Genomic DNA, 72,089 nt, shown 5'->3' with positions numbered 1-72,089 from the left:
CTATGTGAAACGCCCAAGAATTTCCCTACGAAGATTAGAAGGGAAGCAACTATATGTTAAGTTTTCAAGTCTGAATTTTGGCTGAGATTAACAAACGATTCTGATTATTCCATTAACGACCATTTAAGCAAAGCCAGTATAGTAACATATGCCCTATGCAAAAGGAAAGGATTGAATGTGATTAAAATCGATGAGGAGTTAATAAAAGAATTGGAAAAAGTGGAATGTGAAGTTCAAATATCTGAAGGTGGGAAGAAATGAAGATATGAGATTACTTTCCAACCTGAATTGATGGAAATGAGTGAGAAGTGTTTGAATATTTGGAAATTAAGTTGAAAGTGAGTACCATCTATCATCTTTAGACAAAGGGTCAAACTGAGAGAATGATTCAGAAGATATGTAGAGAGTATATAATTTGAATCTAAAAGGAAACTGAGGTAATCACCTACCATTAATTGAGTTTTTCCATGTTAATAGTTATTATGCCAGCAGGGGAATGCTACCTTGCGAAGCCCTGTGTGGACACAAGTGTGGGTTCCCTTCTATTAAGAGAAAGTGGGAGTAGAAATGTTATTAGATCCTGAGTTAATTTAGCGCACCAAAGACGTAGTGGTGTTAATTTGGAAAAGAATTGGAACAACTCAGGATAGACAAAGAAAGAAGACAAATTTGCAACGAAAGAGTATGGATATAGAAATAGGATCATTGGTATTGATAAAAGTTTCACCTTGGAAGAGATTGATTAGGTTTGATTAGAAGAGACAAGTAGAGTCCTAATTATATTGAACTGTTCGAGGTATTAAGAAGTATATGTAAAATTGCCTATGAGTTAATGTTACCGTTGCAGTTGCAATGTATATATATGTGTTCCGCATGTCAATATTAAAACAATATGTTCCTGATTCGAACTAAATCATTGATTAGGAGCCCATGGGCTCTCATCCAAATTCTAGATCGTTGAGAGCGAGTCCTTATGAATGAGTTTATGTCTATAGTGAGTATGCTTTGAATAAATCCTCGAGTAGAAGAGTCTACTCGGGAGTTAGAGTCAGATATGCTTGATAATTATCCTCACTTATTTAGTTAGATCAGATTCTGAGGACAGAATCTTTTTAAGGGGGAAAGATATAACGACTCACGTATTTTCGTATGATTTAAAAGTGTAATTATGGAATTATTAAATCAATAAAATATGTGTATAGCTTTTGTCAGCCATGTGTTGTTTTATTATTATCTGTGTGTGATGTATGGTGTACAGGGTTGTTCGCGTAATTAATTAGTGAGTAGTACTAAATTATTTTTACTTTTTAAAGTGGATTTAATATAAATTTATTTGCATAAATACTTGGATGTCTCTAAATTTTTTTATGGTTTTATAATTACAATAATTATTTTTGGGATTTTATAAAATTTAGAAATCAATATTTCATCAATTATTTATTCCGGTATGATTTTCTGATTGCATTTATTCGTAAAATCCGTATTTAATTCTAGAATTCTTCAAAAAAAATGAAACTCATATTTATTTAAATTTGGAATATTCGGAGAATTTTAAAATTATTTTGAGAATTTTTGGGGTTAATTTCACCCGCGCGTTGATTCGTTTAATTGATAAAAGCGGGTATAAATTACGTTCAGAAATTATTTTAAAATTACGAAATTTATGTTTTTATAAATATCGGGATATTTGTAATATTTTAAGACTATTTTCGTGATTTTCTGAATTTGTTTTAAGTGCAGCTCGGTTCGTTAATTGTCAAATGCGGGTACGAGTTGCGTTTCAAAAATACTTTAAAAATTATGAAAAAATTATTTATAATAACTTTGGATTATTTGTGATGTTTTAAAAACTATTTTAATAGTTCTCGGATTAATTTTATCTGTAAATTAGCTCATTAAATTGCAAGCTTTGTGTTGATGCGGGATTTTATAGAATAATTAAAAATAAGAAATTGGAAACAGATAATCACAATTGATCACATCTGTTCCCTTCCACTCTCTCATCAGTCTCTCTCCTCCTATCCTATCTCTCTTTTTCGATCTTTCAATATCTCTCTTTCTGTCTCCCTGTTCGTCGAATTACATCCAGTTCTTCTCCTTTCTTTTCCTTCCAATATGTTCTCTGTGCTTCCTCCCCGATAAGCTTGTTGCCATTTTTTCCCCCTATTTTTCGGCGACTTTCGCCGCCGCCCTGTCGCCGTCGTTTCAGTTTTACGGTAGGTGACTGTGTTGCGAATTTAAGTATGTGTTGTGTGTGTGTAAGCGTGTGTGAGTGTGTGTGTGTGTGTAAGCGTGTGTGAGTGTGTTGTATGTGTGGGTGTGGTTCAGTTCTGCGTATGGTGGTATTTGGCCATGTTCTTGCTCCGGCTGTTGGATTTCCGGTTTCAGGCCATTCACGCGCGTGATCGTGTGGAGGTGGTTCGGGTTTCTGATTTTTTTTGCTTCGTTTATGCAGTAATTCGAACAATTCGAATTATTGTGTAATTTGTGGAAAAATTTTGAATGAAATATTCTTGATTTCTGAAATTAAATTTCTGATTATTCCGAAATAATTTAATTGGTGGGATTCGTGTCGGAAACCCGAATTAATCGGGAACCCGCGAATTCTGCCGCCGTCGGCGAGCCGACGGTGGACTATGATGATACGATCTGAGTCCTACGAGTTAAAATTAAAAGTATATATATATTACGAATAATAATAATAATTAATTGGTTTGAATCGGTGGTTGGGATTTATGAAATTGGATGGCGATTGTTGTTGTAATTGTGGTTGTAATTGAATAAATTTGACGTCGAAATGTTCGATGGGATAGTCTGATAAATAAAGGAAGTGCTGCCCGATTTCCGGAAAAATCAAATTACAGAAATACGGGAGCGTATCTGGTAATTATCGGGACGTCGAGCGAATATATATAAATATATGTACATAAGTTTTATACGAAAGCTGATTGTATGTTGTGATGAAATGTTTTGCAAAAACCAATAACCCTAATTTCGTACAAGGACGAGTATACATATTTTCTGAAAACGAACATCTAACCGACTTTCGAGAACGTGAACCCTATATGATACGTGTATTACAATAATGCGTATATTACGAGTCAGGTTTTGTTAACGTACGGGTAGATTGTTAGCGACGATATGTCAAGCATAATCGAATGTCTAAATTATGGTATTTCGACTCTGTAGGTTCTAGTCGGAAGGCCCAAGAGTTGGCGTTGGTCTAAAGATACCCTAATGGACAGTCGACGAGCTCAGTAAGGTTCCAATCGAAGGACCTGAGTGTTGAAGTTGAATCCAGGGTGATCTAGTAGTTAGACGATAAAGCCTGAGCGTCTAAGTCGGCTCAAGGTCAATCGATAATATTTGTAAAGCTCTGCAAGGCAAGTACATATGACCATATCTTTATGATTCAGTAATATATGAATATTTGTTATTTAAATTTATGTACTGGAACTGAACGGTTTAAGTTACGTATCCCATGTGTTCAATTTGTTTTGTTAACTTGTGTTTTGGGGGAAAAGTAACTTCTGAAAGTACCTATCTCTAAGTTTTGAATAAAATGAAAATGTTTTGAAAAGTGTGTTGTGATAAATTTGTTTTGAAAAGAGATAGGTAAGTGGTTTGGAAAACTGGATAAAATTGATTTGAAAAATTGGATGAGCGTGCGCAAGGGCCCGTAACGGCCAGGAAGATAGCGTAAGAGGCGAAGTGGTTGGGCATCCTATTATAACCACCAGCCCAGCGTGACAGGGACCTAGCTAGTCTCTTAGTTCCGGAACAAGTTTCATAGGATGGCCAAGATAGAGTTGTCCTATGGAGATAGCCTGATCAGCTGTCTCACCAGGGATCATCCAATGCTTTTATATCTGAGTAAGATTTTGTGGTTCCCGTAACGGAACTGATGGTTTTGGGTTCCCGTAACGGGACAAATGGTTTTATGGTTCCTGTAATGGAACGGAAGACTTGAAAATGAAAGTAGCATGCTAAAATTGAACTCTGGTATTTACACAACACAATTAATGAGATGTTTTATAGAGCATGCTAGCTATTGATATCCATTTTTCATCGGTTTCCCACAGTTTATACATATTTTACTTATTTTCTATAAACGAGTTATGATTTCTGTTCCTATAAATGTTTTTCATAAACTGTTTTGATTATTATTCATATAGGGGTACTACTGAGCAATTGATTGCTCACCCTTGTAAAAATGTTTTATATATGTATTGCAGATACCTAGGAGATTCTTCCGTGGTAGTCAGGGCAGAGTTCCAGTTCCTTCCGTGTCAGGCTCCTCTGAGTTAGTTGTGTCAGACCAAAAATGGTATGTTGAGTTGCTGTATTAAGATAATATTGTCAAGGTGGTTGTAATGAGTTAATTTTGTAAGTAATTATAACATAAATCATACTTAAACCTGGAAAAAATCTTGGTAAGAGGGGTCGTGATTATGTTTTATCATTAAAATGGGTTTTGTTATGTTGATTGTTGTGTTGTGGATGACGTCAACTCCTGACCCCGGGGTTGAGGCCGTCACACATATTATATAATATTTATATAATTTGTTCAGTGTTATTTCGTTTCCACTTTTCATTTTGCTTTGTTCAGTGTTATTTCGTTTCCACTTTTCATTTTGCTTTGCAAATAATTGGTAGTATTCTTAAAAATTCCAGAAATTATGTTTATTTCATTACTTACATTTAATGCGATTTTATAACCGATTGTATTTGATCAAATAATTTTATAAACGAAATGGAACCGACAGTTGCAGTTTCAGTTTTCAATTTTAAAAACCGAGGGTACACAGATTCGGTTTTAAAATAAAACTGATCCGCCCCGTGCTCTCCTATAAAATTAGAATTATAAAACAGTCGAACTAATAATTAAACTCGACTCGAATATATTAAATATATTAGAAGTCGAGTTCGAATTAAACTTATCGAGTCGATTCAAGTTTATTTTAGTGTTTGATTTGAACTTGACTCGAGGTTGTCTTGATTCGACTTCTTAAATTTAATTTTAAACTCAATTTGAAGAGTCATATACGTAAAATAAATATTTTATTTAGATTATGTTAGTTAGCATATCCGAATAAGGCTGTAATGTGGTTTGAACGAGCCGAGTTTTGAACCGGGTGTAATTCGAGCCGAGTTCAATTGAGTCTACCCGAGCCAACTCGTTTAACTAATCGAGGCTAAATCTCTTCGTGAACCCAATTTGTTTATTTTCAGGAGCCGAATCGAGCCGGCTCGTTTAGCTAAATGGGCTGATTTTAATGAGTCAGACAAGCCGATTCGTTTAATTCTACACTAAATCGAGTCTAAAACGATACCCGAACTCGACTCGTTTAATTTTACGAATAGAGTCGAAATAGCTCGTTCAATTAAGCGAGTCGAAACATCTACCCGAACTCGAGATCATTTGACTAAACAAGTCGAGTCGAACTCAATAAAATGAGTTGGAGCTCGCGAGCCGCCGAGATCAAATTACAAACTTTTTTCTAAATATATCTTATAACAAATATATTTCTAAGTAATATTTTGTATTATTTACTATTTGTTTTTAAATACCATTAATCTATATATTTAATAAAATAACTTGATTTTATAATTTCAGGCTGAAATTATGTCAATGTAATATTGCATAGAAAAAATCCCCAAAATAATGAAGTTACGTTTTTTCTTCGAAGTTTAAGCTAAGTGAAGGGTATCTTCGATACGCAAAAATCTTAACCAAAAATGTGTTTAACACGTTTGAAATAAAAATTATAGCGATTACGTTAATGTTTTTTACTATAACTATGCACTCTAGCCAAAATATTTGTCACTTTTTTTGTATTTATCGAACATAGGGAGAACTAGTGAAATTATACGTCATCTACTATCATATAAAAATAATTTTATATTTAAAAACTTAAAATAATAATATAATAAGGTCTTTTTGAAAAATATCCAAGTCTAAAAATATTTTTGCAAAAATTCTGTCATTTTTTAAAAAATTTTGCAAAAATACTTTTTATTTACAAAAATACTATTTTTCATTTTTTTTTTGCAAAAATACGGTTTTTGGCAACCAGAATCAATTGAATGCAAACTTTGACGAGTTTCTGCAACTACATGTAACCTCAAATGCAACAAAAAAAACTCCATTCAACTAGCTGCATAAGTGTTTGATTTTGGTTGATTTCCTATTTTTGCAAAAAATTCAGAATATAGTAAAATCGCAAATTTTTTTTAGAAAAAATAGTATTTTTGATAATTTTCCTATAATATACCAAAACTATTACAAAACTTTATAAACAAATTTATCGAAATACATATTATTATTTTATATTAATCTAAGTAACCATTTCTGGAGATGCTCTAAATTTATTTATTTTGTTAAAAAATGGTTTTAAATGAAATGACATTTTTATTAGATTTTAAAAAAATCGAAGTATTGGAAAAGAATAGGAATTTATGATTTATGCATGATTTTTTGTTAGTCTAAAAATTGGGAGAAAAAGAGAAGCAGGGAGACAAACCCGGAACATCGTCAACCCGAGTACCGAGTTGAGTCGGAGCGGCGAACGTAAAGAAAGGCACATTTCTTGTGTTAAGAGCAACAAAGCTTAATCAAGCAGCAATTGCATACAAATAAATTGTATGTATAGGCATGTACAGAGCAACAAAAGCCATGATATCCAGCATTCATGCCCCCCACTTTGACCTAAAATCTGCTGCCCTCTTTCACTCTACTCCTGTTCTCCTACGCAAAAGACGTTCTAGCCCCTGGGATACTGTTCGTCATCTCTCTCTCTCTCTCTCTCTAATCTCTCTCGCGCTATCTCTCTCTCCTCTCTCTCTCTCCCAAATCTCTCTCGCTATCTCATCTCTCTCTCTCTCTCTCTCTCGCTCTCCCTCTCTCCCTCCCCCTCTCTCTCCGTGTTACATTTCTTTTACTAATTTCTATATTGATAGTAAGGCTATTTAGGATTAAGGGTTTTATTATATTTTGTGATATTATAGTTTTGTAAATTTTTTGTATTTAGCAGTTTGAGTTATAAAGTTTAAGTCTTTGCATTTCTTGGTTCATGACTGATAAGGTTTTGTGTTTTTTGTTTGACCCTTTTGTTTTCTATTTGATTATGTTTCATTTCTATTCTTATTACTCAAGATTGTGTCTTTCGAGAGAAATGATTGGGTGTGAGGATAATGATATGGAACATTTCTTGTTTACACTATATTTCCATGAATTTGTAATATGTTTTATGTTTTGAATGCAGAGGGGCAGTGCTTCTAGGGGTTCTTCAAAGGTGAGACTCTTTGCTATATGTCTTTAATTATCTTCATTTTATGTTACTGGCGTGGTAGTGTGCGTGCTGATACCTATATTAGTACTTCAGTTGTGATAAAATCATAGACCTGGTAGTTTGGCAACTGCATTTTATTATTATGGGCTTTTGGGGAGGAACTAATGTCAACATTGTTTTTATAAAATATTGTCTTTGATGACCTGTCGTATGTTAATATGTTGTATGCCAATATACGGCAGCCCAGCCGGAGTCAATTGGTTTTCCATGGCTATACTGCTTAAAATTTGCATTTTTATAACTTTGTTGCACTACGATATAATATGGCCGAAAGGTCCAGACTACCACTTCCTCAGCCCATCCCTGAACTAACACTTATAGGACTCACTTCATGCACAGGTACCTATAAAATAATTTGTGCTATTATGCATTTTATGTTAGCTATGCATCGGATGAATTCTAATGTGAATCTAATTTTATATCCTAGCTAAAACACTAACTATTTCTATGCATTGGACTTGCTTCTAATGATCTTGACATGCTATCTTTTTGGTGATATGTTATTTATTGGTTTCTCATCTCAGGGAAAGATAATATGAATGATGGATATGTAGAAGTGAACAGACTAGTCACTAGCAATATCAAATATTGCCGCGCCATTATTGCAAAAATTGCTAGGCATAATTGAGCTATATATCTGGATTCATAGATGCTACTTTCTGAAGAATTTAGGACAGTGACATATGCTGTTTGTTGGTAATTCAGTAGCCTCTGTATTCCTATGTCCTTTCGGTTCCACAACCTCACGCCACAATTTATTCTTTTTGAATTACAAACGATGCTAGTTCCGTTCTGTCAATCATATTCTTCAAAAATCTTCTCGTTTGAATCTTATACACTCTCATATTAATTACCTTGAACCTTTTTTTTGCCTTTATCATTCCCCTTTACCTCTGATTTCATCACATCTTAAATTTTCTTCCCAAATCCATTCTAGCTGCACCTATTTTTCCGTATCTTTGATCATTTCATTTTTACCTCTAATGTCATCACATCTTGTATATTCTTCTCAGATCCATTCTATTCTCACTTCCGTTAGATTTTGTGCATTAATATATACTTGTGTGCTTATTTGTGTTCGTCTTTGTATATCTATAACAAAAAATCATATTTGCCAAATTAATATCGTCCATTAAAATGATTGGTAATGTGTTTAAAAATATTATTTATGTAAGATTACTGCCAAACTTAAGTCAACAAAAAGTGGCTGTTACAAGAATTCTCACCGTCATGCTTAGTAAAAGAGGAGAAGAAATAAAATTATTGTACTGACAGACTGTTAGTTTTTAATTGGTTCAGCTGGACATATTTATGTGTTTCTACTGTGCATCTGTTTGTTTGGTGGATTTCCAACAATAAATGATATTGAGTGGCAAGTAGTTATGTACTTGTTGGGGTTCACTTTCACTTGTTGAATCCCAGACTTTGTTTTGGTTCCTATGTACTGTGAGAGTGTTGCATTGTTCTATTTCCACACTAATTAAATAACAGTACCAACCGTCTTAGTTATTTGAAACATTCCACACTCAAATTTGAACAAATACCTATTCATAGTTAGGTTTTATTTACCTCTCTTGGTTAAGGTATGCACCTTTGCTTAATTTATTTCTGTTCATGTAGGCCAAAATATGCTTGCTATATTTGCATGCCAAATATGACTAAGTTTCTCATCTAGCTTATCATACTTTCAGTCCCTCAAAATTATTGCAAGTTTTGAACATTCTTTTTAATTCATTTTGCAGCGAGCTAATTACTACAGGTATTCAAGAAAACAGAACCGTAAACAAGATGTGCTGCGTAATGTCAGTGCTTTTGCAGAAACTCTTTTTCAGGTAAATTGTGACAAATGTTTGTATACTTATCTCCTATATGTTAACTAAGATGACTTTCTAAATGATTGTTGTTGTGGTGTGTTTTTCTATATTTTGATTTTTGAGATGCATCAAACGAATTTTATGATTTTTGGAAATTGTGTAAAAGTTGTTGATTCATAATATCTGGCAGAAGAGTTTATAATCTGGAATTGCTGTTAGTCATGAGCCATATAGCCGGTGGCGGTTCCAGGCCTGAAGGCCAATGGGGGATCCAAAAGCTTATAACCAAAACTACTAGATTGAACAACAAAGTTTAGTTTCAGAGTAATGTTCCTATTCTTCATGTCCTCAAATTTATGCCCAATTGCTTCATTGCAATGTTGCACGGATCGCGGTTCAATTGAAAACGTGGTACAAGTATGGGTACATGGGATGTTATTTTGAGTGAATCGGATAGAATGAGTCATGAATCGGGTTTGCGGGTCGATATGAGGATCCCTTTTATCAAAAATTAAATATTTTAAGAAAGAGAAGGAAAATCATGTTACTAATTTTACCAACAAAAAGCAAACTAAAATATTTTCTCTCTGTAAATAATAGTAATAAAGAAGAAAATATTTTTTTTGAATTAATGATTTGTTATTGTTATTTATATATTTTAATTTAAAACATTGACTAAACTCGCGATAGGAATAAAATTATTAGAAAGAAAAGAATATCTGGAGATAGGATGAGGATGATAAGTTACGATGATAAGTCTCTCATTTTGTGCTTGGCGGAATTCTTACTACGATGATAAGTCTCTCATTTTGTGCTTGGCGGAATTCTTACCGGTAGTAATTATAACGATTCATTGAACTTACTGCTGTATTGGGTAACATATATGAATGATGTATGTAGATAAGCTGAAGATGAGAAAAGAATATCTGGAGATAGGATGAGGAGATAAGTTACGATGATAAGTCTCTCATTTTGTGCTTGGCAGAATTCTTACCGGTAGTAATTATAACGATTCATTGAACTTACTGCTGTATTGGGTAACATATATGAATGATGTATGTAGATAAGCTGAAGATGAGTGAAGAGTAAAGTGGGTAGCGCAATCATTTCTTTCTATATGTGATGCTGGTCGCGATAGGAATAAAATTATTAGAAAGAAAAGAATATCTGGAGATAGGATGAGGAGATAAGTTACGATGATAAGTCTCTCATTTTGTGCTTGGCGGAATTCTTACCGGTAGTAATTATAACGATTCATTGAACTTACTGCTGTATTGGGTAACATATATGAATGATGTATGTAGATAAGCTGAAGATGAGTGAAGAGTAAAGTGGGTAGCGCGTGAGAAGTAAAAAAAACTAAATAGACGTATCATCTGGATTAGTTTCTGGTTTTTATTTTAAAATTGCTTTCTATTTGATCAATTGCCTATGTATATGTGTGTGTGTGTGTACATATATATCCTTGATATGATATATTATTAAAATATATATAATTAATAAAAAAACAGAATTACCACTAGGATCCAGTTTCCCCATGAGACACTTTTTAATTTGACCGCTGCATATGACTTTCATCACAATTTTTTTCATCACAATTTTTTTTAATTAGAGAATAATAGTATTCTTGATGTATGTTGGTTTAAATTCATTGTATCATTTGAAACAAGTGGTGTTGAAATTATACTTAGTTGCTTTCTATATATGAAGTTCTGTTGATCTATCTGTTATTTTTTGAAGATTGCTTCTAACCACTTGTTGCATTTCTATTTTTCTATCCTCATACACATTCTAGATTTGTTAAATGCTTTCATCTTCTTTTGTTAAGACGAGTTTTTACTTTTTGTCATATGTTTATTGTTGTGACTAAATATTTTGTAATTAACTTTAATAATTTTTTAAACTAGATAGTGATTTTCTGTGTTTCAGGGCTTGAACTATGATTCCGAAGAATGTGAACTTGAATCCTCTTCCAGTCGAGGCAGGACATGGTTTAGGCCAGATTACAGGGATAGGAGATTCAAAGCTGGTGAGACTAATTATAAGGGACCCCGATCAGGCAGTAGAAGTAAGTGCACATTGTCATTTGCAGATTTATTTGATTGAGAACTTAGAAGTTGTTAATTATGCAGCATTGAACTATCTGTTTACAGTCCTCGCACCTTGGAACTGATAAGCCTACATATATTCAAATTTAGCAGATGACTCCTTATTTTGATACCGTGTGGTTGTGGGCCTTGTGGCTTTGGGAATATTTTTTATATAGCAATCTGTAAATAGTGATTATTTTTCATAAATCTGGCAAGTTCTTACAAAGCATGTAAAAACTTATAGGAAGCTTTTGGAAACTATCAGGCATATTGTTTGTACTTGATAAAAATCAATGATTACATGATCTGTTCTCAGATTCTTCTAGTTATCTATGCAAACATTTTAAATTGCAATTGAAGTTCATATACAATAAGCAAAATAATAACAATATTCATTTACATACCTATCCAAAAAAATGCACACACACGCAAGTTGGTAGATCTACTTCAACATTTTAGTTATTTTGTACTTTTCCACTCTTTTTAGGGGGTTTTCAGTTCTGTGAAGATGATGACGATGTCGAAAACCTTTTCCGGTCTGCATTTGGTGGAAATAAACATTTCTTTTGGTCTTTCATGAGTGATGAACCACCTAGGACCTCATCAGGATACAATTATAACAGTAGGTACTCTTCGAAATGGAAGTGGACACATGAAGAAGAATATGATATTGATCCTGACATGTCAGAGTCAGATTCAACTTCAGAGAGGAAGACGCTTGGGTTGAGTGCAACTGGTCCTTTAGACGCGGATGATGTTAAAATTGCGTAAGTTGTTGTTAGCTTTTATTTTGCATAGTGATTGTATTACACATATTTTATCCAAACTTATATATATTTTTCTGTATTCTGACACGGAGAGCTTAATGTCTCATATTCAGATATCGAAAATGTGCAATGAAATGGCATCCTGATCGTCACCAGGGCTCATCAAAAGTAAGCTATCATTCTCGTACCTGCACGTATAAAAGTTTTTAAATCTCCTTTTCTTTTTGTTCTAAATTTTCCTTGCCCCCACTTCAGGGAATGGTAGGCAATCTCTTCTTCGATCTCATTTATGAACCCCCCCCCCCCTGTAGGCTTCTTTATAGTTTCATAACTACTGTTGAAATGTATTGCAAATGGCATGATGGCCGCACATAAAATCAACTGTACGAATGATATAAGCATCCCCCCTTTCCCTAGGGTTTATTGCAATACATGCAAAAGCCAATGAACTATTCCCACTGTGACAACTAGCTCTTGAAAGTTGAAACCTAAATTCTTTGCTATTTGTGGTTTGTAAATTGTCCTATTCTTGATCCCAATTTCTAATTCGAACATGATTGAATTTTGAATAAACTCCTTCCCTTGCTGGTAGATCTCCCCATAAATGCACACGTGGTCTAGCATAAAAATATGAGTGTTTATTCAATTGTTTAATCTGACACGTGCTTGCATACCAATTATGTGTGCAGGCTGTAGCGGAGGAGAAGTTTAAGGTCTGCAGTGCTGCTTATCAATCATTATGCGACAAATTGGCCATAAATTGATGATTTAGATAGGCAATCTCCTTACTAAAGCAGACTGATCTAATCTCATAAATAGGCTTAATCTCCCTAGGTATGTGATCGGCCCAATTTTTTTGCTCAATGATCTTCAGACCTCATCGAAGTTGCAAAAGTTTAGCATAATGGCTGGAGATATGCTGGAAGGTACACTTAGCATTCTTATTGTAACTTGGAATTTTTTTTTAATTATTAATTAAATTATTGCAAACCCCCACCCCCAAAACCGGGGTTTATTTCCAATTATCTATGTAATTATTTAAATTTGAATTTGAGATGGGAGGCAATTACCTGGTTTAGTCATTTGATGTTGTACTCGGGGGGTTTTGATGGTAGAAACTGTCTGATTAGTGATTATATATGTTATTCCATTGCGCACTTCTTTGGGGAAAGTTATTCTCACAAAAAATTTCTCTTGTAATCTTTTGTTGTAAAAGATTATGGCGGCTTGTTTATATGTATCAAAGATCAAGCACATCTTAATTTTATATGTTTTTATTATATAGGTTTACGGGTAAACAATTTCAATATACGACGTTAAAACATACAACTTGCATGCAGTTTGATGACCACATAGTTTGAATCTGTTGATCAATGTGTTTTGTCCTGAACTAAAATCCTAGATACAAGTTACTATTATAAAGGGAAAATTGAAAGGCACTTCAAACTCGTTCTATTTTTTAAACCATCTCAGTTAAAATTTTAAATTGATACTATTTGGGAAAATGATGGAGAAAACTTTGAAACATGTATCGTTAGAGATTCTTGTTCTTAAACTCGGGAGTGAGAGTGAAAATAGTTATATTACTCGTGTTTTCCTTCCTTTATAAAACTCGATACTCGGGAGTAAGGGTTACTCTTACTCTTGGCCAGAAGGATTTATGCAAAACAAGATATTTGGATTTTTCTTAATTAAATTTCAAGAAAAATTCTTGAAACTAATTCTTTAATTTCACCGTTATTGCAAAAAAATAAAGAAAAATTACCCAAAATACTAATTCTTTTAAGTTTTGTTTGCAATTTTATCGTATTTCAAAAATAATTACAAAAATACGGTTTGTAATTCAATTTTTTTACATTTTAAAATGGCTGAATTTTTTGTATCTACATTCGAGTTTGCATGGGTTACATCTAGTTGCAAAATTATTTTTTACAAAAAAAATAAAAATAAAAATCATGTTTTTGCATAAAAAAAAAGCTAAAAACAAAAGTATTTTTCAGAAAAAAAAAGAAAGAATAGTTAAATCTTAATTATAAATATTGTCCACATAAAATTCCAGAGATATTATTTTTTAAAAAAAGCAAATACGATATATAATAGTGAATATACTGATCTGGCCGTTTACTTTGACTGATTCCCCCGGTCGGCTAATAACACCCTCATCCGAACCCTGATTATTCAACCTATACATGCATACATACATACATTTTCTCAACAGTAACTTCTAAATTACTTTAAATTAGGGTTTCCCCCCAAATTATCAACATCAAATGGAGAAATTAAGTGATCAAGACACAAAATTACAGTTCACACGAACATCTTCATTCAATTACAACCAATTACAAACCACCGAGTCACCTCGTTGGAACGGCGAGTTCGGACTCGGCGGCGTCACCGATCGCCGATTCGCTTTTTCTCGGCAAGCTTCGTTTCTGCATTCTCCGTCATTCGATTCGCCTCGTACGCCTCTATCTATTGTGTCTAATAATGAGTCTGTAAGAAAGCCTTTTATTTCTCGAAGCGTTTCGAGTATTGATATACCCTCTGTTGATTATTTACAAGATGGAATTGATAGTGTTTGGACTCAGGATAAGTTGTTTGGGGAGAAATCGGGATTGTTTTCGGATAAAGTTTCGGTCTTTGGGTTTTTGTTGTCGATTTTACGAGCTGGGAGGTCGGGGAATCGGCCTATGAAGAGGTTGTTTGTGTTAATTTCGCTTAATGTGGCGTATTCAACTGCTGAGTTGTGCATTGGCCTTGTTACTGGCCGGTTCGGTATGCTAATTTTAGTTTTGTTTGAATTTTTTCCTATCGTTTTTTTGTTTTGTGATTAATTGTCTGTCAGCATTGTTGTCGTTTTAGGCTTGGTTTCGGATGCATTTCATTTGACGTTTGGGTGTGGACTGTTAACGTTTTCCTTGTTTGCAATGGATGCTTCTCGGAAAAAGCCTGATCATGTCTACACGTATGGGTAAGCTATAATAACCTTTTTGTTTATAAGGAATTTAGCTCTTTTACTGTAATAGAATGATTGCTTGCTAGTATTATGCTTGAAATCATCAAATTGCTTATGTTTTGTGTCTTAAATTGATCAGAGTTGTAATATTTTTTAGGTACAAAAGACTTGAAGTGTTGGCTGCTTTTACTAATGCTGTAAGTACTTACACTAGGGCATCATTGTATATATTGTCATTTGGCATTTGATTTTCTTTTTCTGTCAGTATGCATTATGTAATGGTGATACGTTCTTATATTTTTTTTGTAAATTATTCTAGCAAACAGTTAACAGTCAAACTAAATTTTTTTTTGTCATTATGGTACTTGCCAAACTGTGTATTTCTTTCCATAGTAGCTTTTCCCTGTTTCTTTTCTCTTATTTGTTAAATTAAGTTCTTGATGTTTTATCAACACTCTTGCTAATGGAATTTTTACAACTTATTCATCTGCGTCCTTTTTCTCCAATTTGTTTTGAGCTAACAAGAGGTATGTTTCTGTTAGACAGCTGTTTCTTTTATTTATGTCATTCTCCTTGGCTGTTGAAGCACTTCATGCCTTCATACAAGACGAGTCAGAGCACAAGTGAGTTGGTACTGTTATACTTGATTGACAAATATCCAAGCTCTTTGAATGTCTGGAAACGTGTTAGATAACCTATTGCTATTATGTGTCTTTTTTTAACTTTTCTTTACCCAAATTGGGTAGTCAGTTGCATTATATTGAACTTATTTGTATGTTGACATGTAAATTTGAAGGTTTTTCCTCTTTGCCTTTCATTTTACTAAATTATCTTGAACAAATTTGTGTGGTCCTTGTCTAATTCACTTGTTTCGAGAAGTCGGTACAACTGTACATACAAGTGGTTTCCCTTTATCGCAGATGAACAATCTTTTAACATAAGCTGAATTTTTTTAAGAGTGTAATTCTTGGTTAATTTATACAACTTTGCAATTAAACACGTAGCTTTGGGGTCCAACGAAAATGCTTGCTTGGATGTACTGACAAGGGAAAATAGAGTAATGATGTTGTGATGGTGCATAACAAATACAGGTTTTAGTGTAATTGTAAAGAAATTATTAGACATACAGAAAAGCAACTTTCAGACAGTATTTATGATGCTTTTCTTTGGGCTTCTTTTGATTTTTTTTTTGATAATTTTCTTTTGAAAGCTTTTGTTTAATAAGAAGTACACTGACACAACGTACTTTAGGCACTACCTGATTATATCAGCGGTTACAAATCTGTTGGTGAATCTTATTGGGGTTTGGTTCTTTCGAAACTATGCTCGCGTAAATCTTGGTAAGCTCCACATCCAGCATTTAAATTATGTTCAGATCGCTATTCCTGTATGAAAAACAAAACTGATAATTCAATGTTTTGCTGCAATCGGGAGGGTTTGGTAGCTGTGAGAACATTTAAAACTGGAAGCCTTTTCTTTTAAAGATTTGAACAGCAAAGTGTATCTTAAAAAAAATTAAATGGATAGCTTTTCTACTTTCTTTAAGATGATTCCAACATGAACCTCTTATTGTGTGTTTAGTTAAGAAATTTCACAGTGGAGTCATTGTTTACTCTGGTGGTACAACTTGGGATCTTTAGTTGAAGTTAGAGTTTAAATTATAGTGCCATTTGGACTATAAGGGCTGAGAGCTTTACATTTAGCCAAAACATCTGTATTTGATCTGCCATATCAACAAATAAATGTTTATGGGTGAGATGAAGTTTTTGTTGGTTAGATGATACTCTGTTTTTGTATCTCTAGCAGGGACGGAACTTAAAAAATCGGGGGGGGGGGGGGGGACATGTAACGTTGATATCATAATGTATTTCGAAAAGTTGCATAATATATTACTTCATATGCATGATACCTCACTTTTTATGCCTAGGGAAAATTACAGAGAGAATAAGAGATGAAATTAGTTTGCCCCTCTTAATATTCTCTTATTTTATTTTGATGAAGTCTCACAATTGTTAATTTCAGTGCTGACAGAAGGCTTCGATTAGAAGCTATGTACAATTTTGTGTATTATTAAATATTTTAAGTATTTTTTATCATAAATATATCAAAAAATGGCGGGACTAAACAACAATTTTTGTAAAATATATAGCAGAAAACTGAAAAATGTATAAGTTTTAGGATTTGCAGATTGCGGAATGAAGTTATTAAAATATTGACTACTAAAAACGTAAAAAAGACGGCCGCCACCCCGTGCCCCCCTCTCATTCCATCCCTGATCTCTGGCTCATCCTTAATAGTTGATAGGCACAGATTATTGGTTGCTTCATAAACTCCCAGATACAGACATAGAAAAATTTATAAACGCAAACTTATGTAATAATTAATTTTTTAACAGAAGTATAAAATTATGTACAACAGAAGAATACTGTCTTTCATTCTATTAAAAAAAAATCCTTTCCCAATGTGTATTTGGCAGTCTACAGAAATGCAGAAGATATGAATCATCATTCAGTTTGCCTGCATGTTCTTGCTGATTCCATTCGAAGGTGTGAAGTTCTTATGCTTTCTCTGCATATATAAGCTAACCTATGATCAGCTATTAGATCAATCTCTCCCTTCTTTCATAAAATTAGCTAAGTATGCAGAAGTCTGTTTCACACGCACACGCACATGCACTGTATGTGTGATTTTTTATTCTCCCATATGCAGACCTTGTATGCTGACTTGCTGTTGTTTCTCAGTGCAGGTGTGATCTTAGCATCCTTCTTGTTGACCCTTGGGTAAGCACAAATTTGACTAGATTCAGTTTTGAAAAAAATCAGTGCTTGTAATGCACCTAACAAGACACTAATATTTTGCAGGGTTGAAAATGCTGAAGTGTTGTGTTTGGGATTAGTTGCAGTTATGGTATTTATGCTGGTTATGCCACTTTTTAGAGTGAGTGGTGGTGTCTTGCTTCAAATGGCACCTCCCAGCATACCGTCATCAGCCTTGAGTAAATGCCTGAGACAGGTAAATTTAAGGATTGTAATCCCATGATCCAAACGCCCGTACTAAATTCTAATCCCCTGGAAGTGTCAGATTCTTGTGCATGAGATCATAATTTGTCCATTCTACTGTTAGTATTGTGTTGTTTCATTTTTTTGTTTACTTGTTATTAACATAACATGATAATTTAAATTTAGGTTAAATCTCGTGAAGATGTTATGGAAGTTTCTCATGCTCGTTTCTGGGAGTTGGTGCCAGGCCATGTTGTTGGTTCACTTTCAGTCCAGGTAGGTTGGTTACATTGCTACATCCACTTGTTATTGACTTTATATTTTATTTATGTACCTGTAGTTTTATTATATGGTTCCCTGGGTAAATTTGTAAAAAAAAATGAATGAATGATGAGTTTATTTTGGTGGCAATTTTAACAGGTGAAGAAAGGTATGGATGAACGTGTAATACTGGAATATGTGCATCATTTGTACCATGATTTAGGTGTCCAGGACTTGACAGTTCAAACTGATTTTGCTTGAGATGAGACATGGATATAATGTATTCTCTTGATTTCAAATATATAACCAAAATCTGATTTATATATTATTTTTCTAATTTTTTTACATAAATTTGAAAATCTCAATATAGAAACCATCATGATTTAAAACATATTGCAAGAATGAAATGAAGGAATTACCTGGTATTGGATATGAAGATATATTTATCTTATAATTTTGACAGAGATTGAATTACTCAAAGGTCGGCTAAAAGTCGCAAGGGGTAGACCAACAATGTATCCATCAAGTGCCATTTATTAATACAGATGCAAGATAATGGATGTATAAATAAATTTGGTTTGAAAAGTAAAAAACCTGGAAGATGACGATTTTGATAATTTTCCACGGAACAGCGTGGAAATTAATTAGTCTCCCATATCTTAAAACGTTACTTAGATATTATACTCGTGAGTTAATTCATCTACATGTATGCACGGCAGACTGAGTCATCGAATTAAGTTATTTTTATTGAATTTTTTATAAATAGACAATAGTACAAAATTAAAATGAAAATTTTCCTAGTTCAATATTCTTCTTGTCCTTTTCAATTGTTTACATTTTTTTAGAGAGTGTCCGACATGTGTCTTAAGTTGATGGGCCCCAATTAATTTTATGTAAATTAATAATTTATTGGAAGTAGTTAATCGTTTTATGATTTTTGAAGTTCATAAATTATTACAGTCCTTCAAAAACAGGGAGATGGTCTTAAATACAAAATTTAAGTACTAAACTATATACTCAAAATAGCACTATTGTTTTTAGAATTAATTTAAAGAAATGATGGAAATTATGTATGTAATATTAATGGTTTATATTAAAAAAATGGTATTAAATATTGTAAGGCCATAAAAAAGGAGATACCAATGCAGAAAACGCTACTCCACTATTTAGTATAAGTTTTGAAAGAATACATTAAATGTATACATCTCCGGTCCACTCCAGCCCACAACTAGTTAGCTATATTGTCTATGTATCATAAAAAAATATAGCTATTTACTATAAAAATGGTACTCCAACTAGGGCTGTCAATGGATCGGAAATCCGGTCCGATCCGAATGCTAATGGATCCGAACGCTAATGGAGTCGATATGGATCACTAAAAAAGAAATCTGATCCGGAAAAAATCCGATCCGATAATAATCCGATCCGATAAGTAATGGATATGGATTTAGGTCAATCCAATCCTTTAACGATCCGATCTGACAAATTTATTATATATATTTATAAATAGATTTATATATATAATAATAAATTACATATAAATTTATGATACATTTATTTTAAAAATTTTGTTAACATTTTGTAATGTTAATGTTAAGCATCTGTTTTGAGACACTCAAATTCTTGATGCCAAAATTCCCCCACGTGGCCTTTGCATTTGTTAACTTTTCCTGCAGAAGGGTAAATTTTATAAGATCTTCAGAAGGGTAAATTTAACACAAAATATTTGTCAACAATATTGAAATGATGTTAATAGTAAACTTTTAATACCCCGATATCTTTTCATTATTTTATTTATTTTTATTTAATCATCAAATATTAAACTAAATTAAATATGTGTTAAATATTATGTTTATATTTAAAATTGTAGAAGTATCTAGGAATTCGAAGTAGAGTTTTAATTGATGTCTATAAAAATATCGATAAGGTCAGGTTAGTTATTTAGATAACATCTTCTAAAAGTTTAATACTAATAGGGTTATTATTTCCTCACCATACTTAGGACCTATAAATATAGATAGACTTCACTCTTAATATTGCACAGTCGGTGGAAGTGAATTCGCACTGTAGTCTAGGTGAGGAATTTAAATTATAATATAATAGTTTTGATGTACTTTCTGATTTAGGTATATATATATACTAATAAATATATTTGTGCGGCCTACAACAAGGATAGGAGCCTTGAGGAATAATAGTTAGGTCTATGCATCTAACCCTTGTACTATCTAAAGGTACAACTAATTTTATGTGGTATTGGGTGGTTATGTTAATGATCCATAGATTGAAATAGTTGTTTGTCTATGCAGCACTCCATCCATCTATACGTCCACCTACTTTCGGCTAAAATATTGTAAGTCATCATCTATACTAGTAATTTTATATAACTATTCTTCTATGTGCAATATTTTAAATATGTGTGCATGTATTCTGATTTTGGTGTTGTATCATGATTTAGTAATTTTTTTTTTAAATCATGTTATTAATTATAGTTTTCATTAATAAATGTGAAGTATTTTTCAATTGTAGCACTCTGCAGGATCATCGTGTATATAATATTTTGAACTTCCTATTTTAATAAATTGCGGCTAAATTTTTATAAACGGGTTTGAGTTGTAAGTATTTTTTTATTGTACATTTTATAAATATGTAGGTAGTACAATTGAAGTAGCATATATACCCGTGTATCTTTTTATTTTAAATTATTATGATTACTCAAAAATTATGATGCACGCTTAGATTTGTGCACGACAAATTTCTGATTTTACATTTTATTTATTTTTGAAATAATATATTTTTATAAAACATAATACTTTAACCATTACTTTTTTTAGCATGATAGTATATTTATGTAGTGAGGCATTCGCGAGCTAATTTTGCATGCATTGGTACTAATACTCATTTTCAAGCATTTAGATTTTGATAATTTAAAATGTTAATAATTGACTTATTTGCTTTGCATTAGTACACATTTATTTTATGATTTTATGCTACCATATTGCTCTCGGCAAGATGGTGCTAGTAGTGATACTTAATATTATTTTAATTCACACTTGTATTAAAATATCGAAATGATCAGGATTTATATTTGTATATATTTACTAAATACTATGACCTTATTTGTCAAACTATTACATTAGTTATGGTAGATATTTTTATAGAGCTTGTGGCCTGCAATTGTTAGCAAATATATTTAATGTTATTATAGTATTATGATTTCTATGTCACTTTGACGATTTTATATAAAATATAAATGGAACCTGCAAGGCATGTAATATGTCTGCTCGTTTGTTTAATTATTGAGTTGACATTCTAGTTATTTTTAGTATCAGACTTTAGCAGCTAAATGCCAAATTGTTATGTTTCGATAATAACTTGACTTACTATGATTTTTACCTAAATGGTGGCATACTATTATTTTTCAATTAATAAGTAAACTGAGTTTTCGTAGGAGAATCTATTTGTATACTAATTTTAATTATTAAATTGGTCTTTAGATTGAATAAGGATCGATATCTTGGTCCCTCTTAACGGATTTATCGTAACATTTTCGGACTAGCTTATTATCTATTCGAGGTACAAATTCCCTATTTTTCTCTTATTTTGAAATAATAAAATATTCTTAATTTATTGTTGGTCCATTTTATAAAAACTGTGAGCTTATTGTACTCAATGTGTACCTATTTGTACGCATTTTCATTTTCGTTTCAGTTTCCCTATTCTTGGAATTATTATTGCTTTGACTCGTTCATATTGTTATTTCGCATTTTTCTTGCGACATTATTTTACTTTGTTTCATTTCGTGCAACGAGTCGGACAACCTTTGAAACCTTATTGGTGGGCTCTTAGACCGATCTGTGTGGGTTAATCACGGACAATGTTCACATGGAGTTCGGAGTAAAGGTGAACTAGGCACCAACTCGTATCGGTGGGTGAGTATACGAGCGCGTCTCTGGGGTACGAGATGTGATTAGATCATGATCGCTATTATATTGTTGGGGTGTATTTTACATTCCTTATTTCTTTTTCTGGATTACCAAAGAAGGAATCATTGTCCTATACTTCGCTGGTGATTGGAGTTTAGCAAGTATAGTTTTGTGTAAGAGGCCCATATTTGTACCCACCTTATTTGCTATTCAGCCTTATTTTATGCTTCATTGTTAGCTCAATTATTTGTACTTATTATCCTGCTGATTCGATAAATATTGGTAAATTGTTTCAAAACTACATTGTTGACCTTTTTGTCATTTTCAGTTTAAATCTCTGTGTTGGTAAGACACAATCTATTCGTATTTATATTTTATCAATTATTTAGATTATATTCGTACTTAGCAATTGGCTCACTCTATTGTTTCCTTTCTGCAGGTAATTAGGGGATAAAGCGGGCAGAGTGATGGGTGACACCCAGTATTTAGTTGAGATTCAACTTAGTGGATTTAATAAATGCGAAGACATCTGTTAGTGGATTTTATATCCTATTTCTATTATTATTGTTGGAGATTTAAACCATGGATTTTTACTATGTCATTCGGTTTTGCTACACTATTGTAGTTTAATATAATTTAGACTTGTTTATATCGTGTAGTTTTATTGTTATAAAAATAGGGTGTTACAGTGTTGGCATCAGAGCTATGGTTATAGATTTTTTAGACTGTCTTTTAGGCATTGACCTGTGAGTTTTGGGTTGACTTGGCATGGGTTAAAATTTCTCGATTCTTGAATTGAATATCGTAATACTTCTTTGTGTTACTTGTGCACTTATGAAAAGTTTTACAGGATGATGCTAGAAATGACCATCAATAAATTGTGATGGATCGAGCTACTTTTATGGACATGGTGCAGGAAGTTGCATCCCGACAACAACAAAATTCTCGTGGTAATAATAATAGGCAGAATCAGGAAGGCCAGTCTATGTTTGATCGGTTCATGAAGCAAAGGCCTAACTGTTTTAAGGAAGCTAAGACCCCGATGGATGCTGAAGCGTGGATTGATCACATGGAGAAAATATTTCGGGTTCTGAATTATTCTGAGCGGGAAAAGGCTCGTTTTGGTATATACCGTCTTGAGGGGGATGCTAGCATTTGGTGGAAGTCAGTGGTGGCTTCTCACGCAGCTGGATATGAGAATACTGTCACTTGGGATGTGTTCAAGGCACAGTTTGATCAGCGTTACTTTCCTGTCAGTATTCGTGAGGAGTATGCTCGGGAATATCAGAGTAGTAGCTCAGAAAGAGGATGAGCCTGTGGCAGACTTTCAGGTCAGATTTCAGAGATTGGCTGGGTATGCTCGATCTGTTGCTGGTACTGAGGAGGATAAGATCATGAAATTCAAGTGGGCCTTGAAGACTTCTATTCGTAACCATATCATAGTTAATCGCTACACTACGATGGACAGTTTAGTGGACAGTGCCAGAGATCAAGAACTTCATCAGGCTGATTTTCGTAAACAGCGAGACATGCAGAATCAGAAAAGGAAGAGAGATGATGATTCCTCTAAGTTTCAGAAAAATGGCGGATCTGCAGGATAATTTAAACAAAATGAACACAGGTATAACACTCGTAGTTTTCAGCAGAGAAATGGAAATCAAGGCAATCAGCAGAACAAGTCAGGGACTCAAGCTGGAAATCACAATGGAGGAAAATCTTGTGAGCACTGCTGGAAGATGCACAGTGGTGTTTGTTATTGGATTACTAGATCCTTCTTTAACTGCGGCCAGAAGGGCCATACTATTCGAGATTGCAAGCAGCCATTGAAGAAACCTGGGGACCAGAACGATCAGAATGGGAGAAATAATCAGAAGAATGGTGGACGTGTCTTTTCTATTACCGCGATGGATGCTGCAAATACCCCAGGTACCATTACGGGAACATTTTCTATTGGCAATAGGAATGCTACGGTCTTATTTGACACTGGTGCTACACACTCATTTGTCTCTACATCTTATGTTAAACACTTATGCATTGCACCTACTATACTTTCATCAGAAGTTTTCTGTTGGTAACCCTATTGGGGTAAATGCATATGTGAACTCTCTGTACCATGATTGTGTAGTCATAGTTGATGATAGGAAATTATTTGTGGATCTTTTACCTATTCCGATGCAAGATTTTGATGTCATCTTGGGGATGGATTGGTTAGAGCGGCATAAGGTCACTATTGATTGTCAAAGGAAGAAAATAATTTTTGGGGATCCAAATTCACCTGAGTTCGAGTTTCAGGGTTCTACTTCTAGTGGTTTGGGTAAATTTATTTCGGCCATCAAGGCCAAGAGGATGCTTACACATGGATGTGAAGGATATTTAGCTCATGTGATTGATTCTTCTATGGAATCGCCTGAACTTGTGGATGTCAATGTAGTTTGTGAGTTTCCAGATGTGTTTCCAGAGGACTTGGATGGACTACCACCACAAAGAGAGGTGGAATTTTCTATTGACCTGTTTCCCAGTACACAACCGATTTCTAAGGCCCCATATCGCATGGCTCCATTGGAATTGCAAGAGTTAAAGGAACAACTGCAGGAACTTCTTGAAAAAGGTTTCATCAGACCTAGTGTTTCACCTTGGGGGTGCACCTTGTCTTGTTCATGAAGAAAAAGGATGGTTCGATGAGGCTCTGTATTGATTATCGAGAGTTAAACATAATCACTGTGAAGAATAGGTATCCACTGCCGAGGATCGATGACTTATTTGATCAGCTGCAAGGAGCAAAATATTTTTCGAAGATTGATCTACGTTCCGGCTACCATCAGTTGAAAGTGAAGGAAAGTGATATCCCGAAGACTGCATTTAGGACTCGTTATGGGCACTACGAGTTTCTTGTCATGTCGTTTGGGTTGACAAATGCACCAGCAGTTTTCATGGACTTGATGAACAGGGTATTCAAAGATTTTCTCGACAAGTTTGTGATTGTATTCATTGGTGATATTTTGGTGTATTCAAAATCTAAAGAAGAGCATGAGGAACATCTACGAGTTGTATTGGAGATATTGAGGAAAAACAAGTTGTTTGCAAAGTACAAGAAGTGTGAATTTTGGCTTGATCAAGTTGCCTTTTTGGAACATATTGTATCAGCAGATGGACTTAAAGTGGATCCAGCTATGGTTGAGGCTATTACCGATTGGCCAAGACCTATCACCGTGACTGAAGTGAGGAGTTTCTTGGGACTTGCTGGTTATTATCGTCATTTTGTTGAGGGCTTCTTGACCATTGCCATGCCATTGACGCAATTGACTCGAAAAAGTAACAAGTTCATATGGACCGAGGAATGTGAGACTAGTTTTCAAGAGTTGAAGAAGAGAGACTTGTGACATCTCCAGTTTTGACACTACCATATGGAATGGGTGGTTATGTGATTTATAGCGATGCTTCAAAGAAGGGACTTGGTTGTGTACAGATGCAATATGGAAAGGTGATTGCCTACGCTTCGAGGCAACTAAAGCCTTATGAGGTGAACTATCCTACACACGACTTGGAGCTTGCCGCTATTATTTTTGCATTGAAGATATGGCGACACTACTTGTATGGTGATAAGTGTGAGATCTTTACCGACCATAAGAGCTTGAAGTACATCTTTACACAGAAGGAGCTTAACATGAGACAAAGGCGATGGATTGAACTTTTGAAAGACTACGACGTGAGTATTCAATATCACCCTGGAAAAGCTAACAAGGTTGCAGACGCACTGAGTAGGAAGAATTCTGGAAATTTGGCAGCATTGATGACACATCAACGACCTCTTCAGCATGAGATTGAAAGGTTTGGCTTGGAGTTTTATCATGAAGGCGCGGATGGTATGTTAGCTAGTATGCATGTCGAGCCTAGTCTTATCTCTAGGATAAAGGTGGCTCAAGATGGTGATGGAGACATATGGTATCTTATACAGAGCATGGAATCAGGAAAGCAACGAGAAATTCGCGTTGACTAACATGGTATTGTTTGGAAGGGTAACCGATTGTGTGTGCCTGATAATAAGGAACTTAAAGAGGAATTATTGAAGGAAGCCCATAGATCTCCATTCTCAATTCATCCCGGTGATACGAAGATGTATCATGATGTGAAGGAACACTTTTGGTAGAGTGGTATGAAGCGTGACATAGCCGAGTTTGTTTCAAAGTGTTTGACTTGTCAACAGGTGAAGATTGAACATCAGAGACCAAGTGGATTGCTATAGCCATTGGAATTGACTACATGGAAAGGGGAGAATAATTGCATGGATTTTGTTATTGGACTGCCGAAAACTTTGAGGAAGAATGATGCGATATGGGTGATTGTGGATAGGCTTACTAAATCTGCTCACTTTTTGCCAATTCGTGGGAACATGTCTTTGGAGAGTTTAGCACTAACATACAGGAATGAGATTGTTAGACTTCATGGTATTCAGTTTCTATTGTGTCTGACAGAGATCCGAGATTCACTTAAAAATTTTGGCAGGGATTTCAGAAGGCGTAGGGGTACCACTGTTAAACTATAGTACAACTTTTCATCCGCAGTCAGATAGGTAGTCAGAGCGGAAGATTCAGACCTTGGAGGATATGTTACGAGCTTGTGCATCAGGAATGGATGGGAAATTGGGATGCGTATTTACCATTGGTCGAATTTGCGTACAATAATAGTTGGAAGGCAAGCATCGGTATGGCTCCTTTTGAGGCACTGTATGGACGAAGGTGCAGGACACCAACTTCTTGGAATGAAGTGGGAGATAAACTTTTGGAAGGTCCCGACTTAGTTCAAGTCACTACTGATAAGGTAACATTTGCTTTGGAAAAGCTTAGACAAGCTCGATCCAGACAAAAGAGTTATGCGGATAAGGGTAGACGAGAGTATGAGTTTAAGGTTGGAGATAAGGTCTTTCTTAAGGTATCTCCGACGAAGGGCATTAAACGTTTTGGTCAGAAAGGTAAATTGAGTCTGAGATATATTGGTCCATTTAAAATTCTTGAGAAGGTCGGAGTAGTAGCTTATAGAGTTGCATTGCCACCTCAGTTGTCACGAGTTCACAACGTATTTCACGCATCAGTTTTGAGGAAGTACGTTTATCATCCACATCATATTGTTCAATATCCTTTAGACACATTTGGCGAGGATCTATCTTGTGAGGAGGAAGCCGAAGCTATATTGGCAAGAGAGGAAAGAGTTATGCATAAAAAGACGATTCCTTTTGTTAAAGTTCTTTGGAGAAATCACGATATCCGAGAAGCAACTTGGGAAATGGAGGATTCTGTTCGCTCAAAATATCCTTAACTTTTCGAATCAGGTGCGTCAGTTGGATTTCGAGGACGAAATTATTTTAAAGGGGGGAGAATTTAATACCCCGATATCTTTTCATTATTTTATTTATTTTTATTTAATTATCAAATATTAAACTAAATTAAATATGTGTAAATATTATGTTTATATTTATAATTGTAGAAGTATCTAGGAATTCGAAGTAGAGTTTTAATTGATATCTATAAAAATATCGATAAGGTCAGGTTAGTTATTTAGATAACATCTTCTAAAGTTTAATACTAATAGGGTTATTATTTCCTCACCATACTTAGGACCTATAAATATAGGATAGACTTCACTCTTAATATTGCACAGTCGGTGGAAGTGAATTCGCACCAGTAGTCTAGGTGAGGATTTAAATTCTAATATAATAGTTTTGATGTACTTTATGATTTAGGTATATATATATATATACTAATAAATATATTTGTGTGGCCTACAACAAGTGCAGGAGGAGGTTATCAGCCTTGAGGAATAATAGTTAGGTCTATGCATCTAGCCCTTGTACTATCTAAAGGTACAACTAATTTTATGTGGTATTGGGTGGTTATGTTCATGACCATAGATTGAAATAGTTGTTTGTCTGTGCAGCACTCCATCCATCTATATGTCCACCTACTTTCGGCTAAGATATTGTAAGTCATCATCTATACTAGTAATTTTATATAACTATTCTTCTATATGTAATATTTTAAATATGTGTGCATGTATTCTGATTTTGGTATTGTAGCATGATTTAGTAATTTATTTTTATTTTTTTTAAATCATGTTATTATTTATAAGTTTTCATTAATAAATGTGAAGTATTTTTCAATTGTAGCACTCCGCAGGATCATCGTGTATATAATATTTTGAACTTGCTATTTTAGTAAATTACGGCTAAATTTTTATAAACGGGTTTGAGTTGTAAGTATTTTTTTATTGTACATTTTATAAATATGTAGGTAGTACAATTGAAGTAGCATATATACCCGTGTATCTTTTTATTTTAAATTATTATAATGAGCTCTCCTGGTTATCTATTATTATATTTACTTTTTATTTCATGAATGATGTTATGCTGATGATTGTAATATGGTGACTTTCGTGATCAGTTTAAATTACTCAAAAATTATGATGCACGCTTATATTTGCGCACGACAAATTTCTGATTTTACATTTTATTTATTTTTGAAATAATATATTTTTATAAAACATAATACTTTAACCATTACTTTTTTTAGCATGATAGTATATTTATGTAGTGAGGCATTAGCGAGCTAATTTTGCATGCATTGGTACTAATACTCATTATGAAGCAATTAGATTTTGATAATTTAAAATGTTAATAATTGACTTATTTGCTTTGCATTAGTACACATATATTTTATGATTTTATGCTACCATGTTGCTCTCGGCAAGATGGTGCTAGTAGTGATACTTAATATTATTTTAATTCATACTTGTATTAAAATATAGAAATGATCAGGATTTATATTTGTATATATTGGCTAAATACTATGACCTTATTTGTCAAACTATTACATTAGTTATGGTAGATATTTTTATAGAGCATGTGGCCTGCAATTGTTAGCAAATACATTTAATGTTATTATAATATTATTATTTCTATGTCACTTTGACGATTTTATATAAAATATAAATGGAACCTACAAGGCATGTAATATGTCTGCTCGTTTGTTTAATTATTGAGTTGACATTCTAGTTATTTTTAGTATCAGACTTTAGCAGCTAAATGCCAAATTGTTATGTTTCGATTATAACTTGACTTACTATGATTTTTACCTAAATGGTGGCATACTATTATTTTTCAATTAATAAGTAAACTGAGTTTCTCGTAGGAGAATCTATTTGTATACTAATTTTAATTATTAAATTGGTCTTTAGATTGAATAAGGAGTGCTATCTTGGTTTCTCTTAGCGGATTTATCGTAACATTTTCGGACTAGCTTATTATCTATTCGAGGTGCGAATTCCCTATTTTTCTCTTATTTTGAAATAATAAAATATTCCTTAATTTATTGTTGGTCCATTTTATAAAAATTGTGAGCTTATTGTACTCAATGTGTACCTATTTGTAAGCATTCTCATTTTCGTTTCAGTTTCCCTATTCTTGGAATTATTGTTGCTTTGACTCGTTCATATTGTTATTTCGCAATTTTCTTGCGACATTGTTTTACTTTGTTTCGTTTCGTGCAACTGAGTCGAGCAACCTTTGTAACCTTATTGGTGGGCTCTTAGGCCGATCTGTGTGGGTTAATCACGGACTAATGTTCACATGGAGTTCGGAGTACAGGTGAACTAGGCACCAACTCGTATCGGTGGGTGAGTATACGAGCGCGTCTCTGGGGTACGAGATGTGATTAGATCATGATCGCTATTATATTGTTGGGGTGTATTTTACATTCCTTATTTCTTCTTCTGGACTTACCGAAGAAGGAATCATTGTCCTATACTTCGCTGGTGATTGGAGTTTAGCAAGTATAGTTTTGTGTAAGAGGCCCATATTTGTACCCACCTTATTTGCTATTCAGCCTTATTTTATGCTTCATTGTTAGCTCAATTATTTGTACTTATTATCCTGCTGATTCGATAAATATTGGTAAATTGTTTCAAAACTACATTGTTGACCTTTTTGTCATTTTCAGTTTAAATCTCTGTGTTGGTAAGACACAATCTATTCGTATTTATATTTTATCAATTATTTAGATTATATTCGTACTTAGCATTTGGCTCACTCGTACTATTTCATTTCTGCAGGTAATTAGGGGGTAAAACGGGCAGAGTGATGAGTGACACCCAGTATTTAGTTGAGATTCAACTTAGTGGATTTAATAAATGCGAAGGCATCTGTTAGTAGATTTTATATCCTATTCCTATTATTATTTTTGGAGATTTAAACCATGGATTTTTACTATGTCATTCGGTTTTGCTACACTATTGTAGTTTAATATAATTTAGACTTGTTTATATCGTGTAATTTTATTGTTATAAAAATAGGGTGTTACAGTATTGGCATCAGAGCTATGGTTATAGATTTTGTAGACTGTCTTTTAGGCATTGACCTGTGAGTTTTGGGTTGACTTGGCATGGGTAGATTAAAATTTCTCGATTCTTGAATTGAATATCGTAATACTTCTTTGTGTTACTTGTGCACTTATGAAAAGTTTTACAGGATGGCGCGAGGTAGTACAGGTGAGTACAATGCTATAAATGACCATCAACAAATTGTGATGGATCGAGCTACTTTTATGGACATGGTGCAGGAAGTTGCATCCCGACAACAACAAAATTCTCGTGGTAATAATAATAGGCAGAATCAGGAAGGCCAGTCTATGTTTGATCGGTTCATGAAGCAAAGGCCTAATTGTTTTAAGGAAGCTAAGACCCCGATGGATGCTGAAGCGTGGATGGATCACATGGAGAAAATATTTCGGGTTCTGAATTGTTCTGAGCGGGAAAAGGCTCGTTTTGGTATCTCCGACGAAGGGCATTCAATGTTTTGGTCAGAAAGGTAAATTGAGTCCGAGATATATTGGTCCATTTGAAATTCTTGAGAAGGTCGGAGTAGTAGCTTATAGAGTTGCATTGCCACCTCAGTTGTCCCGAGTTCACAACGTATTTCACGCATCAGTTTTGAGGAAGTACGTTTATCATCCATATCATATTGTTCAATATCCTTTAGACACATTTGGCGAGGATCTATCTTGTGAGGAGGAAGCCGAAGCTATATTGGCAAGAGAGGAAAGAGTTATGCGTAAAAAGACGATTCCTTTTGTTAAAGTTCTTTGGAGAAATCACGATATCCGAGAAGCAACTTGGGAAATGGAGGATTCTGTTCGCTCAAAATATACTTATCTTTTCGAATCAGGTGCATCAGCTGGATTTCGAGGACGAAATTATTTTAAGGGGGGAAGAATTTAATACCCCGATATCTTTTCATTATTTTATTTATTTTTATTTAATTATCAAATATTAAACTAAATTAAATATGTGTAAATATTATGTTTATATTTAAAATTGTAGAAGTATCTAGGAATTCGAAGTAGAGTTTTAATTGATGTCTATAAAAATATCGATAAGGTCGGGTTAGTTATTTAGATAACATCTCCTGAAGTTTAATACTAATCGGGTTATTATTTCCTCACCATACTTAGGACCTATAAATATAGGATAGACTTCACTCTTAATATTGCACAGTCGGTGGAAGTGAATTCGCACCGTAGTCTAGGTGAGGATTTAAATTATAATATAATAGTTTTGATGTACTTTATGATTTAGGTATATATATATATTAATAAATATATTTGTGTGGCCTACAACAAGTGCAGGAGGAGGTTATCAGCCTTGAGGAATAATAGTTAGGTCTATGCATCTAGCCCTTGTACTATCTAAACGTATAACTAATTTTATGTGGTATTGGGTGGTTATGTTAATGACCATAGATTGAAATAGTTGTTTATTTGTGCAGCACTCCATCCATCTATACGTCCACCTACTTTCGGCTAAGATATTGTAAGTCATCATCTATACTAGTAATTTTATATAATTATTCTTCTATGTGCAATATTTTAAATATGTGTGCATGTATTCTGATTTTGGTGTTGTAGCATGATTTAGTAATTTTTTTAATTTTTTTAAATCATGTTATTAATTATAGTTTTCATTAATAAATGTGAAGTATTTTTCAATTGTAGCACTCCGCAGGATCATCGTGTATATAATATTTTGAAATTGCTATTTTAGTAAATTGCGGCTAAATTTTTATAAACGGGTTTGAGTTGTAAGCATTTTTTTTATTGTACATTTTATAAATATGTAGGTAGTACAATTGAAGTAGCATATATGTCCGTGTATCTTTTTATTTTAAATTATTATAATGAGCTCTCCTAGTTATCTATTATTATATTTACTTTTTATTTCATGAATGATGTTATGCTGATGATAGTAATATGGTGACTTTCGTGATCATTTTAAATTACTCAAAAATTATGATGCACGCTTAGATTTGCGCACGATAAATTTCTGATTTTACATTTTATTTATTTTTGAAATAATATATTTTTATAAATATAATACCTTAACCATTACTTTTTTTAGCATGATAGTATATTTATGTAGTGAGACATTAGCGAGCTAATTTTGCATGCATTGGTACTAATACTCATTTTCAAGCATTTAGATTTTGATAATTTAAAATGTTAATAATTGACTTATTTGCTTTGCATTAGTACACATTTATTTTATGATTTTATGGTACCATGTTGCTCTCGGCAAGATGGTGCTAGTAGTAATACTTAATATTATTTTAATTCACACTTTTATTAAAATATAGAAATGAACGGGATTTATATTTGTATATATTTGCTAAATACTATGACCTTATTTGTCAAACTATTACATTAGTTATGGTAGATTTTTATAGAGCTTGTGGCCTGCAATTGTTAGCAAATATATTTAACGTTATTATAATATTATTATTTCTATGTCACTTTGATGATTTTATATAAAATATAAATGGAACCTGCAAGGCATGTAATATGTCTGCTCGTTTGTTTAATTATTGAGTTGGCATTCTAGTTATTTTTAGTATCAGACTTTAGCAGCTAAATGCCAAATTGTTATGTTTCGATAATAACTTGACTTACTATGATTTTACCTAAATGGTGGCATACTATTATTTTTCAATTAATAAGTAAACTGAGTTTTCGTAGAAGAATCTATTTGTATACTAATTTTAATTATTAAATTGGTCTTTAGATTGAATAAGGAGTGCTATCTTGGTCCCTCTTAGCGGATTTATCGTAACATTTTCGGACTAGCTTATTATCTATTTGAGGTACGAATTCCCTATTTTTCTCTTATTTTGAAATAATAAAATATTCCTTAATTTATTGTTGGTCCATTTTATAAAAATTGTGAGCTTATTGTACTCAATGTGTACCTATTTGTACGCATTCTCATTTTCGTTTCAGTTTCCCTATTCTTGGAATTATTGTTGCTTTGACTCGTTCATATTGTTATTTCGCATTTTTCTTGCGACATTTTTTACTTTATTTCGTTTCGTGCAACGAGTAGAGCAACTTTTGTAACCTTATTGGTGGGCTCTTAGACCGATCTGTGTGGGTTAATTGCGGACAATGTTCACATGGAGTTCGGAGTAAAGGTGAACTAGGAACAAGTGCGTCTCTGGGTACGAGATGTGATTAGATCATGATCGCTATTATATTGTTGGGGTGTATTTTACATTCCTTGTTTCTTCTTCTGGATTACCGAAGAAGGAGTCATTGTCCTATACTTCGCTGGTGATTGGAGTTTAGCAGTATAGTTTTGTGTAAGAGGCCCATATTTGTACCCACCTTATTTGCTATTCAGCCTTATTTTATGCTTCATTGTTAGCTCAATTATTTGTACTTATTATCCTGCTGATTCGATAAATATTGGTAAATTGTTTCAAAACTACATTGTTGACCTTTTTGTCATTTTCAGTTTAAATCTCTGTGTTGGTAAGATACAATCTATTCGTATTTATATTTTATCAATTATTTAGATTATATTCGTACTTAGCATTTGGCTCACTTGTATTGTTTCCTTTCTGCAGGTAATTAGGGGGTAAAGCGGGCAGAGTGATGAGTGACACCTAGTATTTAGTTGAGATTCAACTTAGTGGATTTAATAAATGCGAAGGCATCTTTTAGTGGATTTTATATCCTATTTCTATTATTATTGTTGGAGATTTAAACCATGGATTTTTACTATGTCATTCGGTTTTGCTACACTATTATAGTTTAATATAATTTAGACTTGTTTATATCGTGTAGTTTTATTGTTATAAAAATAGGGTGTTATAAAACTAGTAATAGTAAATACTTAACGGTCCTCAAAATATTATGCATAGTTGTACATATGCAATCTTGTTAAATACAAGATACATTTTTTATTCTGCTGAATCTATTTTAGCGTTCAGAAGTTAGTTCTTATGCGCACTACAAATCAGTAGCAACCACCTATAATTTCACACCAATAAATATAAATGGATCGGAGCTCCGATCTATATCCGTGATCCGGTGATCCTAATGGATCCGGATATAGATCGGATCATAAAAAATCCGGCTAAAATCCAATCCGGATCCGAATCCGGTAAAATTAAATGGATCAGGATATGGATCAAGGTCGATCCAATCCAGATCCGATCCATTGACAGCCCTAACTCCAACCATAACTCATGTTAGTTATAATTATAGATATTTTATTTTAATCTTCCAAATTTGTTGAATCATGGATGAAATATAGATATTTTCTTAAACACATTCAACTCATTACTCTTTCTTTCTCTTCCTGTTTCATTGTACAAATATATGCTTCCATTATTATGGTTAACATGGTTGGAGTACAACACCTAGATTAGACGAAATTGGGCTAATCATTTATTTATATTATTTTAGCTAATCATTTTAACTATCTCCCTTGAAAATGCTCTAACTAATTAATTTAGTTTGATATTTTTGTAAAAACTTTTAAATACAGAACTGCTATTTTTTTTACAATAGTATTTCAAATACAGAACTACTATATTACAATTATTTTAAGGTGGACAGTCCTTTTCCCTGCAAGCAAGATGATCCGGTGGAACTCTTGGAATTTCTCGGCAATATTACTTATTATATATGTCAATTTATAAAGAAGTTTAATTTAAAAAAATGTCAATTTATAAGAATACTATTCCCTCTGTCCCTCCTATTTGTTTATATTTTATTTTTGAATTCCAATTGTTTACATTTTAAAAAATTTCAAAAATTATAAAATTTTTATAATTTTTAAAATAACTACATCGATGACTACTTCTCTCCATCATAATCACTTTATACATATAATATTAATCGTTCTCATTAGTTTAATCATTTTTTTAACTTTACTTCACTATTTTATCATTTTTCTCCAAACTCTAACCCAAATGTTGGGAGGGACGAAAGAGTATTATTTATTTGAAGTTGCTCTGTAGTTTCGGTACGGTGGAAAGAATAACACATGTGAATTTCCTACCCAAGAAAAATCAAAATCTGGTTTTAGTTGTATAAATATGTACAACCCGGGACATAACTCTTCCACAACAAAATCTTTTTGAATATAAAACATAAAGACCATAATGAAAAAAGTTTACAATCTCAGCAACATATTCTTGTTAGCATCAGTTGTTTTCCTGGCATGCTTTGTATTTGAAGCTCAAAGCTTGCATTTCAATTATCCCGACTTTCCTACAGAAGTGGTACACGAATTCGTACGTGAAGGCTCAGAGTTCAGTCAAAAAGCCATTCAAGTTACACCAGATGATAATGGAGCAGAAATGAAGGATAAATCTGGTAGAATTTGGTATCACAAGCCATTGAAACTCTGGAGCAAAAACAAAAGTGTTACTGCATCATTCAACACTACTTTTCAACTCAATATTAATCCTAATTTTGGTACTCTCTCCGAAACTGAAACAAGATGGGGTCATGGAATGGCCTTTATATTGTCCGGAGATAGGTCCATCCCGAGTAATAGTTATGGAAAATGGCTTGGAATTGTTAATGAAACTACTAATGGTTTTGATAGTAATAATATAGTTGCAGTTGAGTTTGATACCAATGAAAGCGACGACTCCAAAGATGTGGATGACAATCATGTTGGTATTGATGTGAATTCTATTTATTCTTTGGTACAAGAACCATTGTCTCCCCATGGTGTAAACCTTTCTAGTGGAGATAATGTTACTGCAACTCTTCGATATGATGGGAAATCAAAAGAATTGGTTATATTTGTTTACATGACTAATACGCTAGTTGATGAGAGGAATTCCACGCCAATAATCTCGAGGTTTCTTAATCTCTCTGATCATCTTCCTCAGCGAGTTTATGTTGGATTTTCAGCATCTACTGGTCAATATGCAGAGCTCAACTGTGTAACGTCTTGGAGTTTTTCTAGCACAAATATAGATGATGATGATTTATTGTGGGTGCTGTGGGTAGTAATTCCAATAGTACTGCTGGTTCTTGTGGTTATAAGTGTTCTCTTTTGCAAGTGGAGGAAAAGGATTGAAGCGAATAATAGAGAAAATTATATGGTTGAGCAACAGATTCAGAGTTCAGCAACTGCACCTGTTAAATTCCAGCTAAAGGATTTGAAACGGGCTACTGGAAACTTTGACTCCATGAACGAGCTCGGAAGGGGAGGCTTTGGAGTAGTCTACAAAGGAATATTAAGCAATAAAGAGGTTGCTGTGAAAAGATTAAACAACTCAGGTGACAGCAAACAAGAATTTATGGCTGAGGTCACAATAATTGGTAACCTGCATCATAAGAATCTTGTGAAATTAGTTGGATGGTGTCACGAAGACAACGAGCTGCTTGTTGTCTATGAGTTTATGCCAAATGGAAGCCTGGATAAGATGATCTTCCGTAATTCAGATACTAGCCTCCCGAGGCTCAGTTGGGAAAAAAGGCATGTAATCATTTGTGGTGTGGCTCAGGCTTTAGATTACCTTCACAATGGGTGTGAGAATCGGGTGCTTCATAGGGACATAAAGGCCAGCAATATTATGCTGGACTCTGAATTCAATCCCAGGCTAGGAGACTTTGGACTAGCTCGAACTGTAATAAGGAATGGAAAAACTCACCACTCAACAGAGATTGCTGGAACGCCTGGTTATATGGCTCCAGAGAGTTTCCTCATAGGCAAGGCGACTGTTGAAATGGATGTATATGCTTTTGGGGTTGTCATACTAGAGATTGCGTGTGAAAGAAAGCCAGGAGTCCAGATAGAAGAAAACAATTACGGAAACAGGATTGTGGAGAGGGTGTGGTTACTTCACAAGAGGGACTGTCTAATAGATGCTATTGATAATGAAGCAAATATATCAATTGACCAAGAGCAGCAGGTGGAGTGCGTACTGAAATTGGGACTCGCATGTTGTCATCCGAACCCATACGAAAGACCCTCCATGAGGACTGTTTTGCAGGTTCTTAAAGGCGAGGCATATCCTCCACCTATTCCAAGAGAAAGGCCGGTCTTCATGTGGCCAGCAAGTCCTCCGTTCCTCAACGAGATTATGGAAGAGTCTCTAGCAGCTGGCCAACTATCTCCCATAACAATACTCACCAGTGGAAGATGATTTATTACTTACATTATGTATTTGTTTGGTTCATACCTTAGGGACTTAATTTGTGTATATATTATAGCAGATATAGCATAATTTAGTTCAGTAATCACCCAAGGGTGAATCTTGTTTTGGATGTTAAAACTGTGACACATTTCATCTATTTATATCTAAATTACAGAAATTTAAGTTTGAACAAGTGTTGATGGTGAGTTGAGTTGGGCTCCAATCATAAAGATTTTGTTCAACATGCACCACACTAATAGAATTTACTTGCCTAAAAATAACACAATTCACTTTAGCCACTTGTTTATACTATCTGTCAGTTGAAAATCTGGTGGTGAATCTTACTAGGGTTTGGTTCTTCAAAATTATGCTAGCGAAAAATCTTTGTAAGCTTCAGTTTCTGATTTAAATTATGTTCAGCTCGTGATACCTGACAACTATAGGTTTAGCTGCAACTAGAAGGGGGTATTCAAGGTGTGGGAACATATAAACCTAGGAACTTATTTTCATTGATATGTTCTGTTCTTTAGTTGGAGTTACAGTTTCAAAGTAACTACTTACATGCTAGATCTACTACTAGTTAGATTTATGTTTCAAACATTATTTAATTATTTATATTTAATTATTAGATATTTTAGATATTTACTAATAAATTAATTAATAGAGAAAAATATTATTCAAGAATTATTTAGTATTGGAGTAGTGGAGTTATAAAGCTAATTGATGGGCATGTAATTTACCCATTAAATGATGATTTAATTTTTGTGTGTGTAATGACCGGTTTACTTTCAATTTTATATATATTTTCCCTAATTTTTTCTAACACTGCTTAGTACAGCAAACATGTATGCTGCGCATTTAATTTGTTTTCTTATTATCCTAGAATATATTTAATTTTCACCCATGACTTTACACAACCAGCAAGTTGGCAGTCTATCTGATCCTTTTATGTTGACTCGGTATTTCCATGAAATTGAGTAAATATTATTAACTGTATGGGACTATTATCAAATTTTGCAATATTTGGATTGATAGAGAGAGCTTGGAACAATTGTAAAAAAGAATATAACATTCATCTTAAGACCTTAACTCTGTCCACAGTTAATTGAAAAGCATCAACACCGTACTGAAGAAATTTTTACAATCTCATCACTCATCAACATGTTCCAGATGGCGGCGGCAGTTACTCTCTTGGGAAGCTTGCATTTCAATTACAGCACCTTCCCTAGCGACGTACAAAAATAAGTTATATTTTAACGCCTCCAAGATCCATCAAGATAGCATTCAAGTTATTCAAACATGTTAGTAGTAGCCCCTTGCCCAACACGCTAATTTACTTGTTTGCAAGTCAAATGTAATGTGCCTATTCCTTAACGGTTGTGTAAAAAAATGGAAACATTAGCTGGGCATTAGCAACTAGTGGGTTAAGTCAAATACTTAACCGTGGTGGCTCTAGCAATAGTCGAGCAAGTCTTGCACCTGCACCCCAATCAAGGGCCCCAAAAATTTTACTTTCTTTAAACAAATAAATATAAATTTGCATGATATATGTATGTTAGAGTCCCATAAACTGATTTCGACTAGAGCCCCGTAATATTTAACATAATCAAAAAAAAATATCCACGAGTCAACTGCGCCCATGTTAGAACTCAAGTGTTCAAATAATTTACTTCCAATTGCAGACAAGGGGGATTAAGCAAATGGTTATGTTCCACTAAAGAAAGCTATAAACCAGAGTACTTGTACACACGGATATATGATTTAAGGAAACAAGCGAAACAGATTTGTTGAATACAAGTTTATTTGCCACTCGAGATTGAAATCATTTTAGATAATTGGTTTGAATGAGGCAATCATCTGAGCAAGTGCTGTTGTCATTTGCATCTCCAGTTGAAGCTTCTGCAACTGCACCATCATCTCTTCTGCAGTTAGTTCATTTGTCACCAACCCTTCCGTATTAGAAGATGTTGTCTCTGAAGCCGAAGAACCATAATCCGGTTCCACCTCATTGATCACACAATATATGTGTGCACCAAATCGGCAACTGTTACAGTAATAACAATGATGTCTTGCACTCAACAACTTATTACATATCTTACAAAACTCATCAGGAACTTCACCCTCTATATCTTTCGAGAATTGCAACTCGTGTTGATGCGAATTGTGACTTACCTTTTTAGGCGCGAAAGCACAATGAAGATGAAGATCAATCTCACAAATTGTACAACAGTAAGAAAATGAGCTGCCAGTTTCTCCACAAATGTTGCAGATGAATGATCCACTGCAGTAAGTTGGCTTAGGGATAAGTATAAGAGGGTGTTGGGAGTGTGATGAATGTTTTTCAACGTAACGTTCAGCGCTGTAGCAAAGGGTGTGGAGAAAGAAATCGCACTGCAAGCATCCGACTACAGGTGTTTTGTGGCAGAGCCTTTGGCAGCCAGAGCAGCGGATTGCTTGACCTTCGTTTAGTTGATGGACCTTCAATTTGTGGTGGTGGCTGAAGTGCTTGTACTCCATTTTTTATGGAAGTTAGAACTAGTTATTAAGAATGACAAGGCACAGTTGAGATTCAAAAACTTAATAATGTACTTGTATGCAAATGGATCATATAAAAACCGTTGACGAAAGGTGTGCACGACCAGGTCTAATTGTAAAGACAAGTCAATGAGAGATTCTTAATTATTGATGTTAGGTACCTAGGTGTGTCAAGCGTGGATGTGCATTGTGCAATTACACACATTCTATGCACAAATGAAGACATGAAATCAATTTAAACTCGGGTTGAATGAGGCCATTATCTGAACAAGCCCTTGTGTCATTTGCATCTGCACTTGAAGATTTAACAACTCTTCAATCATCTCTTGCGCGGATGGTTCATTCCCCACCGATGTTGTTACTGAAGCCGAAGTAGTACCACAATCCGGTTCCACCTCATAAATTACACAAAATATATATGTGTACCAAATTGACAGTCATTACAATAATAAAAAGAATGTCCTGCGCTCAACACCTTGCTACATATCTTACAAAACTCATTAGGATCGGCCTCTATTTTTTTTCGACAATGTTAGCTCGTGTTGATGAGAATTCTGACTTACCTTTGAAGGCAACTCAATCATCAAATAGTTCATTAGCATATCTTTGTAGATAATTACAACAGAGATGACAGACAACTTTCACCAAACTCTGCCATGCAAAGTCCAGTATATAGACATAAGTTCTCAAAATCCAGTATATAGCTTCAATCCCTCATTTCAACAATGTTGATTCAAAATGGACACTTCTGAAGTTCTGATCATGTTTCAATTAATCACAAATTAACATGCATCAACTATGAGTTACGAGATGACTAGGTCCTCCAACAGAAAACCAGGTCCAATCAGAGAACCGTGGAACGAAAATGCAAACCAAAATTTCAAAACCCATTACATAGAAGAAGTACTTCTGAACTTTGGTTCTCACAATTCAATATTACTTCTGCACCAAAAATATGCAAAATCAAAATATAAAGAAGGTACAGGACCTTTCTGTTGTACAAAATCTTTGATTATCACAATATAATGAGTTCCTTAAAATTAGTATGCAAGAACTATATTACACATTGTTTAGTAATGAACTATTGTCAGCCGTCAAGAGTCTTCACATTCACGTACAAACCTGGATGTCAGTGGGCAAATAAGTCTTCTGTTCTCGGCGTCCGCATATCTGTAGCTACTAATTTAAGCTAGCTGCAGCTACATCCTAACTGACACCGAGTAAAATCCCCTCGGTTTACTGGAAGCTTGGCTTTGGCAGGGGCTGTCCAGCTTTGATTTAACAGCCAAAACAAATCTAAAACAGTATAATTGTGTGTGCTGTGGACAGATGGAGAAACATCTGTATATTACTCAACATTATTTCTGCTAATGAATAAGAGATGCATGGACTTCGTGACCCATATTATTTGGTCCCCCTATTAAAGTACTAATTGAATTTTTACAACACCTTTAAACATAAGGTTCGATCGACTGCTTGTTGCAAGGAAAATAGCATGATCATCTGAAGGAGCAATATCATGAACCAAGTACATGCACACACACAAATACAGTGGTTGCACTAACACACTTTTTCAATTTGTTAAGGAAAATCAATTTCTACTTGTATTTTTTCAGTGGTACGGCTTGTTCAAATCTTAACGGAGAATATGGGCGTGAACATTATACTTATTGTACTAAAACATATAAAAAAAACAAGTCTCTTGTATTATTAGATTTAACAATATTGGTATATTCTCATAATAATAATATTTTTTAATCATCTATGAACCACAGTTTTAGCACAAGGACACTCTCTAGCTCGGCCAACACACACATACAGTACATTGGAAAGTTCAAAATAAACGACACTTCACAATTTTTCTTACTCATGGTTCAATTAGTTAGCTAGAGGTACTTGTTATTGCATTATTTATCTTCCGCTGCTACTACACCTGCATTGTTTGTCTGGTTGAGTAAGCTACTTAAAGATCTAGCTTTCACCGTACCAAGCTTCATCCTCTTCTTTTTCGTAAGTAGTTGCTTCTTCATCTCTTCATCACTACAATCTTTATCTTCTCCATCTTCCTCTTTGCCCTCATTGTCATCATAACAACTGCCATTCAACAATATTGTTTCCTTATTATTATCTTGATCTGGTTGCATTAATGATGAAGAGACCAATACTTTCTTAGCTGGCTGATCATCATTGGTAATATTATCAGTAGTATCACTGTGAGGTTCAGTAGTAGGAGCAGCAGCAATAAGCATCTTGGCACGGCCTCTGATGTTTGCTATGCTTCGAAGCCTGCCCTTAGCCTAAATGATGTTCACACAAGGAATAACCCATTAGTGTCTGTTGACCACACCTCCATCCTCTTCCATTGACACGGCTGCAACGTGATCCCTCCTTAATTTCACCCCCTCTCTTGTTGATCTTCTTATCAACATTCATGTCATGGTTGGTAGAGTTACTATCATCATTGCCTGCTTTGTCTTGCTCGACATGAACTTGTTGCAGGCCAGTAGCACTGCATTTGTTGTTAATCTTGGGCTTCATCTTTTTCGCTTTCTCAAACATTGCTGTTTCTGGACTCATTTTTTCCAAAGCAAGCCCTTTCCTCTTCTTACCCGGTGGTATCTTTTTATCCGCATCAAACCAGCTTTCATTGACTAAAGTGCAATTGCATGATCAGTAAAAATTCAACAGTAAAATACTATGTACCACTTATATGTTGTACGTATATAAGGTAATGCAAATATTTATGTTTGATTATATATTGCATACCGTGGCAAGAACTTAAATGTGTCAAAGCAACACTTTCTGTCACAGGTGCATCAACAAAAACGATGTTTTGTTTTCTGAAAATATATGAAAATAATCAAACTAATGAGAATTGAGAAGATCTCGACACAGCCACAAACACAAGAATAAACCTAAATGCACCCTTTGTAGTTAAGAATATAAAATAGCAAGGGAGAAATAGTGTGCAATGGGGTTTATACGTACAATCAGGACAAGTGGATTAGTACAGACATTCGTGAGGAGGAAGATACATGCTATTGGATGGATAAAGATGCTAATTAAGAATCATTCCGAGGCTAACATGCACCAAATGGATACATGATCTTTGCTCCTTTTGGGCAGTACAATTTGGGAAAAAAAATATAATAATGAGTGTAATCGAGCAAATTTAGATTAAATATAATGGGTATAAATCTACAGGATTTAGACAAAGCATTTGGTAGTAACATAAAAACACTCTAATTGAACAGTTAGTATCTCCCGTTACATTACACTAGTATTTGTTTCACCTTAATTTATGTTTTTTACTAAAATGTACTACAAGTTGAAGGCATTACAGCAATTGCTTACTAATTTACTTTAGAACTTTCATTAAAATTACCTGGTACCAGCTCCAGTTTCAACTTGTTCCTGTCTAGATGCCTTGTCCTCCAACTTAACCTGGTCACCTACCTTAAACATAAATATATAGATATGCATAACCCAACTATAAGATCTATTTATCATACTATATAAATGTGGTGCCTAGTGCAAGTCTTGTGGGTTAATAATTGGGAATTTGAATATGAGTGCACATATTTGACAAACTAAATTTGATAAAATGATGAACATAATTATGTGATTGTATATCCACAAAGACGGTACAAATTAAAAAAAAAAATGAGGCGAACCAAGCTCGGACAGTGAAAGTGTGACCTATAGTACGCAGGACCTTAGACTTTCATGTGAAAGTAAGAAACGAAAATTGGTTGATAAACGGGGGTACCTTTTGATTGATCCCTGATGTGTGGGTGTGGTTGTTGTGGATGTTGGAAGGGCGAAGACATGGAAGAAGGAAAGGCGGCTGATGAGATGAATCATCGGACGGCTTAGAATGAGTTTGGGGTTTTACTTGAAAATGATTGGTTGGAATTGGGTGCAACTCATGTGGAGTCGTCTTTGGTTGGTTGAGTTGGGGTTTGGGATCTGAGGATGTTTCAGACACTGCTCGCAAATGCGATGATGATGATGATGAAACAAGTAAACCCTTCCTGTTCCTGATCCTCATCGATATCGATATGTATGTATGTATGTGCAGAAAAATGTGATTGTACAGAGATGGACAACAGTCCAAGACCAGGAAGGAATTTGTTTTTTCGGAAAGAAAGAGTGCAACAATTTCAAATTACCCCCACTGCCTCTATTTTGGTGATTTTGAGTTTTAAATTAACCACCCGAGAACAATAAACCAAAATGTCATTTTTGAGTATTAAATGATTAAAAATAGTCACTTTTGAAAATAATGGTCCAAAATGTCATTTCATAACGATACTTCGTCTTACGTTTTGTTCTTTTTAGTGCAAAACGGTACATAGTGTGCCGTTTTGATACTTTATTTTTTTTTAATTTTTTTATAATGTGCAAAATGTTAGTTGAATTAGCGTTTTCATATAACGTTTTGTACCAAAATGGTACTTTATCTACCGTTTTGCGCATAAAAAAAAATCAAAACGTCACGAGAAATACCGTTTTATGTGTTTTGCATAAACGTTACATGATGTACCGTTTTTGAAGTGACATGTAGGACCACCACCCCATGTCATACCTCTCTCTTTATATTTTCCTTTTTCAATTCATTTATATTCATTTTTATCTTCAACACATTGACCAAAATTTTAAATAAGTTCACATAAACTTGAAAATTATATAAAAAAAGTATCATTATAAAATATGTATAACTTTTTATTGAACTGTTTTTTTAATTTTTCTAAAATTATAAAAAAAAAAATTGAAACGCCGTTAAAATTTAATCAATCTGAGTGACCCAAAATCAAAAGTGAATGATGATTTTCTCGTGTCTCCAGCTTTAATTTGTTTGCACTTTGCACTTTGCACCACACAAAAACCATACCCTTCTGTACTGGGTAAGAACTAAGAAGAAACAAATTTACATGAGGTGACTGGCAACTGGAAGGACCGGTAAACAAGTACGGAGTACGATAGGAGCAGCAAGACAGGACAGGGTGGATCACAAATCTTTTGTTACTCACATAAAAACAGTGATGGTGATGGGATGGATAGAGAAGAGGTGGATTAATTTTTAATCTTTTTAATTTAATTCTTCGCAATTATTTTTATTTATTTGTGGGGCCCGGCATCAGCAACGACCAAAATAAATAGGCCTCTCCTCTGCAACTTGACATATCTTATTATTCATCACACGTCACTTCACCAACCCCTTCTAACAAGAACTGTCAGGGTTCATGTATATACTCTGTGTTTGCCATTCAATTTTATTTTGTGTTTGCCATTCAATTCTATACATTATTTTCTGGCACCATTCTCAATACCCATTTAAAATGTATTCCATAAGTTTTTTTTTTTTTCAGAATTAAAGTTTTATGTTTAAATCTTTATTAAAAAAAATTATAAAATTATATTTTATAAAAATCTCAAAATACGTGCAAATAATATACGTATACAATTCATTGGGACAGAAATACGTGCTACGTATACAATTCGTTGGGACCGAGGTAGTAATAAGCTACAAAAATGAATGAGGTCAACTTGTAGAGATATGCTATGCCCCAAGCCCAAACCTTCATGTTCCAGACAATATCTTAACAATCAGTGTGGTTTTCCTTTGAACTTTGAGATTGACAAACACATACAAGGTGCTTTCATTCCCTTCATTTGGTGCTTGGTTTCATTGAAACACAGCTGTTACTGCTCACATTTTCACCTTAAAGATCTTCATGTTCCAGACAATATCTTAACGATCAGTGTGGTAAAACTTAAAACGATTGAGATTAGGCCATGCCAATTAGTCAATTACATCACATATTTATTCACCGTGCCTAATCCTTATTCAATTTCTTACTATTCGTCTTAACATCATATCTTTGTTTACTTCCAAACATATGAACATAATACTAGGTTTAATCTAAGAGTCAGCTGTGCTGACTAAGTAACTTACTCGGTCATCCGTTCAACCAAATATGCATTTTAGGTCCAAATGCACCAGACATAAGTAATGGTTTTTCTTATTTGCATTTGTACTCATATTAGAGTGGCCAGTATCAGCAGCATTTGATGTTGATTGCAAGATATTCTAGATATATCACTATATGGACAAAAGGACTTGTATCAGGAAAAGTTGATGTCAAACAACCACGGACTGCATCTATGAAACGAGACTAGTTCATGTAAACTCAAGGCTACAGGAGAAATGATAGTCAGGATCCAGCAGAGTAGTATATTAAAATGAGAGACCGGCTATAAAACCTCTAAACATGTAGGCTGTACTTAAAATTATCTATATATAAATATAGATGAAACAGCGGCAAAAAGGACCATGTTCTTACAAATAATGCCCAAAAAAGCATCAATGAGAAAACCTAGGCTCCAAACAATATAATCCCGCAATTACAGATATGTTCATGCAATTAGACTACTCTAAAATTAAGTTTTAGAAATTCCAAGGAGAAGCTAGCATAGTCATCCTCAGTATAATTAATATCTTTCAATGTGAATTAGTGAAGGAGTGATATTATACTGCTCAATCTAGCATAAATCCATCATAGATTAAAACAGATTAAATATAAAACAGTTTCAAGAAGGTGATCTACATTAAAAATTCCATAGTCATGAATTTAATATCAAAAGAGAGACATTTGCAGTCTGCGGAAGGAACAACTTTTTAAGAAAAGGCACTTCATAGGCACTACATTCTAACATGAATCAAACAACACTTAGACGAGAGAAAAATGCTCAAAGTTCCCACTACTATAACAAAACTGTATATCAAAACATAGACAAAGAAGAATACTATCAGAACCTTTCAGCCAATCGAGAGGTAACTGCTCTAAGTTTCGAATACACCTTCCCAGCAGGGGAACCTAAGATAAGACTGCAGAGGGAGTCTCTTGCAATTTTGATGTTGGCAAAAGATCCTAAGATGTGAATTTTTGTGTCTGCAATAACAATACGAGTCTTTGTAGAGTTTTCAATTGCAAACTTAGTTTTACCCCCTTTTCCAGACAACCTCCCAATCGCACGAGAAAGATGTTCACCTCGTAGAGTTTTGACATCCTTGATTTCAAAAGATTCAACATACAGCTCATCCAAACGCAAAAGAGCAACAGCATCTATGACGTCAAAACCAAGCATGAAGGCATGAACAAAGTCAGCACTCTTTTGGAGGTTACTAATATCCGGAGTGTCTGATCTGGTCTTTAATTCAACTTTCCGCCCCTTAAGATTCATACGGATATCAATCTTCATCTGGTCATACACCGGAGTATAGATTTCCATCCACGCTTTCTTCAGTGGAGTATACCTATGTGGAGGAACAGAGACCTTACGAAACTGGACTTGGCCATCAGATATCTCATGAGCCTTCAAAGGCTCAAAATTTGGCTTCGATGCAAACGATACACGATTTGGTCCAGACTGAACATTTTCAATTTCCATAGAGGTTGCCCCTTTGTCGGATGCCATATTGAGTCCTGCCAAGTCGCACCACAGTAACAAACGGACACAAAAATTCAGATACGACACAGCTGGGCAACAATATATGCAGAAATCAAATTTGAAGCATGCATCAATGAAGCATATCTTTCGAAAAACAAGCTAAGTTTTCGGTGAAACAACAACTGAATAAAGTCCTCGTTGCTCAAAATGATTAACTTGAAATTTACTAAAAATCTTCCTAATTGCAATAGATTTACATTTATAATAATAAAAAATAATCTCTAGTTAAAAATAAAAAACAGCAAAATATGCGAGACATAAATTAAACAAAAATTCAGCATCTTCACCATGGATTATTTAGTCTTAACAACAAAGTCGATATTTAGTTAGAATAGAGAAGGGTACAAACAAGTAATATGAAGATATAAAAAATTGAAAGTGATTTACCTGGAAGTTTTGGAGGGCTCTGGCTCTATAATTTCCAAAGCTTCCTTCAGGGCTCTCTCTATGTATCCGCGTTTTCGACAATCCTTCGCTCTAACTCTATGTTTAGTTGAATCCTTGCTTGTATAACCCTAAACCCTAAAGGGCTGTTCTGTGCTTTATTCGTGAGTTGGACTCGATTAGGCCCAATGATAGTTTTCTCGGCATATTTCTACTTCTTTAATCGTGACTAGGACCCGATTAGGCCCAATGGGGGTTTTCTCCGCATTTTTCTACTTGTCACCACAACCTATCAGTATCGGCCCAATTGCTTTTGTTCTTTCTTTCGTTTTTTTACTTAAAAAGATAAAATAACTCATATCAATTTATATTAGTGTTCAATAATCATTATTTTCGATTGCACTTAGTCGTTTTCAAAATCAAAAAACTTTACTACCCCCTCTATTTTCTAATATTTGACGCTTTAACTTTTGATACATATTTTTAGGTGTATTAACCGCATAAGCTAAAATTAAAATTTTTATAAATCTTTTTTCGTTAAATGAAATGTTGACTGTGTATTTTTATTCACAAAAATATTTAAAAAATTAATTTTAATTATGCGGTCAAAAAAATTTAAAATGTATGTCAAAATGTCAAATATTAAAAAACGGAAAAATAATGCCTACTAATTATACGTAATATTCTAAATATGTTATTAGTATTTTATTAAGTATTTGAAAAATATAGAAACTTTATACATATTCAACGAATTTAACCAAATCCGTTGTAGAAATAATTTGCAATTTCAACAAATTTAGCTAATTAATATTTTATAATATTCTAATGAATCATTTTAGTCAATCTCGTCGGATCATACGTTCTAAATCAAAATTATTTACGGTGTTTGGTTGCTTACAATTTATTAAACGAAATTGAGAAGACTTGCCGGATGCTCGTGATTGTTTTTTCCCTTCTTGTTTTTGCTAATTGGTGTTTTTGAGTGTTAAATATAGACGCTTAATCTGGTTAAGCACTAAACAATTTCCACAAAACGTTATGCATTAGAAGTTGGTGTATGAAACACAAAAAGGGACCTCTTTATGTATGGTAGTATGTATTCTTAATGGGTAAGTTAACAACTCTCACCTGCATTCAACCGGCCAAGTTTTCGTATAGACGAACAAAGGCCAGTAGCATGTGATTTTCAGGTACAAGTAGGGACTAGTAACATGTTTTTAACAACTCTTACCGTATAATTGTATAATTGTGTGTGTAATAAAATTTTTAATTTTCTGTTCCAACTCCGGCCAGTATTTGAATTTTTAAGAGTATTTTCGACAGCTAGTTCCTCCTAAATATAATATAAAATACATGACTCTTAATAAGTTAATGCATACATTTGTGTAAGTTTTAATAATATTTTTATTTAACTCCTAAATTATATAATATTCATATTACTATTTCATAACTCACCATAACAAATAACTAAATTGAAGCAAGAGATAAATAAGTTAAAAGTTATTTAGTGTCGCTCAAAACAAAGAAGGGAAATGAGATGTTAAAGATTTAAGATTTCCTACGAGACTTGGACCTCTTTTTATATTTTGATTTAAAAAATTGTTTAGGGGTCGTTTGGTTTGCCAAATTTTGGAATCAGTTATAAGTTTTAGTCATTTAAACCCCATACTTGATATTTGGTTTAGAAGTTTAATACACATTACCCAAACCCCCAAGGTATGAGTTTTTTATACCCAAGTGGGGAGGTGGGTACGAGAGAGTGGTATGATAATCAACTTTATAACTACTATTGTACTTTCTATTTAAGCATTTAAATGTAATTGTTTGTACTAAAATAAATATATGAACCAAAATATATTAAAATAATAATAAAATTAAATATTTAATTAAATTAAAATTATTGACTTAAAATATTTTAAATTAAAGATGTTCATTCTATCACTCAATCAAACATATGATATCAGATATGATAAATCAAACTCATACCACGTTAAACCCGATTCCTAATTCCAACTCGATACCGCATCTTGACTCCAACTACGCCCAATATAATTCGATTAGAGTGGAATATGTGAAGAATGAGATTATTAAGATTTATCAAACGCCATCAACAAGGGCAGAACTATACACAAGTACACATCTATAATTCAAGAAGAAGAAGAAGAAGAAGAAGAAGAAGAAGAGAAGAGTACTTCTTACATTTAACAGAATTGAGTCATACACAGTAAAGAAAGATGGAGAATATATGCTAATATCAGCTCTAACAGAAAACTGTTACCATAAGTAGACTTCGTTATACATTGACTAAATGATAAGCTATTTGATAATATGTTGACTGTGGTGATATGACTGGTACATGGTGATGGTGCAATAGTCTCCCCCTCATATTGAAGGTGGAGAAGCAACATTCAATTTGAAAAGGAGATTCCAATGAGCCTGACGACTTAGTCCTTTGGTGAATATATCTGTAAGTTGGAGAGAGCTGGACAAGTAAGTAGGGAGCCTGACGACTTAGTCCTTTGGTGAATATATCTACAAGTTGGAGAGAGCTGGACAAGTAAGTAGGAAAAAATAGGTTGGACTATACTTACTCGCAAACGAAATGACAATCTAATGCAAAATATTTGGTATTGATGTGGAAAATAGGGTCAGTTGCAATGTCAAAAGCAACCTGATTATCACTATGGCGAATAATAGGGAGCTGTTGTGACTAATTCAATTCAGATTCAAACAAACATTTCTTCACACACAAACTACTTCTCAATCGTCTAAACCAAGTATTGATAGCAACTTACATCCTCTCTTTCTACACAATAATGATCAACCTGGTATGCTGTTAATTTCTAAGAAACTAATTGGATCCGAGAATTATGCCTCCTAAAAATGATCAAAGAAATCGCTTTGTCTGCAAAAAAAGAAGCTCGTCGTCATCACTGGAGATTATGTTTTCCCTGCAGAAAAATCTTCTCTTTTTGTTAATTGAAAACGTGTCAATAACGTGATTATCACATGAATCTTGAATACGATTTCAGAGGATATTAGCATCAGCATGAATAATCTTAGTAGTGCTCTGGAAAATTAAACCTCGAGACATCTCAAGTAAATTTCTGTGTTTTCGTTCAACTCGCCCGTTTTGCTCAGGAGTGTATGGGCAAGTTATTTGGTGTATTGTCCCTTTAGAAGCCAAAAATGTTGTTAAATCATTGTAAAAAAACCCACCTCCATTATCAGCCCAGAGACATTTAATGACAACAGGGAATACTGTAAACATATAAGCAAAAAAATCTTGTAGCACTTGAGTAACATGTTGTTTGGTTGGTAAAAGAATAGTACAAACACATCTATTAAATTCATCCACAATGATTAAAAAGAACTTACAACTACTATAATTGGTGGTCCTATAAGGACCCCACAAATCACAATGAACAAGGTCAAAAGCAAATAAAGCTTGAGACTGACTTAAAGAGAAAGGAAGTTGTGTGTTGTAGGAATTTGGAATGGTGGATTGCTCACCTGCATCAAATCTTATGTCTACAGCTACCAACTTGGATGAAGATAAGAAATAAAAAGGTGTAGACATTACAAGCTATAGGGGAATGATTGGATCTCTACTTTATTTGACTATAAGAAGACTAGAAATTATGTAGCAATATCTGTGTGGGAGATTTCAAGACAATCCAAAAGAATCACGCTTGATGGTTGTTAAAAGTATTTTCAGATATTTAAAGGGTACTCCAAACTTGGAATTGTGGTATTCTTAGGGAACTGGTTTTAGAATTATTGCTTATGTCAATACAGATTTTGCTGGATGCATGGTTGACAAAAAGAGCATTAGTGAAAGCTGTCAATTTCTTGGTCAAAGACTTGTATCTTTGTATGGTAAGAAATAACAGTATGTGTCAACTTCCTCAGCTGAAGCTGAATATATAGCTACTGAAAGTTGTTGTGCTCAAGTGCTATGGATTAGAAATCAACTTATGGATTATGGACTACTGTTACAGAGAATTCCAATCATGTGTGACAACACTAGTGCAATATTTATTATTGCTAATCTGGTTAATCATTCTAGAACTAAGCACATTGATGTAAAATATCATTATATTAGAGAACATACTGCTAATGGTACCATTGAGCTCATTATGTTCCAACGGAAAAACAGTTAGCTGACAATTTCACTGAATCGTTAGATGAAGCTGTTAGTGTAGGTGCCCTAGAGGCAATACATTATTCTTTTATCTTTATGTTAGTTGATCATTCAATAAATGTATTTATTATGACCTTAATTACTGCGATATTTTGTTAGCATAATAAATGTCCTTAGAATCATGATACAAATTGTATAGTTTAAGTACATGACTTGAACTTGAGATTATATAATATATCATATTCTTAAAGGTCCCTAGTCGAGTATTATTATATAGGACAATAATAATACATAGATAGACTAGTATGTTGTTTGACAAGATAACCACATCTCATTGGTTATAAGTATGGGGATACTGAAGTCAATACATAGGTACATGTGAGAGTACATGGTACTGGACAGACCCACAGTGAGATTCTTCATGTTTAATAAAGTCATAAGAAAGACTCACAGTGATAATGGTGTAACGATCCTTTGACTTGAAATCATTATATTTCTATACGAGGATTAATATACTTTGACTACATTAAAAGTTACTTTTGATCGGGTGATGATAAAAGTGGACATCGGGTATATCATGAGTCGTATGAGAAATATGAATGATAGATAAAGGATTTAACCCTCCTATAATTAGGAGAGATATTATTGGCCTCTTGATTGAGTGAGATTATAAAAGCATGGCCATGCTCAAATAATGATTTGTTTCAATAATCTACTCATGCATCAAGTAAACCCAGATTAAATGTTGAAGAGGATGACTAAATACATGCCTCGAGTTTAATCTATAATATTTATGGTTAAAGGGATTATATTACACGGAAAAACATTAATCACGAAAGGTTTTATCTAATCACGATTTAATTATTGTTTAATTGGGTAACAATGATGTATTACTAGATACCGCTCATTGTTTATAATTTTATTAGAGAATAAAATTATTGCCAATTAAATAATAGCCTATAGGGTCGCACAAATAGAGCACTTAATGGAATAGTTAATTTAAATTATGGATTTAAATTAATTGATGATTATTTGAATTTTATTATAATTAAGTAAGACTTAATTGAGATAATATAAATTCGAATTAAAAGGAATGTTTTTGCCCATAATAATTAAGTATGACTTAGTTATTAATTAAATAATAGAAATTCGTTTTTATTATTTAATCCAATACCTACTAGGGTTGGGCTTTGCTATTATGGGCCTTTTTAATCAGTCATTATAAATAGATAATGAGAGGTTAAAGAGGCTTAAAACGTTTTTAAAGAAAACCCTAGCAGCAAAGAGAGGCAGAGGCAATTCAGATCGTCAAGAAGGAGGCTAGTACATCCATTCCGTAGTCAAGTTCGTGAGACGTTCTTGAAGGTGCTCGTGTGGATACCATAGAGGTGTTTCTCCGAGAGGTAGACACAAAGCGTGATAGCTAGGATCTCCGTTGAGTTCGTAAAAGTTAATCTCTTGAAAGGTATGATTCGTTATCTCCATAATCTGCCCATAATTATACATGGATCCTGTTTTTGGGTTTCGAATTTTTGTTTTATTTACGTTTATCCGCTGCGTTTTATGCCTTCGGAACCCAACAATGGCATCAGAGCTACGTGTATAAGGGGCTGATTTGGTTACGTGTTTACTGTATTTTTACAAGTATGCATGTGTGATGAGTCTGCCATGATAACAGTTATGTTATATGAGTCTGCCATGATAACAGTTATGTTATATGAATGATATGATGAATCTGTTAATGATCTATATGATGATACTAGTATGTTTAAGATCTGCCATAACTCATATGTATGCGATCTCTTAAAATATGTATACTGATACACGTTTTTGGTAACTGGGATATGGATCGTGTGTATACTGATACATGCTTCTGGAATAGTATTCTGATACATGTTTTTCTAGTATTCTGATACTTGATTTGTGCTTATGACATATGCTTTACTTATTTATTATTCTTGATTGGATCATGATAAGTGATAAATAGTATGTCATCTTTATATGATCTATCATGTTCTTTAATGGTTACTGAGCATGGTGCATAGTTATGGCCTTAAGACCTTAGTTGTAATGGTTTATTCTTTTGGTTTGTAATAAATACGACTTGCATGTCGTTTTCTATTTGTAGTTGTTTTATCTCGAATGTAACTCGAGTTCTTTTGTAAGTTCATTAGTATAATTCTTAATGTAACATCCTAGAAGGACAAGGGAAAGAGGAGACATCCTATGGAGGCCAAGGAGACAATGGAAGCAATAGAGAAGACATATGTAATAGTTATTTTTACACCATAGATTGACCTTGATCTTTTCATTAGCCTGAAAAGATCACATAGGATTGGGCCATAACTATTGCACGTTTACTTTACGTACTTTTCATATGATGTATAAATAGTATGTGTAGAGTAGAAAAATGCATGTTTTAATTAGATTAATGATGTATGTATGTATTAGATACATCACCCATGCCATGCCTTTAAACAAGATAAAATCTGTAACGACTCAAGATTTAAAATTAACAAACGATCATGAGATTCTCGTGTTTATGAAACACGGAATAAAATACGAATTTTCTTTATTTCTGACATGGGGCGATTTTGTCAACAACGGGTTCATAGAACTTGTAAGGCTGTGGGTTTTAAGCGAGACCGATGTGACTCCTCCACTACCTGGAAATCAAACCATTGACGAGTATTGATTTGAAGTATTTTATTCAAGGAAAAATTGGGAATCTCTTTATGATGGGATCATGATCGTTCTAAATTAAAATCCCTAAGTAAAAATATTAAGTTTTAATCAGATGCTTTCCAATGAATGAACACTCATTAAATCCTAGATCGATAAGGGGAAGGGCTGTCAGTGGCAGGGGACTCCTATCTATCATGGTGAAATGCGACGAATATAAACGGTTATATTCGGACGTTGTATCATTGGGTCTAACTTAACTGAGTCATCATAATAAGGTGAATATAAACGGTTATATTCAACTATTATGAACTTAGAAGCATAGAGTTTGGTTAAAAATCTATTAGATAGATAAGATCAATTGTTGTTCACCAAATTATCCAAGAATTATATATGATATAATTGACAACTGTTGTCTACCTAAATAATCATGTTTTAAGGATACCAGTGGTTGACTTAGAACATGACGAAATATGGATCTTGGCTCACTAGAAAGATTTATGGGATATACTTTCCGAATTAATAGTTAGGGCTATTAATTTGATAAAAAAAAATAGTGGGAGATATATTACGAATATATCATAATCATATGAACATAAAATTTTAACTCAGACAATCTAATGTTTATTTTGCACTTTTATTATTGTAGATACTGAGTAATGGCAAACAACACAAACACACTATCCGTACGTTCAGTCCTTGAGAAGGACAAGCTGACAGGAGGAAACAACTTCCTAGACTGGCAGAGGAATTTGAGGATTGTCCTCAGGCAGGAGCGCAAGCTTCATGTCATTGATATTCCTCCTCCAGGCCCCCTTCCTGAGGGTGCTACTGCTGATGAACGAGCAGCACGCACAAAGGATGAGAATGATGCAAATGATGTTGCATGTCTTATGTTGGCAACTATGAGTGCTGAGCTTCAAAGACAACATGTGCATATGGATGCATATACTATCAATGAGCACTTGCAAAGCATGTTTGCAAGCCAAACTCGTCAAGAAAGGTTCAACACGAGTAAGTCACTTTTTAATTGCAAACAAGGGGCGAGTGAACCAGTTGGCCCACATGTTCTGAAGATGATTGGTTACATTGAGTACCTCGAAACTTTGGGTTTCCCGATTGGTCCGGAAACTGGTATTGACCTAATCATGAATTCTTTGAACAACAAATTCACTCAGTTTGTTGTGAACTACAATATGAATGAATTTGACAAAACACCTACTGAATTGTTGCATATGTTGAGAACATATGAGACCAACATGAAGACAGCTGAACCTGCTCCCATACTGATGGTGGGAAATAAAGGTAAGGCCAAAGGGAAGGGAAAATGGAAGGGTAAGAAGAAGATTGGATCTGATTCTACAACCAAGCCAAAGTCAGGTCCCAAACAGGCTTTAAAGCCTAAAGGTGGTGTGGCCAAGGGTGAATGTCACTACTGTAAGAAAGATGGTCACTGGAAGAGAAACTGTCCAATTTACTTGGAGGATCTGAAGAAAAAGAAAGCAGTTCAGATTTCTGGATCAGGTATTTATGTTATAGAAGTCAATTTGTCTATTTCTACATCCTGGGTATTTGATACTGGATGTGCTTCTCACATTTGTATAAATGTGCAGGGCCTGCAGAGAAGTAGAACTCTGGCTAAGGGAGAAGTGGACCTAAGAGTAGGCAATGGAGCAAAAGTTGCTGCTTTAGCTGTAGGGACTTATTATTTATCTATGCCCTCTGGGCTTGTTTTAGAACTAGAAGACTGTTTTTACGTGCCTGCGATTCGCAGAAACATTATTTCTGTTTCTTGTTTGGACAAGAAAGGTTTTTCGTTTACAATAAAGAACAACAGTTGCTCTTTTGCTTTGAATGATTTAACCTATGGTGTTGCGCGTTTATTTAATGGTTTATATGTTCTTGATTTAGATAACCCTGTCTGTAATATAGAAAACAAACGACTTAAAATAAATGACTCAAATCAAACATACCTCTGGCATTGTCGTCTAGGCCACATAAATGAGAAACGCATATCCAAATTACATAAGGATGGATACTTGGATAAGTTTGATTTTGAATCATACCAAGAATGCGAATCTTGTTTGCTTGGTAAGATGACTAAAGCCCCTTTCACTGGTAAGGGTCAAAGGGCCACTAAACGTCTGGAGCTAATACATAGTGATGTATGTGGCCCAATGCGTGTAATGGCTAGAGGAGGCTACTACTACTTCATAACATTTACTGATGATTTCAGTAGATATGGATATGTATATCTTATGAAGAACAAATCCGATTCTTTTGAAAAATTTAAAGAATACAAGGTTGAAGTAGAGAAGCAAATTGGCGGAGATGCAAGTATTAAGATCTTACGATCCGATCGTGGGGGTGAATACTTAAGCACCGAATTTAGAGAGTATTTGAAAGAGTGTGGTATTGTATCGCAACTCACTCCGCCAGGAACACCTCAATGGAATGGAGTTTCAGAGAGGAGAAATCGCACCTTGTTGGACATGGTACGATCGATGATGAGTCATGCAGATCTTCCAATTAGTTTCTGGGGTTACGCTCTAGAAACAGCGGCTTTCACACTTAACCGTGTTCCTACTAAGAAGGTTCAAAAGACTCCATATGAGATATGGAAAGAGAAACGGTCAGGCATGAACTTTATGAAAGTTTGGGGATGTAAGGCATTTGTGAAACGTCAAGAATCTGACAAGCTTGGACCTAAATCCGAAGAGTGCATTTTTGTAGGATACCCTAATGAAACAAAGGCGTATTATTTTTATAGTCCTTCTGAGCAGAAAGTGTTTATTGCTCGAGATGCTGTCTTCATGGAAAGAGATTTTGTTTCCAAAAGAAACAGTGGGAGAACTATAGATCTCGATGAAGATCGAGAACCGCAAAATAGCATTGAACCTGAAGTGGAACAAGAGCAGAATAATGATAATGCTCAACAAACACAGGTTGTTCGTAGATCTGGTAGATTTCGCCATGAGCCAGAGAGATATGGATTTCTCATGACTCAGTGTGGTGATTTGATGCTCATAGATGAAGATGAGCCTCTCACATACCAAGATGCTATGAACAGTCCAGACTCTAAGAGATGGCTTGAAGCCATGAAATCCGAGATAGATTCCATGTACGAAAACCAAGTATGGACTTTGGTTGATCCACCTGAAGGGGTAAAACCCATAGGGTGCAAATGGGTTTTTAAAAAGAAAAAGGGCATGGATGGAAATGTTCAGACCTATAAAGCTAGGCTGGTTGCAAAAGGTTTCAAACAAATTCATGGTATTGACTATGATGAAACTTTCTCACCAGTGGCTATGGTCAAGTCTATAAGGATTTTACTTGCCATTGCAGCATTCCATGATTATGAAATCTGGCAAATGGATGTCAAAACAGCCTTCCTTAATGGAAGCCTTGAAGAGGATGTGTACATGACACAACCTGAGGGTTTTGTCGATCCAAGGAATACTGGCAAGGTATGTAAATTGCGTCGATCCATTTATGGATTGAAGCAATCCTCTAGGAGATGGAATATCCGTTTTGATGAAATAGTCATAGAGTATGGCTTTGTTCAAAACGAAGATGAACCGTGTGTTTACAAGAAGGTTAATGGGAGCTATGTGGCATTCATAGTACTATATGTTGATGATATACTACTAATGGGGAATGACATACCTTCTCTAAAGGCTGTTAAGACGTGGTTAGGGAGCAATTTCTCCATTAAAGACTTAGGAGAGGCATCCTACATTCTAGGAATGAGGATCTATAGAGAAAGATCTAGAAGGATGATCGGTCTAAGTCAGAGCACATACATTGATAAGGTTTTGCATCGTTTTGGAATGCAAAATGCAAAAAGGGGATATGTCCCTGTGTCTCAAGGGATAACGATCTCTAAGGACCAATGTCCGAAATCATTGGATGAGAAGGACCACATGAATAAAGTTCCATATACTTCAGCAATTGGATCTATCATGTATGCAATGGTATGTACTCGCCCAGATGTCTCGTATGCTTTGAGCATGACGAGCAGATACCAGTCTAATCCGGGTGAAGGTCACTGGACGGCAGTTAAGAATATTCTTAAGTACCTGAAAAGAACTAAAGATTCATTCTTGGTGTATGGAGGAGAAGAGAAACTCGTTGTAAAAGGTTACACCGATGCAAGTTTCCAAACAGACAGAGATGATACTGTATCACAGTCTGGTTTTGTGTTTTGTCTAAACGGAGGTGCTGTAAGCTGGAAGAGTTCAAAGCAAGAAACAGTAGCTGATTCTACAATGGAGGCTGAGTACATTGCAGCTTGTGAAGCAGCTAAGGAGGCCGTTTGGATTCGAAAGTTCATTTCTGTTTTGGGAGTGGTTCCATCGATCGCAGATCCCATTGATCTATACTGCGATAATAATGGAGCCATTGCACAGGCTAAAGAACCTAGATCACACTCCCGGGCTAAACATATACTCAGGAGATTTCACCTTATTCGAGAGATTAATGAAAGGGGTGATATACACATATGTAAAGTGCACACAAATGATAACATTGCAGACCCACTGACCAAAGGCTTGTCGCAGCAGAAGCACGATGGTCACACTAGTTCCATGGGTATTAGATATATGGGTGATTGGCTCTAGTGCAAGTGGGAGATTGTTAGTGTAGGTGCCCTAGAGGCAATACATTATTCTTTTATCTTTATGTCAGTTGATCATTCAATAAATGTATTTATTATGACCTTAATTACTGCGATATTTTGTTAGCATAATAAATGTCCTTAGAATCATGATACAAATTGTATAGTTTAAGTACATGACTTGAACTTGAGATTATATAATATATCATATTCTTAAAGGTCCCTAGTCGAGTATTATTATATAGGACAATAATAATACATAGATAGACTAGTATGTTGTTTGACAAGATAACCACATCTCATTGGTTATAAGTATGGGGATACTGAAGTCAATACATAGGTACATGTGAGAGTACATGGTACTGGACAGACCCACAGTGAGATTCTTCATGTTTAATAAAGTCATAAGAAAGACTCACAGTGATAATGGTGTAACGATCCTTTGACTTGAAATCATTATATTTCTATACGAGGATTAATATACTTTGACTACATTAAAAGTTACTTTTGATCGGGTGATGATAAAAGTGGACATCGGGTATATCATGAGTCGTATGAGAAATATGAATGATAGATAAAGGATTTAACCCTCCTATAATTAGGAGAGATATTATTGGCCTCTTGATTGAGTGAGATTATAAAAGCATGGCCATGCTCAAATAATGATTTGTTTCAATAATCTACTCATGCATCAAGTAAACCCAGATTAAATGTTGAAGAGGATGACTAAATACATGCCTCGAGTTTAATCTATAATATGTATGGTTAAAGGGATTATATTACACGGAAAAACATTAATCACGAAAGGTTTTATCTAATCACGATTTAATTATTGTTTAATTGGGTAACAATGATGTATTACTAGATACCGCTCATTGTTTATAATTTTATTAGAGAATAAAATTATTGCCAATTAAATAATAGCCTATAGGGTCGCACAAATAGAGCACTTAATGGAATAGTTAATTTAAATTATGGATTTAAATTAATTGATGATTATTTGAATTTTATTATAATTAAGTAAGACTTAATTGAGATAATATAAATTCGAATTAAAAGGAATGTTTTTGCCCATAATAATTAAGTATGACTTAGTTATTAATTAAATAATAGAAATTCGTTTTTATTATTTAATCCAATACCTACTAGGGTTGGGCTTTGCTATTATGGGCCTTTTTAATCAGTCATTATAAATAGATAATGAGAGGTTAAAGAGGCTTAAAACGTTTTTAAAGAAAACCCTAGCAGCAAAGAGAGGCAGAGGCAATTCAGATCGTCAAGAAGGAGGCTAGTACATCCATTCCGTAGTCAAGTTCGTGAGACGTTCTTGAAGGTGCTCGTGTGGATACCATAGAGGTGTTTCTCCGAGAGGTAGACACAAAGCGTGATAGCTAGGATCTCCGTTGAGTTCGTAAAAGTTAATCTCTTGAAAGGTATGATTCGTTATCTCCATAATCTGCCCATAATTATACATGGATCCTGTTTTTGGGTTTCGAATTTTTGTTTTATTTACGTTTATCCGCTGCGTTTTATGCCTTCGGAACCCAATAGAAGCAACAACATTCACAAGGTTAAGAAGTGAAATTGGAATGCTAAATTCTTCATTTTAAGGCAAGAACTCAGCTAACATATTACATCAGATTAATTTTTAATGAATCAAAATTAATTTAATTTATTTAAGAATTAAGTAAAATATGATTTATAAATATTTTAGAAATCTCTATATATTGATTTTTCAAAAATAAATTGAGTACGAAATTTTTCTAATTCTAAGAAAAATTGCTTAATGTTAATTCATATTGATAATATGTGAAATTGATATAGGGCACAATCAAAATAAAATAATAGTATGTAAAGAACTGAGTTCTCGATAAGTCTAATATGACTTGTCGATGAGGCTTAGATGACTTCTCGATAAGTCTAATGAATTCTCGATAAGTTAAATCTAGATCTCTACATATACTTTCTAATATATACTTCTCAACATAACATATCCTGACTTATCGATATCTCAGAATGAAATAATTTAATTTAATAAATTATTTCATTAACATATTTTTGATATACAAACGATTTTGATTTTCTATTGTATTTTTGCAATAAAAATTGAAATTAAAAAGTTCTAGTGGCAAACTGGATATTTGTACTACATATTGATATGTCACTATCTAGTTCTCGATAAGTGTTCACAAAATGACATCTCGATATGAGTTCTTTATAAGCTCCATGTGACTTCTCGATATACTTTTTACCGTTTTAATTTTCTTGTCGTGAAGTAACATCTCTACACTAGAATTACCCAGACATCTCGACATAACCCCTCTTTACTCTTTTGAGATCTACTTTAACCTAATTACATTGATTTTTCTTTATTTCACATCTCTACAAGCTTTCTTCTTCTCAAAATTTTACCCATTAGTTATTTCAAACTCACAAATATCTTCAAATACAAACAACCAAATAGCAGTAATCCCCATGGAAGGCACCATCTTTCTTGCTTTTATTGACCCAACATAGGTTCCTGATAATTTTAAATGCTTTGTGAAGTTTGTTGTTGATTCATACCTTGCAAAGGCTCTTACTGTGAATCCAACTCTGTACTTGAATGTGTTGAACAAATTTTGGAGAAGTGATGTTCTTGCTACTCACATAGATGACAATCAAATGGTGTATATGGTGGTGACTTGCATAATTAAAGGTGTGGTTGTGGAATTTAATGCCAATGACATGAACAAAGCACTAGGCATATCCACATAAAATATGGTTGCATCTCCTTGCTCATAGGACATCAAAGAGTTCATGGACTTTATCAACTATGGAGACAAGATTGAATTGGCCAGGCTAAACAAGAAGAATCCGATGAGGGAGTTGTCATTTGTGTTTGACACAATCATAAGGGCCTTCACATGTAGGAAAATAGGCTTTGACAACATCTCAAGTGTGGTCCAAAAGCTGGTATTCTCAATGGCATATGACATGCATTTGGATGTTGGGAGCTTAATTGTCAGTGAGTTAAGCACAAGGCTCACAATGCCATTAGAAACCAGAGATAAGGAAATTTTCTCCCCTGGATTCAAAATGTCTACCTTAAATCATAAGGTGAATGACATTCACCTAACTCAAGGTATTGATGCTAGTCTAATAGTCAAATGTAAGTCAGTGTCCAAAATTTTATTTGGACAACTAAATACTAAAAATCAGGTAATGGTAAGTCTAAATATCACCGACTTTATGTTGGAGAAATTTAAGACTTACCCTTACCATATGCCTGATATGAGGAGTAACTCAATTGCTAGTACAACTATGGCTCCTGGTCCTGTAGAAGCAGCAAAATAGGACAACCCGCAAGGGCTTACCGCAGTTGAAACCTCTCCTTCTCAACCACTAAATGCTAAAAACCAAATGCTTCATCCTCTCAAAAGGGTGGAGTTAGTAAAAAGAAGAGAAAAAAAAGTTAACCTTCCTGTAATTGATGAAAGTGGAGAGAACAAAAGTGAGGATATGAGTCACCTGGTCAAGAAACCAAGAAAGAAGAAGACAGAGTTGACCACTCATTTGACCACATCGGTATCTTCTCAACAAGATACAGTTATAAATAAGGGATCACAACATACTTTGGTTGCATCTTCTCAACAAGATGTCATTATTGAACAAAACATTCTCTCAAATGCATCGTGTATAGGGCATGCACCCCTTCGTAAGCACTCTTAAGAAGGTGAAAGAATTCAAGTGGTTGGCACTAGGGCCGAGCAAAAAACCGAAATGAAACCGAAATGGTAAAAGCCGATAAAAACCGATACGGGTAAAACCGAACCGATCCGAAACCGAAATATTAAAAACCGAACCCGAAACCGATTGTTCGGTTCCGGTTTTAAACTAAAACCGAACCGAAAAAATCGAACTGATCCGATCAATAAAAATAAATAAATAATATATTATATTATATTTGTTCACAACTATCACTTTATACCATATTATACTATTGAGTATTTAAATCACAAAATAAAGCTTAACTTAGATTTACATCCTTAGGTAAGTAAAATATCTAATATAATGAAATTTGTTTTTGCCTAGGCAAAAAAAAGCCATCACAAGACAACACATAAAATATGCATATGCTTCTTCTGCGGAACCTTTGCACTTAATAGCTCCTCTATGTATGTAAGTAGTTGTGAAAGAAAAAAATTAATAAAATAAAAAAGGAAATCTCATGTTTATATTTTCTAGGACATCACTGCACAGTTCAGTGCCACACCAATTTCCTTTGCTAATATAACATTTATTTTTTTTATATTTTTGTTTTACCAATTTCATGCTTATAAATTTCAATTTTGTAACAATTGTAAAAGTGATTTTTAGTTAGCTATATTTATCAAATTTATAACAAAAAAATTCATATTTATTTCATGCGGTTTTATAACCGAAACCGAACCGATAAAAACTGAACCAAGGTTTTTAAAACCGATCCGACAGATCGGTTTCGGTTTTTGATTTGAAAAAACCGAGGACCTGCGATTTCGGTTTTATCTAAAAACCGAACTGAACCGATGTTTGCTCTCCCCTAACTGGCACACACAATAAGAGCACATCTATTGAATCTCCCTATTCAACATAAGGGGGGTTACCAACACTCACGTCTGATATCACAAATCTTATCTCTCAAATTTCTTCCTCATTTAATGAAGGACTTGAATCCACTTCTCAAGTCATGCTAAAATTAAGTGACACGGTTCTTGAAAATATGTTCACCACACGGTAACCACAATTATATGGTGAGAGGCCAAATGCTGACTTGGACCTTGATGACACCATCACAAACACAAGGATTTCATCAGTCTTTACCAGAAGACCCTGTGATAACAAATGCACCTTCATGTGAGAACAAGCCTTTACATGCTTTAAGGTTTGATGTTAGTACTCTTGAGGGGGGGCTACTCAAATCCTCTCCAATTCAATTGGAGTTTCCTCTAGAAGGGATAACTCCTCTCAAAATCATAGCAGATATTCCTTGACAATTGAAGCTAGGAGTTCAATTTCCAATGATCCATCAAATGAGGAGGCAATATATTAAGCACGTTTAAGTGCCATTTCTTTGCAAGAAGAACAAGGGTTTGGAACTATGGTACATGACAGTAACCTAGCTAACTCTCCTCTAATTCAAATGAAGGATCACTCTCAAGTTGATCAACACAATGTCACAACCACAATTCCTACTGTGAGTCCAACTGTGACTTCTGTCACATATGTTTCACCTTCCTCAACCCCTATACCATCAAACACGGACCTACCCTCTACCTTCACTCAACCATATTTACACCTCCTAGACAAATGGCTTCAAGATACCCAAGCTCAACCAACTTCTGTAAATGATATGCTTGTGGATCAAATTGAAGGCTTTGCTAACATAGCTCAACAATTGCTCACTTCTGATATGACAAATCAAGACTATCAAGCCATACTACCATCTTACAGGGAAGAAGTTGAAGACCAACAATCCAAGATAGTAGATGAGGCGGACCAGGATGACAAAGTTGATTTTTGACTCTCAAAGACCTTCAATATTAACATGGAGGAAGCTCTATCAAGGTTCAGGGATGAGTATATCACCATCTTAGGTAGTAATGTCAAGGTGCTTACTCCTCAGGAAGTGTATGATGCCACTACAGAGGTCTAAAAACACAACTCAAGGCTTTCAATTTCATTGGCAAAGCTTTAAAAAATACTCTGGATGATCATCAAGATGAAATAAGGAAGATGGTGAGCAATAATATTAAAGAGCTCATACCAACTCAAACAAAGATCTAGAACAAATTCATAAAATTTTCTGATAAACTGGCCACTCTCAATCTCTCAAGTGTGGAAACCAGCATCAAGCAACTCAGGGAGTCCATTTTGGCTCTTCATACAGTGATCCAGACTCAAACCACCCAAAATAATGACACTAAGATCAAGCTGGATCAACTTCACAAGGCTAGGTATGAACCATCTGCTTTGATGATGGAAGAAATAAAGAGAGTGATGCAGGAAAGCTTTGGCAGTGTAGTCTTTACAAGTATAACTTCTACTTGTTCAACTCCAAAAATCCAAAATCTTCAAGCTCAAGTGGCTGAACTTCTAGCTCTTAACTCAACTCTTGTTACTCAAGTCAATCAGCTAACAACCCAAGTTCAAAGCCAGCAAAATAACATCAAGTCATTGATAGACTCCCAGAATTATTTTGAAATGCTGAAAAATGTGTCACTGGGAGCTATCATGGGTGCAGTGAAAGTACCTCTTCAAGAAAATCCAAAAACTGTCAGGGCCTAAATCCCTCAAAATCCTGTTTAGCCTGCTACTAAGACTAAAGGGGAGATGGAGATGGAGCTCAATCTAAAATCTTTAAATCAAGAAGAGGTGGGTATGGAAGAGAGATCCAAGAAGGCAGTTGAAGGCTCTTGTTTAGACAAGGAGTTTGGTGAACTTCTGGAATGCCTGAGAATCTCAATAAACCATAACCCCCACACTTACAAAAGAGCTATTGATAGAAATATCAACTTCTTGAGGGTGCTTTTAGTCACCAAAGACATGCTAAGGGAGAAGAGAGTAGTGGTCAATGTCAAGGATGTTGGAGTTGATAGGTTCATGCATGTTTCTCTCTTATTTCTCAAATCTATGAGAGTTTTAGAACTGGACATCTTCATCAATAAAGTCAAGGTGATGATTCGGAGGACACTCTTGTTCTAAAGGAACTCAAATCAGGATAAGAAGGAGACTATCATGAAGCCTACCTAAATTCTAGTAAGGGAGTTGCCTACATATGCCCATCTACAAGAAGATGCAAACACTTTCAAATCTCTAAGCATTGTGTCATGGCAAACAAAAGACTAATGATGAAAATAGAAACCGAGTTGAATGTGTAGAAAATTAAAACGGTTGAAGGTCTTGAAATGATAATCATCTTGGGAAGATATCTAAGCAATGCTGAGAGGATGCTGCCAAAGGCTGCTATAAATGAAAAGGACGATGACAAGGATGATGATGAGTAAAAGAAAGATGAACACAAATTTTTTAGCTCAAATATAAGTCACTCTGACAAAAGCAGTAGGAGTCACAAGGATGGAAAGAATAGAAAGGAGAGTATAAATGGAGTCATAAGGATGGTGATAAGAAGAAGACTGACAGAGATGGGAAGGACAACAAGAAGACACCAATAAGTCAAAAATCTACAACTACACAAACCTCAATCCAACTCCCTAGCCAATCAAAAGCTCCAATCATTCAAACTCCAAGCCTAAACACTTCTACAAACTCACAGCCATCTCTTTACTGAAAATACCTATCCTAGCCAATCAAACCTCCTTAAAGAAACTAATCAAACCTGTAGCGACTGGGAATTTCGCGACGTATTAAGTGAATAAAGTATAGTTTTGTGTTGTAATTGTGGATTATGTGAATAGATAAATGGCTAATTGATTTTGTTGGTTAATTGTCGTTATTGTACATTAGTAACTGGGAACGTAAAGTAACTTGTTCCAGTTTGATGAGTCAGCTAAAAGGTTAAGCTGTGTCATCGGGACGTCAAGTTGAACGAGACCCCTGTTATAAAGGGACTAAAATATTTGAAAATGTGTATGAGAGATATTACTTGATGATCATATGTGTCTGTATGTTGTATGCTATGTGCATATTCGAATCTGAGTTGTTTTTGGGATTTTAAATTAATTATAAAAGGATTTTCAAAGGATTTAGTGACCTTTGAACATTTTTATAAAATCAATGGAATGTGATTAAAGTATGAAATTTGCTTCATTATCTTCGAAATAGTCCTAGAGACTTTCTAAAAATGATTGATAAAATTATTTCGTGATCGGCATATTTTAAAATGATTTTATTGGGTTATATTTCTAATTTGAGCGTAACCTTGTACAATTCATAAAAAATAAACCGTACGCTCAATTGTTTTTTAAAAAATATGTCTATAAAGCTAATTTCAAGACCTATACTCTAAAATTGTTATTAGTGACATTTTCACCTTTTCTGAGAGAGTTATGTATTAATCAAAATCATTTTTGAATTAAGAAGAAGGAAATTCGGAATTTATTTGCTAATTACCAAGTTACCCTTATTTGGTAATTATATATACTAGCATGGATGTCCACTTCGCCGGGCGTTTGGTTTTTAATACGTTAAGAGGAGAATCAACTGATTACATAGATCGTTTGTCCAAAGTAAGAAGAAATGTAAAAAGGAGCATAATAGACTGAGTTACATAATGGCGACAAGGACTAAACAAAAATAAAGCCGGGTAACATATTTATCTGTCTTCGTTCCATTGCCTGATTACAGCTTCTTCTTTGTCATTGTTGGTGGTGATTGAAAGTTGAGTTGTGAAATTATTTACATATGGTAACTTGAACTTTAAGCCTAATTTGATATTAAAAACATTTGTAATTAGTGACAGATTTAAACATGTCATAATAGACTTGTAGGTTTGAAATATGTGTAACGTTATGACAGACCTGATTTGTGTTTTCCTGCATAGAGCCGTTGTCAACATCTTTTGGTTCGTTTGGGTCTACGAAACAGCTACAAATATTAGTTTCGAAGTATATTAGTTGCATTGTGTGCTATGTGCATATTCGAATATGAGTTGTTTTTTGGGATTTTAAATAATTATAAAAGGATTTACAAAGGATTTAGTGACCTTTAAACATTTTTATAAAATCAAAGGAATTTGATTAAAGTATGAAATTTGCTTCATTATCTTCGAAATAGTCCTAGAGACTTTCTAAAAATGATAGATGAAATAATTTCATGATCGACATATTTTAAAATGATTTTTATTGGGTTATATTTCTATTTTGAGCGTAACCTTGTACAATTCATAGAAAATAAACCGTACGCTCAAAAATTATTTAAAAAATATATCTAGAAAGCTAATTTCAAGACCTATACTCTAAAATTGTTATTAGTGACATTTTCACCTTTTCTGAGAGAGTTATGTATTAATCAAAATCATTTTTGAATTAAGAAGAAGAAGGAAATTCAGAATTCATTTGCTAATTACCAAGTTACCCTTATTTGGTAATTATATATACTAGCATGGATGCCCGCTTTGCCGGGCGTTTGGTTTTTAATACGTTAAGAGGAGATTCAACTGATTACGTAGATCGTTTGTCCAAAGTAAGAAGAAATGCAAAAAGGAGCATAATAGACTGAGTTACATAATGGCGACAGAGACTAAACAAAAATAAAGCCGGGTAACATATTTATCTGTCTTCGTTCCATTTCCTGATTACAGCTTCTTCTTTGTCGTTGTTGGTGGTGATTGGAAGTTGAGTTGTGAAATTATTTCCAGATGGTAACTTGAACTTTAAGCCTAATTTGATATTAAAAACATTTGTAATTAGTGACAGATTTAAACGTGTCATAATAGACTTGTAGGTTTGAAATATGTGTAACGTTATGACAGACCTGATTTGTGTTTTCCTGCATAGAGCCACTGTCAACATCTTTTGGTTCGTTTGGGTCTACGAAACTGCTGCAAATATTAGTTGCGAAGTATATAGTTGCGTTGTGTACTACGTTGACCTCTTTGATGATGAGTTTGATTGTGTGTTTTTTGTTTGCCGGGTTCTTCAACTCTGCAGGGAAACATTTTTGTCTTTCCACCTGTTTTTTACAGAGAAGTTAAATGGGATGTAATCAGTTAACCAATAATTTATGTTAAAGGGATGTAATGACACAACTTTCAGTAGCCTCACAGCCCTTTTTCCCATGAGTGCTCGAACTTGCTGGTCACGTAGAATGATTTCTATTCCACCAGTCTCATCTGAAGCAATTGCAGTAATCTTGAATCTGAAGTCATTTCCATAAAAAGCATTTCAGATTTACAGTTATATTACCAAGATGGATAAATCTGGTTGTTGAAAATACCTTTTATCTGGATAGGGTAGTAGTCGTTTACAATTTAAGCAGAACCACTTTCCATCATCCATTTCAATATCTTGTTCACAATCCGTACAGATGGTACTGTACCAATTTTCTGTTTCTTCGATATACCTTATGCTTAAATGTGCACACACTTGTCTCTGCAATTATATGAAATATGAACGTGAAACTATATGATGTTTGGGATAGTTAAGTAACCGATATTACCATAATATATTCTTTTCCTAAGCTTTTGATTTGTGTGACATTGAGCAATTGAACTTTGGCATGTTTGTCGAGGGCAAACAGTTGTTCCTGGAATGCTGGATGGTTTAACCTACGACACATAGAAGTTGGGCGTAAGAAAAGAATTCATGGATGTTTATGTTTAGAAAAAGATATAGAGTACTTCTGTCTGAGTTCAAAAATGTTGTAGTGATTGCAGTTTAGATAACATTGAGTGCCTTCGACGCTTGAAAGATCGACCTCATCTATGAATAGAATGGTCATTAGTAAAGGAATGAAAACATTCAAATAAGAAGTTGGATTTTAAGAAAGAAAGATTATACCATTGCACAGACCAACCCGACTACTTTCTATAATGAGTATGATTAGTTTTTTGTTTGTTTGTTTCATTTGTTCATCAAATATTTCCGCAAAAACGTCCCAAAAAGTGACACTAACAGAAGACCTAGAGGATTGCATGTTAATACTGAAAATTTTTCTATAATGGTATAACTGAACACATTTAAAAGTATTGTCTAACCTCCCATCCGTTATTATTATTTTAACTTGTTTCTGAGGATCACCAAATCGGTTAACAATATTTGTGAGTGGCTGATAATGCTTTACATGCCAATGACATCTGTAACAAACAAATTTTGTAGTCAGTGTTTAATATAGTTGAAGATTACTTCTGAAGTATATATTTATTTGGACTGAAAGTTACCTACCAAGTGAGTACTTTGTTTTGTCAGTTCAATCAGTTCACTGTGGTCATAGAAATCGAAAGCATTTGCCTCTATACCACTTCCTTCTTCATCAATCTCTTTGATATGAGTCTCGTTTGAAAAGATCAACTACACATCATTGCTGAGGCATCTGAACTTTTCATCAACTTTATATTGTTGAACTTTAAACTTCCTGATGATATAACACCTTCCTACAACCAATTTCTCTTTGAGCAAGTCATCAGAACTTCCAGGTACAAAGGTGTGCATCCGGTTATTCGGTATTGTTTGTATTACAACAATTAATTTATAAGATGGAAGAAGGTATTTTTTCTTGGAAAAGGGTGTCATAGACAAAATTACCATATTATCTAGGAGGATGATGTTGAAGCTTTTGTAAACCTTCTCAGTTCTGGTTGCTCCTCTCCAAAATCTAACTACCCTGATTTTGATCTTCCACTCGAATTTTCCTAACTTCAGATTGCATAGCTCATCAAACTTTGTTCTTGACATTTTCCTGTATACAGTTTATTAGGAGATGGTTTTTACCTAGTTTATGTCTTCTTAGATATAGTTGAAGTAATGTAAACTCTGGATAATTTATTATTCATATCACCTACCACAAAATGCATTTAGTTATGATTTGATAGGATGAGTTGTGGTTTGGTAATTTAATAATATAAATGTAGGTTCAGCCAAGAAGTGATGTGCGTTTTTCATATTGATTACTTTTTAATCTGTTATGAATTTATATTTTATTGTATGGCTGTGTAACGAAATAAGTTGTCAAGTGTGCATTTGTTGGTTAATATTGTTTGATGTATTTAAAATTAAACAAGCCTTTGTAGTTTTATGCAAAATATTACTTAATAATCTTACTAAAACAGAATTCAGTGACAGAAATTCAAACATAAATTCAGAGGAATTCAGATTCGTAGAATTCAGTTCCCCACATAATATAAGCAAAAGTGTTTTGTCTTCGTCATCACTGGATTGTTGTTACTTGGCTGTCTTCTTTTGTGTAAACCATGAGGATTGTCGTTAGTAAATTGCTTAATATTATATATTAACGCTAAAAAAGGAAATGGTTGTAACTTGCCTTGTCTGATTTTGACTGCTCCCCAGTTTCACCTTCCTCATCAAATGGTACTGCTGCATGATTTTTTCTTGCGCTAGTCTTTCTGCTGGTAGATCTTGCAGTTCGAGGAGTTTCGTCCATGCTTTGTGTTGTCTCCGTATCCTTCAACACAAAAGGAGAGTTATGACTTTACCTATTGTAATATAAAACCAAATTCTTTATGCATATTCTCTTACATTCATTGTTGGAACGTCATTCATTTCGAGAGATTAGTTTCCAGAGGGGGTGAAAGTGTGACGCCCTCAATCTTGGGGTTAGGAAATGAGGATCCACGCACCTTTAATCTAATACTTAAATAAGCATAAATCCCGATAACTACTAACATGATAAAACAGGATAAAGTATGAGACAAGATTACAACTACCAATCATAAAATATAACTTACAACCCCAAAATAATTTTAAATATACATAGTCGATCCCGGCTTGGAACCGACAGATAACCCATTGTATCTTTACAACTTTCTGGCTAAGTGCTTTCAAAAACACCACTACCTGCTCTGGCAACCGGAAGCCCTCAATACGGTAGGGACCACCAGGTACGCTCTTACGAGCAGTGCGCCTAAGCCTGGCCA

General features: G+C 34.2%; 7 protein-coding genes across 10 annotated transcripts; 4 read left to right on the top strand and 3 right to left on the bottom strand.

Moving 5' to 3' along the window:
- Positions 1–6,499: 6,499 nt before the first annotated feature.
- On the top strand, positions 6,500–13,105 carry LOC141712577 (uncharacterized). Its single transcript, XM_074515566.1, has 7 exons — positions 6,500–6,781; positions 7,266–7,295; positions 9,095–9,184; positions 11,096–11,234; positions 11,744–12,023; positions 12,137–12,191; positions 12,713–13,105. Exons 1-7 carry the CDS (start codon positions 6,656–6,658, stop codon positions 12,785–12,787), a joined length of 795 nt encoding a protein of 264 aa, XP_074371667.1. The 5' UTR covers positions 6,500–6,655; the 3' UTR covers positions 12,788–13,105.
- A 1,061-nt stretch (positions 13,106–14,166) lies between these two features.
- LOC141712575 (metal tolerance protein C2) lies at positions 14,167–18,590 on the top strand. Its single transcript, XM_074515565.1, has 10 exons — positions 14,167–14,798; positions 14,886–14,994; positions 15,137–15,176; positions 15,526–15,602; positions 16,231–16,319; positions 17,456–17,525; positions 17,721–17,759; positions 17,841–17,991; positions 18,165–18,254; positions 18,399–18,590. Exons 1-10 carry the CDS (start codon positions 14,294–14,296, stop codon positions 18,498–18,500), a joined length of 1,272 nt encoding a protein of 423 aa, XP_074371666.1. The 5' UTR covers positions 14,167–14,293; the 3' UTR covers positions 18,501–18,590.
- Positions 18,591–23,045: 4,455 nt separating this feature from the next.
- Positions 23,046–24,823, top strand: LOC141714428 (uncharacterized). Its single transcript, XM_074517947.1, has 3 exons — positions 23,046–23,431; positions 23,784–24,088; positions 24,288–24,823. Exons 1-3 carry the CDS (start codon positions 23,046–23,048, stop codon positions 24,821–24,823), a joined length of 1,227 nt encoding a protein of 408 aa, XP_074374048.1.
- Positions 24,824–35,613: 10,790 nt separating this feature from the next.
- LOC141712574 (putative L-type lectin-domain containing receptor kinase S.5) lies at positions 35,614–37,831 on the top strand. The gene has a single exon (XM_074515564.1). It carries the CDS (start codon positions 35,649–35,651, stop codon positions 37,650–37,652), a length of 2,004 nt encoding a protein of 667 aa, XP_074371665.1. The 5' UTR covers positions 35,614–35,648; the 3' UTR covers positions 37,653–37,831.
- A 1,639-nt stretch (positions 37,832–39,470) lies between these two features.
- LOC141714426 (protein VACUOLELESS GAMETOPHYTES-like) lies at positions 39,471–40,160 on the bottom strand. Its single transcript, XM_074517946.1, has one exon. It carries the CDS (start codon positions 40,158–40,160, stop codon positions 39,471–39,473), a length of 690 nt encoding a protein of 229 aa, XP_074374047.1.
- Positions 40,161–41,909: 1,749 nt separating this feature from the next.
- LOC141712573 (uncharacterized) lies at positions 41,910–44,354 on the bottom strand. 4 transcript variants are annotated; one of them, XM_074515560.1, is made up of 4 exons: positions 43,948–44,354; positions 43,564–43,634; positions 42,945–43,018; positions 41,910–42,829 (listed from the first exon to the last, which is right to left on the bottom strand). In XM_074515560.1, the coding sequence occupies exons 1-4, from the start codon at positions 44,227–44,229 to the stop codon at positions 42,471–42,473; spliced, it is 786 nt and encodes a 261-aa protein (XP_074371661.1). In that variant the 5' UTR covers positions 44,230–44,354; the 3' UTR covers positions 41,910–42,470. The 4 variants fall into 4 exon arrangements, with proteins under 4 accessions (XP_074371661.1, XP_074371664.1, XP_074371662.1 ...); XM_074515563.1 differs by having other exon boundaries at positions 43,564–43,630; XM_074515561.1 differs by having other exon boundaries at positions 43,564–43,622.
- A 2,432-nt stretch (positions 44,355–46,786) lies between these two features.
- Positions 46,787–48,236, bottom strand: LOC141712572 (uncharacterized). The gene is made up of 2 exons (XM_074515559.1): positions 48,081–48,236; positions 46,787–47,668 (listed from the first exon to the last, which is right to left on the bottom strand). Exon 2 carries the CDS (start codon positions 47,658–47,660, stop codon positions 46,992–46,994), a length of 669 nt encoding a protein of 222 aa, XP_074371660.1. The 5' UTR covers positions 47,661–47,668; positions 48,081–48,236; the 3' UTR covers positions 46,787–46,991.
- Positions 48,237–72,089: the final 23,853 nt, after the last annotated feature.

Source organism: Apium graveolens, chromosome 3 (genome assembly GCF_009905375.1).
Source record: "Apium graveolens cultivar Ventura chromosome 3, ASM990537v1, whole genome shotgun sequence".
Taxonomy (NCBI): Eukaryota; Viridiplantae; Streptophyta; class Magnoliopsida; order Apiales; family Apiaceae; genus Apium; species Apium graveolens.
Note: the sequence above shows the minus strand (reverse complement) of the source record. Positions and strands in the feature narration are given on the sequence as shown.

What these genes read in the sequence shown, in the direction of transcription:
- LOC141714428 (XM_074517947.1), top strand. Translation starts at nt 23,046, where the DNA reads ATGGATCGAGCTACTTTTATGGACATGGTGCAGGAAGTTGCATCCCGA. An exon ending in CCTGTCAGTATTCGTGAGGA is followed by an intron (nt 23,432 to 23,783) that starts GTATGCTCGGGA and finishes AAATGAACACAG; the next exon opens with GTATAACACTCGTAGTTTTC. An exon ending in GGATGCTGCAAATACCCCAG is followed by an intron (nt 24,089 to 24,287) that starts GTACCATTACGG and finishes ATGATTGTGTAG; the next exon opens with TCATAGTTGATGATAGGAAA.
- LOC141712572 (XM_074515559.1), bottom strand. Translation starts at nt 47,660, where the DNA reads ATGGCATCCGACAAAGGGGCAACCTCTATGGAAATTGAAAATGTTCAG.
- LOC141712577 (XM_074515566.1), top strand. Translation starts at nt 6,656, where the DNA reads ATGTACAGAGCAACAAAAGCCATGATATCCAGCATTCATGCCCCCCAC. An exon ending in GTTCTAGCCCCTGGGATACT is followed by an intron (nt 6,782 to 7,265) that starts GTTCGTCATCTC and finishes TTTTGAATGCAG; the next exon opens with AGGGGCAGTGCTTCTAGGGG. An exon ending in GCGGATGATGTTAAAATTGC is followed by an intron (nt 12,024 to 12,136) that starts GTAAGTTGTTGT and finishes TCTCATATTCAG; the next exon opens with ATATCGAAAATGTGCAATGA.
- LOC141712574 (XM_074515564.1), top strand. Translation starts at nt 35,649, where the DNA reads ATGAAAAAAGTTTACAATCTCAGCAACATATTCTTGTTAGCATCAGTT.
- LOC141714426 (XM_074517946.1), bottom strand. Translation starts at nt 40,160, where the DNA reads ATGGAGTACAAGCACTTCAGCCACCACCACAAATTGAAGGTCCATCAA.
- LOC141712575 (XM_074515565.1), top strand. Translation starts at nt 14,294, where the DNA reads ATGGAGAAATTAAGTGATCAAGACACAAAATTACAGTTCACACGAACA. An exon ending in CTTGCTGATTCCATTCGAAG is followed by an intron (nt 17,526 to 17,720) that starts GTGTGAAGTTCT and finishes GTTGTTTCTCAG; the next exon opens with TGCAGGTGTGATCTTAGCAT. An exon ending in TCCTTCTTGTTGACCCTTGG is followed by an intron (nt 17,760 to 17,840) that starts GTAAGCACAAAT and finishes AATATTTTGCAG; the next exon opens with GGTTGAAAATGCTGAAGTGT.
- LOC141712573 (XM_074515560.1), bottom strand. Translation starts at nt 44,229, where the DNA reads ATGAGGATCAGGAACAGGAAGGGTTTACTTGTTTCATCATCATCATCA. An exon ending in CATCAGGGATCAATCAAAAG is followed by an intron (nt 43,635 to 43,947) that starts GTACCCCCGTTT and finishes TTTATGTTTAAG; the next exon opens with GTAGGTGACCAGGTTAAGTT. An exon ending in ACATTTAAGTTCTTGCCACG is followed by an intron (nt 42,830 to 42,944) that starts GTATGCAATATA and finishes ATTGCACTTTAG; the next exon opens with TCAATGAAAGCTGGTTTGAT.